The following is a 72089-nucleotide window of genomic DNA, read 5'->3' as shown; positions in this document are numbered from 1 at the left end:
CACCTCTCACTTTTCAGTGAATAGAAGGTTCTTCATCAACAGCCTTGATTCTCCCTTGACAGCTACACTGTTTTCACTAACTCACCTCAGAGGTGATTCTGACTGATGACTGTACATTTTTGTGCTTCCGGGGAAATGGATCCAGCTAATTTGTCCACGTCCCCTTTTTCTTGTCTTACTCTCAGCACTTCTCTGTCAAATTAAAGTAGTTCTCCATAGAATAGCTTTCTTCACAAAGACGCATTAAAAAGTTTTCCATGAGGGATTTCCCTGGTAGTCCAATGTTTAAGAATCTACCTCCCAAAGCAGGGGACTCAGGTTCAATCCCTGGTTGGGAAAACAGATTCCACATGCCTTGGGCAACTAAACCCACCCACTGCAACTAGAGAAGCCCCCATGCACCACAATTAAAGAAAAGCCCATACACCACAATGAACAGCCTGCATACCTCAACGAAGACCCAGCACAGCCAAAAAAAATTAAAGTTTTCCACTACAGGCCTAAGATTACACCAAATTGCTAAGATGTTCATGATACAATTGATTTTATTTCATGATATTTCCGTGTGGACTCCACCAGAAATGTATAAGAAACACAATGATGTAAGATGACTAAGGAGAGAAGTGAAAATTCAGGTACATTCTTGTAAATAAGCCAATGAGAAAGAAGGTTTCAAAGCAAATAAGATGCCAGAGGAAAATTACCAACATTTGCCTTGCCTGACCAATAATTATTTATTTTTATTATGTATTTTATTATATTACTCAGACCAGAAGGAAACGGCTGATAAATATAACAATAAATGAAAACAAATCAAATTTTAAAGCAAGTGGAGAAATACATGGGATCAATAATATTAAAAGACTCAAGGTTAGAGGAAATTTGTGGAACATGATAATACTGTTAAATTTTACTAGGGCATTGGTCTAAGTATTTATAATCCTTATGGAGATTAACTTTGCAGCAATAATTGCATTCAGGTGGCTCAGTAGTAAAGAATCTGCCTGCCAATGCAGGAGACACAGGAGACTCAATGTTCCATCCCTGGGTTGGGAAGATCCCCTGGAGTAAGAGATGACAGCTGGCACCAGTATTCTTGCCTGGAAAATTCCATGTACAGAGGAGTCTGGCAGGTTATAGAGTTGGACACCACTGAGTGACTGAGTACACACACGATAAGTATAAGGCTTTCACAGTAATCATTTGTTCTTTATCCGGAACTGGATTAAGTCAGTGGCATATGATCCTATTCTCAGTGATAGGATTGAAGGTAATATCTTATGGGTGATGCAATGGAAACATCTATTGTTAATAGACCCTCAGTTAACAACAGACCCAGAGAAGGACAGTTGATTGTACTGGCCTCTGGGATTCATGTCTAGATATGACGGCTGCATCTGATTCAGCCATCTGAGTCCATGAGGGGAGTCAGCCCTGGGTTGAAGCTACTTCATGGAGGAATGAATGAATCTCTACTCTCCCACTCCTGCACATTTTGTACCTCTGAAATCCTTGTAATGAGGATAATTATCTTCATTGTTTGAGCATATTAGAGGAAGTATACCTTTATCTTATTAGAAAGGATTCCTCATTAACCAATTTCAAATATCATGCAGTCATTTCAAACCACGGTGATAATCTAATCACAAACTTTTATAGATGATGAAGCTGAGTGTTGTGGATGTTAATGTTGCGTCGTCTATGTCTGATTTACCAGTGAGTGACCAGTCTTAAGAATTCCTGAACTGTGATAAGAAAGATTGGCCACCATGTCTCATAGCAGGCTTAACTCTGGGGTGCAATTCACATAGTGCATTCCACGTTTCTACCTCTGTATGACCACAGACTTCTTTAAACCTTGACCTATCCAATTTTTCCCACTTTTCTTGTGTTGAGAACATTCCACCCAAAATTATCATACCAAGAAGATCTGCCTCAGATTCAGCTTCTGTTTTTTATAACAAAAAATTTTAGAGAAAGGTAATCTGTGGCAAATATCACAGATCTAGAGACTTCCCTGGTGGTCCAGTGGTTACTCCATGCTCCAAGGCAAGGGACCCAAGTTTGATCCCTGGTCAGGGAACTGGATCCCACATTCTGCAACTAAGAGTTCACATGTTGCAGCTAAAGACCTCGCATGACAAAACTATGACATTGCCAAACCAAATAATTAAATTGAAAAAAAAAAAAAAAAGAAAGAAACCACAGAGCTAGAAAAACAAGTTGGTTTTCAATCCTAGGTTGAAATGTAGTTGGCCACCATGTTCTCTATTCACTTAAGAACTTGGTAACACAACATTGCAAATCAACTATATTTCAATAAAATTAAAAAAAATAACTTGGTGATGAAAGGGCCAGGCAGAGTAGTTCATTCATATTCAGTTCAGTTCAGTCACTCAGTCGTGTCCGACTCTTTGAGACCGCATGAATCACAGCACGCCAGGCCTCCCTGTCCATCACCAACTTCTGGAGTTCACTCAAACTCATGTCCATCGAGTTGGTGATGCCATCCAGCCATCTCATTCTCTGTTGTCCCCGTCTCCTCCTGCCCCCAATCCCTCCCAACATCAGAGTATTTTCCAGTGAGTCAACTCGTCGCATGAGGTGGAAATACTGGAGTTTCAGCTTTAGCATCAATCCTTCCAATGAACACCCAGGATTGATCGCCTCCAGAATGGACTGGTTGGATCTCCTTGCAGTCCAAGGGACTCTCAAGAGTCTTCTCCAGCACCACAGTTCAAAAGCATCAATTCTTCGGCGATCAACTTTCTTCACAGTCCAACTCTCACATCCATACATGACCACAGGAAAAACCATAGCCTTGACTAGATCAACCATGGTTGGCAAAGTAATGTCTCTGCTTTTTAATATGCTATTTAAAAAGAAGGTTGGTTATAACTTTCCTTCCAAGGAGTAAGCGTCTTTTAATTTCAAGGCTGCAATCAACACCGCAGTGATTTTGGAGCCCAAGAAAATAAAGTCTGACACTGTTTCCACTGTTTCCCCATCTATTTCCCATGAAGTGATGGGACCAGATTCCATGATCTTTGTTTTCTGAATGTTGAGCTTCAAGCCAACCTTTTCACTCTCCTCTTTCACTTTCATCAAGAGGCTTTTGAGTTCCTCTTCACTTTCTGCCAGAAGGGTGGTGTCATTTGCATATCTGAGGTTATTGATATTTCTCCCAGCAATCTTGATTCCAGCTTGTGCTTCTTCCAGCCCAGCATTTCTCATGCATAGAAGTTAAATAAGCAGGGTGACACTATACAACCTTGACGTACTCCTTTTCCTATTTGGAACCAGTCTGTTGTTCCATGTCCAGTTCTAACTGTTGCTTCCTGACCTGCATACAGGTTTCTCAAGAGGCAGGTCAGGTGGTCTGGTATTCCCATATCTTTCAGAATTTTCCACAGCTTACTGTGATCCACACAGTCAAAGACTTTGGCATAGTCAACGAAGCAGAAATAGATGTTTTTCTGAAACTCTCTTGCTTTCTCCATGATCCAGCAGATGTTGGCAATTTGATCTCTGGTGCCTCTGCCTTTTCTAAAACCTGCTTGAACATCTGGGAGTTCTCGGTTCACATATTGCTGAAGCCTGGCTTGGAGAATTTTGAGCATGACTTTACCAGCGTGTGAGATGAGTGCAATTGTGCGGTAGTTTGAGCATTCTTTGGCATTGCCTTTCTTTGGGATTGGAATGAAGACTGACCTTTTCCAGTCCTGTGGCCACTGCTGAGTTTTCCAAATTTGCTGGCATATTGAGTGCAGCACTTTCACAGCATCATCTTTCAGGATTTGAAATAGCTCAACTGGAATTCCATCACCTCCACTAGCTTTGTTCGTAGTGATGCTATCTAAGGCCCACTTGACTTCACATTCCAAGATGTCTGGCTCCAGGTGAGTGATCACGCCATCGTGATTATCCTGGTCGTGAAGCTCTTTTTTGTACAGTTCTTCTGTGTATTCTTGCCACATCTTCTTAATATCTTCTGCTTGTGTTAGGTCTATACAATTTCTGTCCTTTATTGAGCCCATCTTTGCATGAAATATTCCCTTGGAATCTCTAATTTTCTTGTTTTTACTATTCTGTTGTTTTCCTCTATTTCTTTGCATTGATCACTGAGGAAGGCTTTCTTATTTCTCCTTGCTATTCTTTGGAACTCTACATTCAGATGCTTATATCTTTCCTTTTCTCCTTTGCTTTTTGCTTCTCTTCTTTTCACAGCTATTTGTAACGCCTCCTCAGACAGCCATTTTGTTTTTTGCATTTCTTTTCCATGGGGATGGTCTTGGTCCCTGTCTCCTGTACAATATCACGAACCACCGAAATCAGATTGATTATATCCTTTGCAGCCAAAGATGGAGAAGCTCTATACAGTTAGCAAAAACAAGACCAGGAGCTGACTGTGGCTCAGATCATGAACCCCTTATTGCCAAATTCAGACTTAAATTGAAGAAAGTAGGAAAACCACTAGACCATTCAGATATGACCTAAATCAAATCCCTTATGATTATACAGTGGAAGTAAGAAATAGATTTAAGGGACTAGATCTGATAGAGTGCCTGATGAACTATGGATGGAGGTTCATTCATATTATTTTAATTTTGATTCATTCTAAAGTACCCAGCCAAAATCAGGTGATACAATCACAGAAAAGATATTCTTCCAAAGAGCTTCCTTAAGGCTCCCTTCATGTCTTTGTTCCTCAGGCTGTAGATGAAGGGGTTCATCATGGGAGTGACCACAGTGTACATCATGGAAGCCACTGCAATCTTCCTATAAGAGTTAGTAACTGCAGAACTAATATACACCCCAAAAGCTGTCCCATAGAACAAGGACACGACTGAGAGGTGAGACCCACAAGTAGAAAAAGCTTTATACTTTCTGCCTGATGATGGCATTCTCAGAATGGAAGAAACAATTTGAATGTAAGAGAAAATGATTCCAAAAAGAGGAATGCCACCAAATACACCAGCTGCTAAATATATCAGGATGTTATTGATGAGGGTGTCAGAACATGCAAGTTTGATGACCTGAACAACTTCACAGAAGAAGAGGGGAATTTCCAGGTCTGTGCAGAAGGACAGTCGTAACACCATCAGACCGTGGAGCAGGGCGTCCGCAGTGCTGATGAACAAGGAGAGTAGAATCAGCTGAATACAAAGGCGAGGGTTCATGATGACTGTGTATCTCAGTGGGTGACAAATAGCCACATAGCGGTCATAGGCCATTACTAAAAGGAGAAAATTTTCCCACAAAACAAAAGTCAGGGCAAAGCAGATCTGGGTGATACAACCTGTAAAAGTGATGCTCTGACTCTGTGCTTGGATATTCACTAGGATCTTTGGGATCATGGTTGTGCTTAAACAGATGTCTGTAAAGGACAGATGGGAGAGGAAGTAGTACATGGGAGTGTGGAGGTGGGAGTCAGAGATGACAGCCAGGATGATGAGCAGGTTTCCCAGGACTGTGACCAGGTACATGGACAAGAACAGGCTGAAGAAGACTGTCTTCAATTCTGGGTCCTCTGACAGTCTCATAAGATGGAATTCTGAAACATCTGTGCGGTTTCTGGGTTCCATGGTGTTGATGAGTCTAATTAAAAAGATGTGATAACCAGGAAACTTCCCTGGTGATCCAGTGGCTAAGACCCCACACTCCCTATGCAAAGGGCTTGGGTTCAGTCCCTCTTCAGGGAACTAGATCCCACAACTAAAAGATTCTGAGTGCCACAACTAAGACCTGGTGCAGCCAAACAAACATTCTTTTAAAAAGATGTGGTAAGGAGACAATGAAATATGTAGTCCTTGAAGAAGCAGCAGAGGTATCGCAAGAGGTAAACGCCACTTGGGGAATGGAAGGAGACAAACTGAGGGAACAAAAAAGGAATGCCTTCTTTATGCATTTTTATTCCTGGGTTCCTTTTTTAAAAAATTATGTGGATATTTCAGAGTGCAATTAATTATAGAAAGTTTTAAGACTTGGCTATATTTTTAAGTTATACTATCTGTGCTCTTCTGATTATTAAAAACATTTGGTGACTTTGTAAAGAGAAACAGTAGGCTAGGGAGGCAGTGAAGATTCTATGTAACCAGCAACTTCAGTACCATGCCTCAGAAATAATATAAAGGTATATCAAGAAACAGGAAAGATAAGGTGAACTTACCAACCTTTCTGCCCACCCACACCATCACAGGAACACAGAGAAATGTCAGGGAAAAAAATAAAATTCACCTTATTTGATGTAAGAAATAAACCTATGATACCAAGGTGGAAAAGGGAATGGGATTAATTGGGAGATAAGGATTGACATTTATACACCATTATGTATAAAATAGATAACTAAAAAGAACCTAGTGTAGAGTACAAAGAACTCTACTTAATGCTCTGTGGTGACCTAAATGGAAAGGAAATCTACAAAAGAGGGGATCATCTTTTCATGGGTATATCTATAACTGATTTGCCTTGTTGAACAGCAGAAACTAACACAACATGGTAAAACAACTATACTCCAATAAAAATTAATAAAAAAAAATAAAATTACACTTCAGTTTAAAAAATCTGAAAAAAATTCACCCTGTTGTAGAACAAGCAGATTTCTTCTCAGGAAGAAAAACTCAAGGTCACAGCAAAGAATGTGATATTAGTAAAACAGATGTTCACAAGTATTGGTACAAAATGAAAAAAAAAAAGTGTGAAGATGACATAAGTTAGGCAGAGACTGGGTTCTATCTGATGTAGGTACTGTCTTCACAGCCTTTCCTGGATAAATCTGTACCAAAATATTTGCCCTCATTTCCAAACATTCACAAAGGGATATCACCTGTGATACCTGACTGGGATCACAATAGAAAGAGGCTTGACACCTCTGAGGTACCAGAGAGAAGAGCTGTCCTTAGGAAGAACAAAACATCTGAGTGAGTCACCATGTCCTGGGCAGGAGGAATCCTTTATGCGAGGAGTCTCAGTTATGCTTCTTCCTTCCTGAGAAAGACTGCTGACTGAGGTGGTCATAAGCGCATTACTGTCTCGAACCCTGGAGATTCAATTTCCAAAGTTCCTCATTAACCAAACAATTCATTGTCACTGTGATCCCAGGACAGTGCAAAATCTTAAGGTGAAGACTATATGAGAGAAATTAAAGATGGCCAATTTTCTGACTCCATGAGGCCAAGTGGACACCATTCACATTTCTGTGTCTGTACAGCTTTATGCCCATCTCTTAATTTTTTCATGGAATTGTAAGAGGTTCCAATGTCACGGCAAAATATTAGTGTGCAGATTTAATCTCAGCATGTTTATTTAGATTTTACCCAATAATTGGAGATGGTATTCCACATTAATATTAATTAAAATATTTTCATCTTTAAGGAGATCAATATTTTCATTTGCCTATCCATTTCTTCCCTCTATTTTTCACTGCTGCTGTATGAATTTTGTTAACCTACAACTGTCATGATGTAGTAAAACCAACAGGAGACAAGATGGCATTGTAAAGTCACTCCTTACTATCTTGGCTTCTTTTGCTTCAAACACATACAATAATAGAAAAGTATAAAAGACATAGAAATATAAAAAGTTAAAAGCCAAGGGCTCAGTGGAGGTTTGTTATTGAGAAATTAGAGTGAACATGAAGTCTTGGACACTGCCTGGGACCTTAACTCTAGACTTAAAACAGTAGAAAGTTTCAAAAGAAGCCTCAACGGCAAAACCAAATCAAGCTACCTGATGGTTTGGTGGCTGGATTTTTTATACTCTCAAAATCAGTGGGCAGCAGTAATTTGTTATTAGAGTGAATTCAAGGCTAGTTTTTGGTAAGGGCAGCTGTGAAGCTGTTGCATGATAAAACATGAGAAACGGAGGAAGGGAAAAAACATAGCAATTAAAATGAATCCACAATTCAAACTTCAAAATAGCCTGGAAGAACTTGATGCCAAAAAGCTCAACCTATCAAACCAAGAATCAGATCATCAATCCACTCTAGGGTAAGATTTTAAATTTTTAAATTTATTTTTTTAATTGGTGAAAAATTGCTTTACAGTTTTGTGTTGCTTTCGCCATACAACAATGCGAATCAGTCATAATTATATATATCCCTTCCCTCTGACCCTCCCTCCCCTCCCCCACCCTTCTAGGTCATCACAGAGCGCCAGGCTGGGCTCCCTGTGTTGTTTAGCAATTTCCTCCTAACTATTTTGCACATAATAGTGTACATATGTCAATGCTCCTTTCTAAATTCATCCTGCCCTCACCTTCCTCCGCTGTGTCCACAAGCTCGTTCTCTACTAGGTTCATCAGTACCATTTTTCTAGATTCCTTATATATGTGTTCATCTACAGTATTTGTTTTTCTTTATCTGACTTACTTCACTCTATTTGACAGGCTCTAGATTCATCCACTTTCCTACAACTGACTCAAATTCATTCTGTTTTATGGCTGAGTAATATTCCACTGTATAAATATACCACAACTTCTTTATCCATTCATCAGTTGATGGACATCTAGGTTGGTTCCACGTCCTGGCTATTGTAAATATTGCTACAATGAACATTGGGGTACATGTACCTTTTAGGATTGTGGTTTTCTCAGGGTATATGCCCAGTAGTGGGATTGCTGAGTCGTATGGTCGGTTCACTCCCAGTTTTTAAAGGAATTGCCCTACTGTTTTCCATAAGGACTGTACAGGATAAGAATTTTTAAATAAATGTTTGCTTTTTACAGGGGTCTTCTTTCACTCAGCATACCTTTGAGAATTATACAAGTTGTTGAGAGTATCAATACCTAACTCCTTTTTATTGCAGCTTTCTATTATAATACAGCACATTATTTATGCATTATCCAGAGAAGTATATGTGAGTTTTTTTGTTTAGGCCAGTTATGAAAAGAGCCATTGTATTTATGAACAGTGTGGTGATATATGATTTCCTTTATATGGTATTATAAGAAATACAAAGTTGTAAGGATGCAGAACAGATCAGTGGCTCATAGTGATTCACAAAGACAAAGGAACGTGTGATTACAGTGCAACACAAGGTAGTTTATCGATGAATGATGTAACTGCCTTGTATTCTGAGTGTAGTGGTGGTTCTAAGAATTGATACATGAGTTGAAATATAAATAGCAGTACAGGGACTTCCATGGTGGTCCAGTAGTTAAGACTCCGTACTCCCAATGCAGGGGACCCAGGTTCGATCCTTGGTCAGGGAACTAGATCCCACATGCCCCAACTAAGACCTGGCCCAACCAAATAAATGAATACTTTTTAAAAATAAAAATTAAAAATAGGCATTTCCCTGGTGGTCCAGTGGTAAGGTAGTTAGGAATCTACCTTGTTTCTTTTTTTTTTAATGATTTTTTTATTTTTAAAATTTTAATTGGAGGCTAATTACTTTACAATATTGTATTGGTTTTGCCATACATTGACATTAATCCACCACGGGTGTACATGGTGTACACGGGTGTACATGGTTCCCCATCTTGAACCCCCCTCCCACCTCCCTCCCCATATCATCCCTCTGGTCATCCCAGTGCACCAGCCCCAAGCATCATGTATCATGCATTGAACCTGGAGTGGCGATTCATTTCACATATGAAAATATACATATTTCAATGCCATTCTCACAAATCATCCCACCCTCGCCCTCTCCCACAGAGTCCAAAAGTCTGTTCTATATATTTGTCTAGCATACAGGGTTATCGTTACCATCTTTCTAAATTCCATACATATGCGTTAGTATACTGTATTGGTGTTTTTCTTTCTGGCTTACTTCACTCTGCATAGTAGGCTCCAGTTTCATCCAGCCCTTTAGAACTGATTCAAATGTATTCTTAATAATGGCTGAGTAATACTCCACTGTGTATATGTACCACAGCTTTCTTATCCATTCATCTGCTGATGGACATCTAGGTTGCTTCCATGTCCTGGCTATTATAAATAGTGCTGTGATGAACATTGGGGTACATGTGTCACTTTTAATTCTGATTTCCTTGGTGTGTATGCCCAGAAGTGGGATTGCTGGGTCGTATGGCAGTTCTATTTCCATTTTTTAAGGAATCTTCACACTGTTCTCCATAGTGACTGTACTAGTTTGCATTCTCCACACCCTCTCCAGAATTTATTGCTTGTAGACTTTTGGATAGTATCCATTCTGACTGGAGTGAAATGGTACCTCATTGTGGTTTTGATTTGCATTTCTCTGATAATGAGTGATGTTGAGCATCTCTTCATGTGTTTGTTAGCCATCTGTATGTCTTCTTTGGATAAATGTCTGTTTAGTTCTTTGGCCCATTTTTTGATTGTGTCATTTATTTTTCTGGAATTGAGCTGCAGGAGCTGCTTGTATATTTTGGAGATTAATTCTTTGTCAGTTGTTTAATTTGCTATTATTTTCTCCCATTCTGATGGCTGTCTTTTCACCTTGCTTATAGTTTCCTTTGCTGTGCAGAAGCTTTTAATTTTAATTAGGTCCCATTTGTTTACTTTTGCTTTTATTTCCAATATTCTGGGAGGTGGGTCATGGAGGATCCTGCTGTGATTTATGTCGGAGAGTGTTTTGCCTATGTTCTACTCTAGGAGTTTTATAGTTTCTGGTCTTACATTTAGATCTTTAATCCATTTTCAGTTTATTTTTGTGTAAGGTGTTAGAAAGTCTTCTAGTTTCATTCCTTTACAAGTGGTTGACCAATTTTCCCAGCATCACTTGTTAAAGAGACTGTCTTTTCTCCATTGGATATTCTTGCCTCCTTTGTCAAAGATAAGGTGTCCATAGGTGTGTGGATTTATCTCTGGGCTTTCTATTTTGTTCCATTGATCTATATTTCTGTCTTTATGCCAGTACCACACTGTCTTGATGACTGTGGCTTTGTAGTAGAGCCTGAAGTCCAGCATGTTGATTCCTCCAGTTCCATTCTTCTTTCTCAAGATTGCTTTGGCTATTTGAGGTGTTTTGTATTTCCATACAAATTATGAAATTATTTGTTCTAGCTTTGTGAAAAATACTGTTGGTGGCTTGATAGGGATTGCATTGATTCTATAGATTACTTTGGGTAATATACTCATTTTCACTATATTGATTCTTCTGATCCATGAACACGGTATATTTCTCCATCTATTAGTGTCCTCTTTGACTTCTTTCACCAGTGTTTTATAGTTTTCTATATATAGGTCTTTTGTTTCTTTAGGTAGATATATTCCTAAGTATTTTATTCTTTTCATTGCAACAGTGAATGGAATTGCTTCCTTAATTTCTCTTTCTATTTTCTCATTATTAGTGTATAGGAATGCAAGGGATTTCTTTGTGTTGATTTTATATCCTGCAACTTTACTATATTCATTGATTAGGTCTAGTAATTTTCTGGTGGAGTCTTTAGGGAATCTACCTTGTAATTCAGGGGACAAAGCCTTGATCCCTGGTTGGGAAACTATGATTCCAAATGCCTCAGAGCTCGTAAGTCCAGGTACCACAACTGGAAAGTCTGTGTATGACAACAAAAGATTCCACTTGATGCAACTAACATCTGACACAGCCAAATAAATAAATAAATATTTTTAAAAGAAGTCTTCAACTAACAGTGAAAAGCTTTCCACAAAGAAAAATTTCTAAATAAAAAATTAATTTATTGATTAAAAACAAAATAAGGAACAGTACACAAAAATGCATTAAATTGTATGATATTTAAAAAATAAATTTTGGAAAGATTAAAACATATGTATAGAGAGTGGAGCAGTGGTAAAGAATGCGACTGCCAATGCAGGAGATGCAAGAGATACAGGTTTGATCCTTCGGTCAGGAAGATCCCCTGGAGTAGGAAACTCTGAAACTCTGTATTCAGTTGGGTATAGCCAACTGAATATATATACCCACTCCAGCCTTCTTGCCTGGAAAATCCCATGGATAGAGGAGCCTGGCGGGTTACAGTCCTTGGGGTCACAAAGAGTCAGACATGACTGAGCGCGCGCGCGCACACACACACACACACACACACACACACAGATAGTACTCTTAAAGACAGAAAGGAACCTGTACATTTAGAAAATAAATTGAAATAAATATATATATATATACATTTTTAGTCATAGGAGAACTTTGAGTAATAGCCAAGAAGTGGGAGCTTCCCAAGTGTACACCAGAGGATGAATTGATAAACAAAATGTGTTATATACATATGATGGAATATTATTCATCCTTAGCCACCTCATGCGACGAGTTGACTCACTGGAAAAGAGTCTGATGCGAGGAGGGATTGGGGGCAGGAGGAGAAGGGGACGACAGAGAATGAGATGGCTGGATGGCATCACCGACTCAATGGACATGAGTTTGAGTGAACTCCGGGAGTTGGTGATGGACAGGGAGGCCTGGCATGCTGTGATTCATGGGGTCGCAAAGAGTCGGACATGACCGAGCGACTGAACTGAACTGAACTGAAGGAGGAAAGCCTGCCACATGCTACAACATGGATGGAGCTTGAGAACATTAAACTAAGTGAAACAAGTCAGTCAGAAAAAGACAAATTTCACTTATAAGAAGTATCTAAAGTACTGAAATTCATAGAAAAGGAAAGTAAAACAGTGGCTACAGGGGCTAGGAAGATGAGGTAAAGGAGAGTTACTGTTTAAAGGAAACTGAATTTCAGATTTACAAGACGAAAAATTTCCTATACTGAACACTTTTAATTGTGAACCTAAAAATAATTAGGATGGTATAATTCTATACAATGTGTATTTTAACACCACAAGAAAGAAGAAAATTAGTATATGTAGACTGATAAATATTGTGAAATAGTAACTGTTGAATGTAAGCAGTCCATAAACGGTTTTTCATTGTATCATTCTTTCCATTTTTGCTGTATTTTTAGTTTTTCACAATCAAAAATTGAAGAAGAAAAAAGGACATATATTGTATGAAGTATATGACATATATTGTAAGAATTTTCTAGATTAGAGACATTTATAGAGACAGAAAATGGAATAGAGATTGCTAGGGACTGAGGCATGGGGAGAGTCAGAGGTGATGAAAAATAGGTGGAGGACTTCTTTGGTTGTGCAGTGGTTAGGAATCCGCCTACCAATGCAGGGGACACAGTTTCCATTCCCGGTCTGGGAAGATCCCATATGCCGTGGAACAACTAAGCCCGCATGCCACAACTACTGAAGCCCATGTGCCTGAAGCCTGTGCTCTGCAGCAAGAGAAGCCACTGTCAACAACGGAGAAACAGACATAGAGAACAGACCTATGGACACGGGGTGGGGAGGAGGGAGAGGGTGAGATGTATGGAGAGAGTAACATGGACACTTACAACACCATATGTAATATAGATAGCTAGTGCGAATTGGCTGTATGACTCAGGGAACATAAACAGGGGCTCTGTGACAATCTGGAAGGGTGGGATGGGGAGGGAGCCGGGGGTGGGGGTGGGGGGGAGGTTCAGGAGTGGGGGACGTGGGTGTACCTATGGCTGATTCTTGTTGATGCTTGAGAGAAAGCAACAAAATTCTGTAGAGCAATTATCGTTCAATTAAAAAAAAAAACATGCCGTGGGTGGGGAGAGAGAGACAGAGAGAAAGAGAAAAGCCACTGCAATGAGAAGCATGAGCACCACAAGGAAAAGCAGCCTCCACTCACCGCAACTAGAGAAAGCCCACACAGCAACAAAGACCAAGCAAAGCCAAAATATAAAAAAAAATAGGTGGAAACAGAATGTGGTGATGACTGCACAGAAGTGTGAATGTAAATATGACACAAAATGGCACACTTTAAACACATTACAATTGCAACTCTTACGTTTTACATTTTACCACAATTTTAAAAAGTAAATTGAGAATACAGTAGGCATGTTATTTCATTATAGAACTTCAGTACCAACTTTTCCAACTGAAGGTAATATGACATCATGGAAACAGCGACTAAAAATAGACCCTCAATTAACAACAGACCCAGAGGAGAGTCGGTTGTCTTGGTTTCTGGGACTCACCTCTAGATATATGCCTGCATCTGATGAAGCTGTATGAATCCATGAGGAGAATCAGCCATAGCATGAAGCCTCTCCATGGAGGAATGAATGAATCTCTACTCTCTCGTGCCTGCATATTTTCTGCCTCTGAAATTCCTATAATGAGGATAACTATCTTTACTGTTTGAACATATTAGAGCAAGGATGTATGTGCTGTGTGCTAAGTCGCTTCAGTCATGTCTGACTCTGTGCGACCCTATGGACTGGAGCCCGCCATTAGAAAGTCTTCCTCACTAATCAAGTTCAAATAGCTCACAATCTTTTAAAATGACTGAGGAAATCTAATCATGGCAGCTGAATATTGTGTATGCAAATATGAGCTTATGCATGCCCCATTTACCGTGAACAACCCCAGGAACTCCTGAACTGGGGTGTGAAAAATCAGCCAGCATGTGTCACAATAGACCTAAATCTAGAGTTCAGTTCACACGGTGCTATCCAGGGAATCAGGCAGAATCTATCTTTGCATGACCACAAACTTGTTTAAATCCTTTCCTTCACCTTCTCTGATATCCTTTATGCTGAGAACATTCCCCAGTGAAATTATTATACCACAAACTTCTACCTCAGACTCAGCTTCTCTTGGCCCTAACCAAAAACCTTATCTTAGAGAACTGAAATTTTGTGTCAAACATCACAGATCTAGACAAAGAATAAGTTGCGTTTAAACCCTAAATTAAAATGCACTTGGTCATCATGTTACATATCCATTTAAGAACCTGGTGATGAAAGAGTCAGGCATTCTAGCTCATCAGTTAGTCAGTTCAGTTCAGTCACTCAGTCGTGTCTGACTCTTTGCGACCCCATGAATCACAGCATGACAGGCCTCCCTGTCCATCACCAACTCCCGGAGTTCACTCAAACTCATGTGCATCGAGTCTGTGATGCCATCCATCCATCTCATCCTCTGTCGTCCCCTTCTCCTCCTGCCCCGAATCCCTCCTAGCATCAGGGTCTTTTCCAATGAGTCAACTCATCGCATGAGGTGGCCAAAGTATTGGAGTTTCAGCTTTAGCATCAGTCCTTACAATGAACACCCAGGACTGAGCTCCTTTAGGATGAACTGGTTGGACCTCTTTGCAGTCCAAGGGACTCTCATGAGTCTTCTCCAACACACAGTTCAAAAGCATCAATTCTTCGGCAATCAGCGTTCTTCACAGTCCAACTTTCACATCCATACATGACCACAGGAAAAACCATAGCCTTGACTAGATGGACTTTTGTTGACAAAGTAATATCTCTGCTTTTTAATATGCTATCTAGGTTGGTCATAACTTTCCTTCCAAGGAGTAAGCATCTTTTAATTTCATGGCTGCAATCAGCATCCGCAGTGATTTTGGAGCCCAAAAAAATAAAGTCTGACACTGTTTCCACTGTTTCCCCATCTGTTTCCCATGAAGTGATGGGACCAAATGTCATGATCTTTGTTTTCTGAATGTTGAGCTTCAAGCCAACATTTTTCACTCTTCTCTTTCACTTTCATCAAGAGGCTTTTTAGTTCCTCTTCACTTTCTGCCATAAGGGTGGTGTCATTTGCATATCTGAGGTTATTGATATTTCTCCTGGCAATCTTGATTCCAGCTTGTGTTTCTTCCAGCGTTCCTCATGATGTACTCTGCATAGAAGTTAAATAAGCAGGGTGACAATATACAGCCTTGACGTACTCCTTTTCTGATTTAGAACCAGTCTGTTGTTCCATGTCCAGTTCTAACTGTTGCTTCCTGACCTGCATACAGGTTTCTCAAGAGGCAGGTCAGGTGCTCTGGTATTCCCATCTCTTTCAGAATTTTCCACAGTTTATTGTGATCCACACAGTCAAAGGCTTTGGCATAGTCAATGAAGCAGAAATAGATGTTTTTCTGGAACTCTCTTGCTTTTTCGATGATCCAGTAGATGTTGGCATTTTGATCTCTGGTTCCTCTGCCTTTTCTAAAACCAGCTTGAACATTTGGAAGTTCATCAGTAATCTTCTAATTTGGCTTTATGCTAGAAGCCTTATCTCAAGTTCAATGACACATCACAGAAAAGAAGGTACCCTACCAATGAGTTTCTTCAAAGCTCGTTTCATGTCTTTGTTCCTCAGGGTGTAGATGAAAGGGTTCATCATGGGAGTGACCACAGTGTACATCAATGAAGTCACTGCAGTTTTCCCGGAGAACTCAGAAATGGCAGAACAAATATACAGTCCAAAACCTGTTCCATAGAACAAGGAAACAACTGAGAGGTGAGACCCACAGGTAGAAAAAGCTTTGTATTTTCTGCTTGATGATGGCATTCTCAAAATAGAGGAAACAATATGAGTATAAGAGAAAAGGATTCCAGAAAGAGGAATGCCACCTAATATGCTAACTGCCAAATACAGAACAATATTATTTATGAGGGTGTCAGAGCAGGCAAGCTTGATGACCTGAACAGCTTCACAGAAGAAGAGGGAGATTTCCAAGTCTGTGCAGAAGGACAGTCACAACATCATCAGACTGTGGAGCAGGGCATCCGCAATGCTGATGGATAATGAGATGAGAATCAGTATAGCACAGAGGTGGGGGTTCATGATGACAGTGTATCTCAGGGGGTGACAAATGGCCACATAACCGTCGTAGGCCATTGCTCCAAGGAGAAAATTTTCACAACTAACAAAAATAAGGGCAAAACAGATCTGAGTGAGACAGCCTGTGTAGGTGATTTGGACATTCACTAGAATCTTTGCGATCATGGTTGTGCTTAAACAGATATCAGTAAAGGACAGTTTGGAGAGGAAGAAGTACATGGGGGTGTGGAGGTGGGAGTCAGAGATGACAGCCAGGATGATGAGCAGGTTTCCCAGGACAGTGACCAGGTACATGGACAGGAACAGGTTGAAGAAAATGGTCTTCAGTTCTGGGTCCGCTGTCAGTCTCATGAGAAGGAATTCTGAAACGTCTGTGTGATTTCTGGATTCCATATTGTTGATGATCTGATGAAAAAGATGTGGTTAAAAAAGACATGGAAACCTGTGGTCCCTAGGTGAGCATCAGGAGTTTCACAAGAGATCCACACCATCTTGGGAAGGGAAGGAGATTAATGAAGGGAGGGGAAAAGTAATGCCTTCTGCATGCATAGTTTTATGTTCTTAAAAAAAAAATACCCAAAGTTGGTATTTCAGAGCATGAGCAGTTAATTTTAGAAAGGATAAAGACATGGTTCTTTTATAAACTATCTGTACTCTTCTGATTATTTGAAACATTAGGGGAGTTCCCTGATGGTCCAGTAGCTAAAACACTGTGTTCCCAATGTAGAGAGCCTGGGTTTGATCCCTGGTCAGGGAACTAGATCCCATATGCTACAACTAAGACCTGGTGCAGCCAGATTAAAAAAAATATAGTAATTTTATAAAGAGAAACAGATGAGGGAGGCCATTGAAAATTCTTTCCGGATCCCCAGTGACCTCAGGGCCAGGGAAAAGAAATAATACATAGATATGTCAAGAACCAAGAATGGAAAGATAAGATGAAGCTTATCAACTTTTCTCCCCTCCCCTACAATGACAGATGCACAAAGAAATGTTGGACAATTCTTTAAAAGTTACCCTGTATCTGGACAGGAAGATTTCTAGTCGGAAAGAAGTGCAGGGTCATATAGAGAGTTTCATATTAGTAAATCAAAGATGATTACAAATATTGGTGCAAAATATAATTTAAAAAAGGTAAAGATGGCGTCTTGAAGCGTCTTGTGGTGGAGCTTGAGGGAATTTGGGAGGGCCGGAGGTTCCTCTGGACTTTCCCTTTGCTGTCATTTTGGCGGCTTTTTTACTTCGAGGGATTTCAGTTTCGATGTAGTTTTGGATCCCGGCTTGAAGAATGATTCGTGAAGGGAATGGGTGACAGCGTCATCACGGCATTTTATTGACCATGGATTCTTATGATGCATCAAAATTGACTCCTAGACAAGATGCTTCCTCAAGGCTTAAAGATTTCTTTATAGGCGCCACCCCTCTGCAGAAACGATTAGAATCAGTCAGGAAGCAGACTTCATTTATCCCAACTCCACCGCGAAGGAAAATCCCCCAGGGTTCACAACTGCAGGAAGATGTTGATCCTCAAAAGTTTGCCTTTCTTCTGCATGAACAATGGACTTTATATAGTTTAACTCCCTTATATAAATTCTCCTATACTAATTTCAAAGAGTACTCTAAACTTCTGAATGCATTTATTGCTGCTGAAAAGCAGAGAGGACTTGCTGTGGAAGTGGGACATGACTTCAACATCAAAGTGATTTTCTCTACTCTCATGGGAGTGAAAGGAACACAAAGAGATCCTGAAGCATTTCTTGTCCAGATTCTGTCAAAATCTCAATTGCCATCTGAGCACAAAGAAGAGAAAGTGTTGTGGACTGGTTGGTTCTGCTGTATATTTGGAGACAGTCTTCTGGAGACTGTTTCAGAAGATTTCACCTGTCTACCCTTATTCCTTGCAAATGGTACAGAGACTAATACAGCTATAATTGGAACCTGGTTTCAGAAAACTTTTGACTGTTACTTCTGTCCCTTAGCAATCAATGCATTTAATCTTTCCTGGATGGCTGCTATGTGGACTGCATGCAAAATGGACCATTATATGGCCACTACTGAATTCCTTTGGTCTGTACCCTGTAGCCCTCATAGTCTGGACATTTCTTATGCCATACATCCAGAAGATGCAAAAGCTTTATGGGACAGTGTTCACAAAACACCTGGGGAAGTTACCCAGGAGGAAGTTGACTTGTTCATGTACTGCCTGTATTCACATTTCCATAGGCATTTCAAAATTCATTTATCAGCCACAAGACTGGTTCGTGTTTCAACATCTGTAGCTTCAGCACATACTGATGGAAAAATAAAGATTTTGTGTCCTAAATACTTTATTGGAGTGCTGGCGAATTTGATAGAACTGGCAGTTTTTCAAATTGAATGAGGTCTTTTGGGGACTATAAATTATGAATTAAATACCTTTTTCTCACTGACTGACTGCTTAATTGCTATACTGAGAGGGACTACAGGAGAAATGGGCATCTATCCATCGTTTTCCTCACAGTGCCTTGGAGTTACTCAGATGAAAGCCAAGAAGGATCTAGAAGAGCAAAGAAGGTGGTAGTGGATGAACCACAGCCAGGTGACTGTGTAATAGTCATGATCATCTGGGATTCTAGTCTCTAGACTATGTGGAGTTGTTAATTTGTTGGCCATCTTCCTCACAGATATATGTTTATTATGTCAAACTTTTTAGGATTCAAATCAAATACCTCTAATACTAAATATTTCTGGTTTGCATCTTTAAAACCTTTAATCCCTATTTTTAAGCATTTTAGACTTGCATTCAGAGAGATTTTCTGTCTTCTACAGACATTTTCCTAACATTGTTTTGCTGTAGACAACTGGCAATCAAAAGCCTCTCCAAAGGAAACTAAAGTTGCTGTCCTTTTTAAGCCACTAATATGCTTCTGTTTTTAACTGTTTAATTATTATTGCAATGTTGAATTAAATATTCAGTTTTAAAATGAAAAAAAAAAGGTAAAGATGTCATATGTTAGGCAGAGAGACTGGGTTCTAATCATCTGATGTATATACTGTTTTCACAGCTTCCCCTGAATGAACCTGTACCAAAACACCAAATATTCACTAAAGGAATTTAGGTTACCTGGCTGGTATCACAGTGGAAAGATGGTTGACATCTCTGATGTACCATACAGAACAGCTGCCCTTAGGAAGAAAAGAAGGTCTGAGTGAGTCACCAGCTCCTGGGCAGGAGGGATAATTTATGAAAAGAGTCTCAGGTGTGCTACTATTTTCCTAGAAAAGGTATAGTTGATTGAGGTAGTCACAGGCAGATCACAGTCTTGAACCTTGGAGATTCAATTTCCAAAGCTCCTCATTAACCAGGCAATTCATTGTCACTGTGATCCCAGGACAGTGCAAATCCTTAAGATCAAGACTCTACATGGGAGAAATTCAAGATGGTTGCTTTTCTGACCCCATGAGGCCAAGTGGACTTTTCTGCATCTGTACTGGCTCATGTTCATCACTTAACTTTTCATAACGCTGTAAGGGATTACAATGTCATCCCAAGACAACAGTGGTCAAGCTTAATCTCAGTACATTTAATTATATTTTATCCATTATCTAACAGGTTGGCATGGTACTCCACATTAATATCAATTAAAATAATTTTAATCTTTAAGGACTTCAAGAGTTTCATGTATCTAATGCTATATTTAAAATGGATAACCAACAAGGACCTACTGCTCAGGGAACTCTGCTCAGTGTTATACTGAAGCCTGGATAGAAGGGGAGTTTGGGGGAGAATGGATGCATGTATATGTATGGCTGAGTTGCTTCCCTGTTCACTTGAAACTATCACAATATTGTTAATGTGCTACACCCCAATACAAAATAAAAAAATCTAAAGAAAGATTTTAATCTGTTTGTCAATTAACTCCTTTCACTGTTCACTGCTACTGTATGAACTTGTGAACATACAAGTTTCTTGATATTTTAAAACCAAGACGAGACAGGATAGCCTTGTATTGTCATCCCTTACTATCTTAACCTCATTTGCTTTGAAAACATAAAATAATAGAAAATACAAAAGACTTAGAAATATAGAATTTAAAAAGCCAAAGGCATTTGTAGAGGTTTGTCACTGAGAAATGGGAGTGAACACAAGTGTTGGGGACTCTTTCTAGGACTACAACTTTGGACTTAGAACAGCAGAAAGTTTCAAAAGAAGCCCCCAGCGCAGAACTGAATCAAGTAAGTCAGTGGTTTGGTAGATGAATTTGGTAATGTTCTCAAAATCACTGAGTATCAGGGAGTAGTTATCAGTCTGAATTCAAGGCTAGAGGACTGGTAATTGCCAAGGGCAACTGTGAATCTGTTAGGTGATAAGGTATGAATACAAAAATGGAAGGAGAGGGAGGAAAAAAACCTAGCAAGTAAAATGAATCTAAAATTCAAATTTTAAATACCAGGAAGAATATGATCCTAAAATGTTTAACCTACCAAACCAAGAATCGGATCATCAATTTTCTCCAGGATAAGATTTTTAAAATAAATGTTTGATTTTTGCATGGGGCTTCTTTCATTCAGCGTAATGCCACTGAGAATCATTCAAGTTCCTGCCTGTCTCAGTTATTCATTCTTCTTTACTGGTGTTTCTATTATAATGATATAACCGCAGTTTACTTCTGCATATCCACGGAAGTACATGTGAGTTGATTTTGTCTTGGGCAATTTCGAGTAGAACTACTCAAACTATTCATGCACAGGTTGAGGTGATGTATGATTTTATTTATATGATATCATGAAAAGCACAAAAAAGTAAAGCTAAAAAAGAAGATCAGTGGCTCGCAGCAGTTCACAAACACAGAGGACCATGTGCCTACAGTCTAGTCCAAGGCAATTTGTTGGCAGATGATGTAACTGCTCTGTATATTGACTGTGACAGTGGTTGTAAGAATCAATGTATGTCTTAAAATACAGAGAGCAGCACACAAAAAGGGCATTTTGCTATATGATCATTTTAAAACTAAATTTTGAAAGGTTAAATTGTGAGTTTAGATAGCATTTTCAAAGAGAGAGAGGAAAGTGTGTAGTTAAAAAATAACAATTCTAGGGAATTCCGTGATGGTCCTGTGGTTAGGACTCTGAGCTTCGACTGTGGGGGGCCTGGATTTGATCCCTGGTCAGGGAACAAAGATCCTACAAGCCAAGCAGTGCAGCCAAAAATAATGATAATAATAACAATTCTAAAAGCAAATTTAATAAAACATCTGATATATTTACATACCTTTATTCATAGTAACACGATTTACAATAGCCAAGGGGTATGAGCAGTGTCCATCCAAGTATCCATCAAAGGATGAATAGATAAACAAAATGTATTATATACATACAATGGAATTACTTTCCCCATATCAGGAATTAGTTAAGGAGGTGACTTATGATCACAGTCTCAGTGATAAGATAGAAGGTAATATATTGTGGGGGTTTCCCCAGTGGCTCAGCGGCAAAGAATCTGCCTACAATGGAGGAGAAACAGGAGATTTGAGTTTGATCCCTTGTTGGGAAGATCCCCTGGAAGAGGGCATGGCAGTCCACTCCAGTATCCTTCCCTGGAGAATCCCATGGACAAAGGAGCTCGGTGGCTACAATCCATCGGGTCGCCAAGAGTCGGACACAACTGAAGCAGCTTAGCACACATGCACAATCTTGTGGATGATGCCATGTAAGTATCTATTATAAATAAAGCCTTGGTGAACAACAGACTCGGGGAAGGACAGTCAGGTTTTTTTCCTCTGGGAACCATGTCTAGATATGATGCCTACATATGATGCAGGCATCTGGGCCCATGGGGGGAATCAACCCTAGCATGAAGCCACTTCATGGAGGAATGAATGAATCTCGACTTTTCTGCTCTTGTACATTTTCTGCCTGTGAAATCTTTGTCATGAGAGATAACTATCTTTATAGTTTGGGCATGTTAGAGTCAGTATTTCTTTCCCTTATTTAAAGAAAGGCTTCCCCACAGATCAAGTTCAAAAACCTCACCATCTTTTCAAATTACTGAGATAATCTAACTATAGCAATTTTTTACAACTGATGAAGCTGAATATTGTGGATGTAAATATTGGATCACACATGTCCAATATACCAGTACAGTCTCAGGAACTCCTGAACTGGTGTATAAAAGATCAGCCACCATGCCTCACAGTAGGCTTACATCTAAGGTTTAATTCATATGGTGCTGTCCATGGAATCAGGTAGGATACATATCTGCATGACCACAGATTTAAGTCCTTTCCCACTTTCTATAATAAAGATAAATTAATATTTTTCCCCACTTTCTTTGTGCTGAGAACATTCCCCATGAAATGACCATACCAAGAATATCTGCCTCAGATTCAGCTTCCATGTACCCTAACTGGAGAAATTTATCTTAAAGAATATAAATCATCTGTCAAAAATCACAGTGCTACATTTAGAGAACAAACTTATGGCTGCTGGGGAAAGGATGGGGAGAAGGGATAGTTAAGGAGTTTGTGAAGGACACGTACACACTGCTATATTTAAAATGTGTAACCAACAAGGACCTACTGTATAGCACATGGAACTCTCCTTAATGTTAAGTGGCAGCCTGGATGGGAAGGGAGTCTGGGGGAGAATGGATACATGTATATGTATGGCTGAGTCCTTTCGCTGTAAACTATCACAACATTGTTAATCGGCTATACTACAATACAAAATAAATTAAGGAGGAGTAGAAGATGGCAGAGGAATAGGACGGGGTGACCACTTTCTCCCCAACAAAATCAGCAAAAGAACATTTGAACGCTGAGTAAATCCCACAAAACAACTTCTGAATACTGGCAGAGGATATCAGGCACCCAGAAAAGCAGCCCATAGTCTTCGAAAGAAGGTAGGAAATATTATAAAAGATAAAAAGAGAGACAAAAGAGGGAGGGACAGAGCTCCATCCCAGGAAGGGAGGCCTAAAAAAAAAAGAGAGAGAGAAGTTTCCAAACATCTGGAAACACTCACGGGCGAGTCTGTGGCGGGTCTTGGAACCTCAGAGGGCCACAAAACCCGTAGAAAAAAGAAATAAATAATTAAAACCCACAGACTAAGTGCCCAGAGGAAACTCTCAGCGGAGAAGAGGCACAGATGCCCGCACCCCCCACTAGCAAGTGGGGGCTGGGCATGGAGGCGTGGCAGCAGCACTTAGAGAAAGGACCATGCCTGAATGCCCCGAGGGCAATCTGAAGGCGCTAACGGGAGCTAGCTAAGCAGACTGTGCAGCTAAAAGGCGAAAAGCCTGCAAAAAGGCAAAAAGCCTCAACCTAAGACTCTGCTAGCCCCGCTCACAGAACAAAGGACTGAGCAGAGCGAGCTGGCTGCAGTTGGTCCACCCCCCATCCACTGCAGCGACAGGCAGGGGAGGGCGGCCAGCACCAGAAGGGGCAACCGTAGCCCCAGAGAGGCTTCCTATACCAAGCTGCAGGCAGGCTTCATTGCTAACCGAGACTTCTTGGGTTCGGGCCAGTGGATATCCGCCTGAGAAGCTGCACTGGTTGTACACCCAGAAAACCAAGCGGCAGGGACCAGGGAGGCGATAAGTCACAGCGACCATGCTCTCCAAACGCTTGGTCACCTGAGCTGCTCAGACCAGGGAAGGCACAAAACGCAGGCCCAACCAAGTCTGCGCCTTTGTGAAGTACCTGAGTACCTGAACCTGAGCCGCTCAGACCTGGGAAGTGCATGCAACCCAGAGCCAGCCGCGGACAGCTCCCGCAGAGCAACCTAGAGCCTGAGCAGCATAAACAGGGAAAGCACACATGCCACGAGCGGAAGCAATTCCAGTGTTGCCGAGACACTGCAAGTACTCCCCACAGACGCCAGTGACGTTTGTTAGCAGCATTCCTCCTTCCCCACAGCAGGACTGAACAGGTGAGCCAAAAAAAAAAAGTGTCCACTACTGTCCCCTGGTGTCAGGATGGGAATTAGACACTGAAGAGACCAGCAAACAGAAGAGCTTTAACAGAAGGAAGTCTTGGAAGTAACAGATGGAGAAGTCTTGAGCCTACTGCAAGAATAAGACTGAAAACCAGAGGCAGAAGGCTTAAGGCCAAATCCTGAAAACACCAGAGATCTCCTGTTCCAGGGAACATTATTTGATAGGTGCTCATCAAATGCCTCCATACGTACACTGAAACCAGGCACCACCCAAGGGTGAACAAGTTTCGGAGAAAGACATACCATGCAAATTCTCCAGCAACACAGGAGAATAGCCTTGAGCTTCAATATACAGGCTGCCCAAAGCCACTCCAAACCCACTGACATCTCAAACTCATTACTGGACACTTCATTGCACTCCAGAGAGGAGAAATCCAGCTCCACCCATCAGAACACCGACACAAGCTTCCCTAACCAGGGAACCTTGACAAGTCACCCATTCAACCCCACACACAACGAGGTAACTACATAATAAAGAGAACACCACAAACTGCCAGAAGACGGAAAGGCCACCCCAAGCACAGCAATATAAGCAAGATGAAGAGGCAGAGAAATACCCAGCAAGTAAAGGAACAGGATAAATGCCCACCAACACAAACAAAAGAGGAAGATATAGGGAACCTACCTGATAAAGAATTTCGAATTTTAATTGTGAAAATGATTCAAAATCTGGAAAGCAAAATGGAGTTACAGATAAATAAAGTGGAGAAAAGGATTGAGAAGATGCAAGAAATGTTTACTAAGGAATTAGAGGAAATAAAAAAGAGTCAATATACAATGAATAATGCGATCTATGAAATCAGAAACACTCTCAAGGGAACAAACAGAATAACGGAGGCAGAAGACAGGGTAAGTGAGCTAGAAGATAGAATTGTAGAAATAAATGAAACAGAGATGGAAAAAGAAAAATGAATTAAAAGAAATGAGGACAATATTAGAGACCTCTGGGACAATGTGAAACGCCCCAACATTCGAATCATAGGAGTCCCAGAAGAAGAAGACAAAAAGAAAGACCACAAGAGAATACTTGAGGAGATAATAGTTGAAAATTTCCCTAAAATGGGGAAGAAAATAATCACCCAAGTCCAAGAAACCCAGAGAGTCCCTAACAGGATAAACCCAAGGCGAAATACTCTAAGACACATATTAATCAAATTAACAAAGATCAAACACAAAGAACAAATATTAAAAGCGCAAGGGAAAAGCAACAAATAACACACAAGGGGAGTCCCATAAGGATAACAGCTGATCTTTCAACAGAAACTCTTCAGGCCAGGAGGGAATGGCAAGACATACTTAAAGTGATGAAAGAAAGTAACTTACAGCCCAGATTACTATACCCAGCAAGGACCTCATTCAAATATGAAGGAGAAATCAAAAGCTTTACAGACAAGCAAAAGCTGAGAGAATTCAGCATCACCAAACCAGCTCTCCAACAAATACTAAAGGATCTTCTCTGGACAGGAAACACAGAAAGGGTATATAAACTCGAACCCAAAACAATAAAGAAAATGGCAACGGTATCATACTTATCAATAATCACCTTAAACGTAAATGGGTTGAATGCCCCAACCAAAAGACAAGGGTTGGCTGAATGGATACAGAAACAAGACCCCCATATATGTCGTCTACAAGAGACCCACCTCAAAATGAGGGACACATACAGACTGAAAGTGAAGGGCTGGAAAAATATATTCCATGCAAATAGAGACCAAAAGAAAGCAGGAGTAGCAATACTCATATCAGATAAAATAGATTTTAAAACAGAGGCTGTGAAAAGAGACAAAGAAGGAAAGTACATAATGATCAAAGGATCAATCCAAGAAGAAGATATAACAATTCTAAATATTTATGCACCCAACATAGGAGCACTGCAATACGTAAGACAGTTACTAACAAGTATGAAAGGGGAAATTAACAACAATGCAATAATAGTGGGAGACTTTAATAGCCCACTCACACCTATGGATAGATCAACTAAACAGAAAATTAACAAGGAAACAAAAACTTTAAATGATACAATAGACCAGTTAGACCTAATAGATCTCTATAGGACATTTCACCCCAAAACAATGAATTTCACCTTTTTCTCAAGTGCACACGGAACCTTTTCCAGGATAGATCACATCCTGGGCCATAAATATAGCCTTGGTAAATTCAAAACAATTGAAATCATTCCAAGCATCTTTTCTGACCACAATGCAGTAAGATTAGATCTCAATTACAGGAGAAAAACTATTAAAAATGCCAACATATGGAGGCTGAACAACACGCTGCTGAATAATGAACAAATCATAGAAGAAATCAAAAGAGAAATCAAAATATGCATAGAAATGAATGAAAATGAAAACACAACAACCCAAAACCTCTGGGACACTGTAAAAGCAGTGCTAAGGGGGAACTTCATAGCAATACAGGCACACCTCAAGAAACAAGAAAAAAGTCAACTAAATAACCTAACTCTACATCTAAAGAAACTAGAAAAGGAAGAAATGAAGAACCCCAGGGTTAGTAGAAGGAAAGAAATCTTGAAAGTTAGGGCAGAAATAAATGCAAAAGAAACAAAAGAGACCATAGCAAAAATCAACAAAGCCAAAAGCTGGTTCTTTGAGAAGGTAAATAAAATTGACAAACCACTAGCCAGACTCATCAAGAAACAAAGGGAGAAGAACCAAATCAATAAAATTAGACATGAAAATGGAGAGATCACAACTGACAACACAGAAATACAAAGGATTATTAGAGAATACTATCAGCAATTATATGGCAATAAAATGAATAACTTGGAAGAAATGGACAAATTCTTAGAAAAGTACAACTTTCCAAAACTGAGCCTGGAAGAAATAGAAAATCTGAACAGATCCATCACAAGCACGGAAATAGAGGCTGTAATCAGAAATCTTCCAGCAAACAAAAGCCCAGGTCCAGACGGCTTCACAGCTGAATTCTACCAAAAATTTAGAGAGGAACTAACACCTATTCTACTCAAACTCTTCCAGAAAATTGCTGAGGAAGGGAAACTTCCAAACTCATTCTATGAGGCCACCATCACCCTAATTTCAAATCCTGGTAAAGCTCCCACAAAAAAAGAAAACTACAGGCCAGTATCACTGATGAACATAGATGCAAAAATCCTGAACAAAATTCTAGCAATCAGAATCCAACAACACATTAAGAAGATCATACATCATGACCAAGTGGGCTTTATCCCAGGAATGCAAGGATTCTTCAATATCCACAAATCAATCAATGTAATACACCACATTAACAAACTGAAAAATAAAAATCATATGATTATCTCAATAGATGCAGAGAAAGCCTTCGACAAAATTCAACATCCATTTATGATAAAAACCCTCCAGAAGGTGGGAATAGAAGTGACAAACCTCAACATAACAAAAGCTATATATGACAAACCCACAGCAAACATTATCCTCAATGGTGAGAAAATGAAACCATTTCCCCTAAAGTCAGGAACAAGACAAGGGTGCCCACTCTCACCACTATTATTCAACATAGTTCTGGAAGTTTTGGCCACAGCAATCAGAGCAGAAAAAGACATAAAAGGAATACAAATTGGAAAAGAAGTAAAATATTCACTGTTCGCTGATGACATGATCCTCTACACAGAAAACCCTAAAGACTCTACCAGAAAACTACTAGAGCTAATCAATCAATACAGTAAAGTTGCAGGATATAAAATCAACACACAGAAATCCCTTGCATTCCTATACACTAATAATGAGAACATAGAAAGAGAAATTAAGGAAATTATTCCATTCACTGTTGCATCGAAAAGAATTCAATACTTAGGAATATATCTACCTAAAGAAACAAAAGACTTGTACATAGAAAACTATAAAACACTGGTGAAAGTAATCAAAGAGGACACTGATAGATGGAGAAATATACCGTGTTCGTGGATTGGAAGATTAAATATTGTGAAAATGAGTATACTACCCAAAGTAATTTATACATTCAATGCAATCCCTATCAAGCTACCAACGATATTTTTCACAGAGCTAGAACAAATAATCTCACAATTTGTATGGAAATACAAAAAAACCTCGAATAGCCAAAGCAATCTTGAGGAAGAAGAATGGAACTGGGGGTATTAACCTGCCAGACTTCAGGCTCTACTACAAAACCACAGGTATCAAGACAGTATGGTACTGGCATAAAGACAGAAATATAGATCAATGGAACAAAATAGAAAGCCCAGAGATAAATCCACGCACCTATGGACACCTTATCTTTGACAAAGGAGGCAAGAATATAAAATGGAGAAAAGACAGTCTCTTTAACAAGTGGTGCTGGGAAAACTGGTCAGTCACTTGTAAAAGAATGAAACTAGAACACTTCCTAACACCACACACCAAAATAAACTCAAAATGGATTAGAGAGCTAAATGTAAGACCAGAAACTATAAAACTCCTAGAGGAGAACATTGGCAAAACACTCTCCGACATAAGTCACAGCAGGATCCTCCAAGACCCACCTCTCAGAATATTGGAAATAAAAGCAAAAATAAACAAATGGGACCTAGTTAAAATCAAAAGCTTCTGCACAGCAAAGGAAACTATAAGCAAGGTGAAAAAACAGCCTTCAGAATGGGAGAAAATAATAGCAAATGAAGCAACTGACAAACAATTAATCTCCAAAATACACAAGCAGCTCCTGCAGCTCAATTCCAGAAAAATAAATGACCCAATCAAAAAATGGGCCAAAGAACTAAACAGACATTTCTCCAAAGACATAAAGATGGCTAACACACACATGAAAAAAATGCTCAACATCCCTCATAATCAGAGAAATGTAAATCAAAACCACAATGAGATACCATTTCACACCAGTCAGAATGGCTGCTATCCAAAAGTCTACATGCAATAAATGCTGGAGAGGGTGTGGAGAAAAGGGAACCCTTTTACACTGTTGGTGGGAATGCAAACTAGTACAGCCACTATGGAGAACACTGTGGCGATTCCTCAAAAAACTGGAAATAGAACTGCCATATGATCCAGTAATCGCACTTCTGGGCGTACACACTGAGGAAACCAGAATTGAAAGAGATACATGTACTCCAATGTTCATTGCAGCACTGTTTATAATAGCGAGGACATGGAAGCAACCTAGATGTCCATCTGCAGACGAATGGATAAGAAAGCTTTGGTACATATACACAATGGAGTATTTTTCAGCCATCAAAAAGAATGCATCTGAATCAGTTCTAATGAGGTGGATGAAATTGGAGCCTATTATACAGAGTGAAGTAAGCCAGAAAGAAAAACATCAATACAGCATACTAACGCATATATATGGAATTTAGAAAGATGCTAACCTTAACCCTGTATACGAGAAAGAAAAAGAGACATAGGTGTATAGAACAGTCTTTGGGACTCTGTGGGAGAGGGTGAAGGTGGGATTATTTGGGAGAATGGCATTGAAGCATGTATATTATCATATGTGAAACGAATCACAAGTCTAGGTTCGATGCATGATACAGGATGCTCGGGGCTGGTGCATGGGGATGACCTGGAGGGAGGATATGGGGAGGAGGGAGGTGGGAGGGGGGTCAAGAAGGGGAACACATGTACACCCGGGGCGGATTCATGTCAATGTATGGCAAAACCAACCAATATATTATTGTAATTAGCCTCCAATAAAAAAATAAAATAAAAAGCAAAATAAATTTAAAATAATCAGTGCTTAAAAAAAAGAGCAAGTCAGGTATTAACCCTAAGTTAAAATGCACTTAGCTATCATATTATCTATTCAAGAACCTAGTTATGAAAAAGTCAGGCTTTCTATCTCATTAGCATTCCCTTTACTTTGATTCATTGTAGTGAACCCATGCCAAACCCAAGGACACATCACAGAAAAGAAGGTACCCTACCAATGAGTTTCCTCAAAGCTCCCTTCATGTCTCTGTTCCTCAGGCTGTAGATGAAGGGGTTCATCATGGGAGTGACCACAGTGTACATCAACGAAGCCACTGCAGTTTTCCTAGAAGAATCAGTAACTGCAGAACTAATATACACCCCAAAAGCTGTCCCATAGAACAAGGTAACAACTGAGAGGTGAGACCCACAGGTAGAAAAAGCTTTATACTTTCTGCCTGATGATGACATTTTCAAAATGGAGGAAACAATTTGAATATAAGAGAAAATGATTCCAAAAAGAGGAACACCAGCAAATAAGCTAGCCACAAAATATATCAGGATGTTATTGATGAGGGTGTCAGAACATGCAAGCTTGATGACTTGAACAACTTCACAGAAGAAGAGGGGAATTTCCAGGTCTGTGCAGAAGGACAGTCGTAACACCATCAGACTGTGGAGCAGGGCATCCGCAGTGCTGATGAACAAGGAGAGTAGAATCAGCTGAACACAGAGGCGAGGGTTCATGATGACTGTGTACCTCATTGGGTGACAAATAGCCACATAGCGGTCATAGGCCATTACTAAAAGGAGAAAATTTTCCCAACAAACAAAAGTCAGAACAAAGCAGATCTGGGTGATGCAGCCTGTAAAAGTGATGCTCTGACTCTGTGCTTGGATGTTCACTAGGATCTTTGGGATCATGGTTGTGCTTAAACAGATGTCTGTAAAGGACAGATGGGAGAGGAAGAAGTACATGGGGGTGTGGAGGTGGGAGTCAGAGATGACAGCCAGGATGATGAGCAGGTTTCCCAGGACAGTAACCAGGTACATGGCCAGGAACAGTTTGAAGAAGGTGATCTTCAGTTCTGGGTCCTCTGTCAGTCTCATGAGAAGGAATTCTGAAACATCTGTTTGGTTTCTTGGTTCCATGATGTTGATAAATCTGATGGGAAACATGTGGCCCCTAGTCCAGCAGCAGGTGTATCACCAGAGGCAAACAACAATTTGAGAAAGGAAGTAATGCAATAGAGGGACACACATTATTTCGTTACTTTGAATAAAGACCTGAAGTTACTAAAAGCAGTGTGTCAACATTTGTTAGTCATGGAAAGAGTTGAGGAATAGCCATTTTAAAAGTTACACTATCAGGCTTCCCTGGTGGCTCAGTGGTAAAGAATCCATTTGCCAATTTAAGAGACATGGTTCGATCCCGGATCCAGGAAGATCCCACGTGCCCTGAGGCAACTAAGCCCATGTACTACAACTATTGAGGTTGTGCTCTAGACCTTGGGAGCCACAATGGCTGAGCCCATGCACTACAACTACTGAAGCCCACGTGCCCTAGTGCCTGTGCTCTGCAACAAGAGAAGTCACTGCAATGAGGAGCCTGCACACGGCAACTAGAGAGTAGCCCCTGTCCTCAGCAACTGGAGAAAAGCCCTCTCAGCAATGAAGACTCAGCACAGCCAAAAATAAATAAATAAATGATAAATTATCTTAAAAGATCAAATTACACTATGTTGTTCTGATTATTTTTATAATAACATTGGGTAACTTTTTAGGAGAAGCAGGTAGTCAGGGCTGATGAGTCTATCTGAATCAACACTCCTTCCCCAGAGACCTCACAGCCTGGCAACAGAGATAATACAAAGCTGTGTCAAAACCCAGAAGTACAAGATACGGTCAAACTGCCCAAGTTTCCTCCTTGAATCACTACAGAAAGGAAGTTAAATGCCAGCAAAGTGAAAAACATGGAAAACAATCACCATGTTTGTAAATAAGCACAATCCTGCTGACAAGGCAAATAGTTTTTGAGAATGGAAAGACAGTAGGAGACTGACAGAATAGAGTTGTTTGAAGATTACAGGAAAGATACAAAGGAACATGTTGAGAAAATACAAGACAGGCAAGAGGCAAATTGATGCCTTGGTTCCAATAAATTTATGCATGTCCTCTTCTCACAATTTCCCCTGGTTAAACTTGTGGTAAAATACCTCTCTTGATTGCCAAACAAGAATGAAGGTTTACCTGAATGACTTTACTAGGTAATGATGGACTCTTGTTGAGATGCAATGATGCGTCTCCTAGATGTTGAGTAATGGAAGCTGAAGTTCTAATAAGAGGAGGCAGACTAAGTGAAGCACTAGGCTCCTGATCAGGGGGGGAGGAAGGTCATTTCCAGGAGGAGGCACATGTGTGCTGATTTTATTGAGGAAGTGCTATTGAGTGAGGCTGTCACTGACAATTTTTAGTCTCTCTACCTTTGGAGGACCAATACCCAAAGCTCCTCATTAGCCAAACAATTTTATCATTATGCTGATGCCAGGCCAGTGCAAATCCTTAAAGACCAAGAAGATATAATGGAAGAATTTAGGGTGGTGGAGTCCCTGATGCTATGAGGCCAGGTATTCACCAGTCACTGCTCCACCTTTTTCTGCTCATATGTATTTCACATCCAGTGCAAATGTGGATACACCGTTCTTCTCTAATTGGGTTCCAGTATTCTTTTTTTAGATACAACCAATGACATATCCATGTAATCAATGATATCAGGCTATAATTTGTTATGGTTTATAATTGTAGATGTGAAACTCATTCATTCATTCCAGCCATATAAGAAGGAATGAAATTCTGACACATTACAACATTATGCATTACAACCTTAAAAACCTTATGCTATGTGAAATAAACCAAGCCAAAAAGGACAAATATTATATGATTTAAGTTATGAGGTATCTAGAATAGGCAACTTCGTAAAGACAGAAAGTAGAATGGTGGTTGCAGGAGATAAGGGGAGAAGGATTGGTTTTTAAGAGAGCTGCACTATATTAAAAGTTGTTTATTTCTGTACTGAGTAATAAAAGCACGTTGATATTGATGTGGTGAGCAATGTCACATGTGGAGATAATTCACTGGAAGTTTACTTGCCCTGCTTTTTTCTTCACTATACTGAAAGAACAATTCTAAATTTTCATTTTTTGAATCACTTGTTTTAGTAGCTTATTTTTAAAGTGCTTGAATTTCTCAGTCTTTCCCTTTTGGATTGTGCTATTCTTTCAAATACTTAGCTTCTCTAAGGTCATAAAAACATCTTTGCATATTATCTTCCAAAATTTTTAATCACTTTGAATAGATATAAAATTTATCATTTCAAAAGTGGCTAAAAGAAAAAAGTAGGAATTTGACTGTCAATCAAGTTTTGCCCTATTTCATAGTATCAGGCAAGATTAAAATTCCAAGGTTGACCTGGATGGATTTTAAAATATTTAAGGTTAAATATAAATTCTAATTAAGTCAGGGGCTTTGTTCTTTGGACTAACTGTGAAGAAACTGATGGAACATTTGTTTATTATGTTATAAATGGAATTTTGTTTACTACTCAAAATAAAATGGTTCTCCTTTAAAAAAAGAAAAAATATTATTTCAGCCATTTAAAATGTATAATTCCACGGCATTAAGAAGATCCACAATGTTGTGTGACCACTAACACCATCCATTTCCTGATCATTTTCCTCACCCTGAACAGAAATTCTTTATGTATTAAATAATAACTCTGAGAAATTCCCTGGCATTCCAGTGATTAGGGAATTCCTGACATTCTCACTGCCGTAACTGGGGTTCAATCCCTGGTCAAGGAATTAAGATCCCGCAAGCCATGACGAATGGCAAAAAACAAAAACAAACAAAAAACCCCTGCAAATTCTGCATTTCATTCTTTCCTCAGAACTTTCAGAAGGAGCCCAACACTTTGACTTTTGCCCAGTGTAGTTGATTTCAGGCTTTTGACTTCCAAGACTGCAAAGGAAAACATTTGTGTTGTTTTAAGACACTAAGCTTGTGATATGTGTTCCAATGACAGTGAGTAAGTGAAAGTTGCTCAGTCATGTCTGACTCTTTGTGATCCCATGGACTGTAGCCCAGCAGGCTCCTCTGTCCACAGAATCTTCAGGCAAGAATCCTGGAGTGGGCTGCCATTTCCTTCCCCAGAGGATCTTCCCAACCCAGGGACTGAACCCTGATCTTCTGCATTGTAGGCAGATTTTTTTAACAACTAAGCCATCAGGGAAGTCCATTACAGTGTCAATAGGAAACTAATGCAGAATATGTCCCAATTCAGGCTGATAAAAAAACAATGACTTTGGGGCACTTCCTGGAAAGATTCTTTCTGCATTGCAAAAAGACCAAAGGAGACGGAGAGAGTTTTATTTCTAGCTACTGTGTGTGACAATATTAAATCTGTATGCAGGTCAAGAAGCAACAGTGAGAACTGGACATGGAACAATAGACTCATTCCAAATTGGGAAAGGAGTGTGTCAAAACTGTATATTGTCACCCTGCTTATTTAACTTATATGCAGAGTACATCATGAGAAATGCTGGGCGGGAGGAAGCACAAGCTGGAATCAAGATTGCTGGGAGAAATATCAATAACCTCAGATATGCAGATGACACCATCCTTATGGCAGAAAGCAAAGAAGAACTAAAGAGTTCTTGATGAAAGTGAAAGAGGAGAGTGAAAAGGTAGGCTTAAAACTCAACATTCAGAAAACTAAGATCATGGCATCCAGTCCCATCACTTCATGGCAAATAGATGGGGAAATAGTAGGAACAGTGGCAGACTTAATTTTTGGGGGGTCCAAAATCACTGTAGATGGTGACTGCAGCCATGAAATTAAAAGACGCTTACTCCTTGGAAGGAAACTTATGACCAACCTAGACAGCTTATTAAAAAGCAGAGCCATTACTTTGCCAACAAAGGTCTGTGTAGTCAAAGCTATGTTTTTTCCAATAGTCATATACGGATATGAGAGTTGGACTATAAAGAAAACTGAGCACTGAAGAATTGATGCTTTTGAACTGTGGTGTTGGAGAAGACTCAAGAGTGCCTTGGACAGCAAGGAGATCCAACCAGTCCATCCTAAAGGAAATCATTCCTGAATATTCACTGGAAGAACTGATGCTGAAGCTGAAACCAGTACTTTGGCCACCTGATGCTAAGAATGACTCATTTGAAAAGACCCTGATGCTGAGAAAGATTGAAGGCAGGAGGAGAAGGGGACAACAGAGGATGAGATGGTTGGATGGCATCACCGACTCAATGGACATGAGTTTGAGTAAACTCAGGGAGTTGGTGATGGACAGGGAGGCCTGGAGTGCTGCAGTCCATGGTGTTGCAAAGAGTTGGACATGACTGAGAAACTGAACTGAACTGACTGTATCTGAAAGTGCTTCCCTGGTGGCTCAGCAGTAAAGAATCTGCCTGCAATGTAGGAGATGCAATGGATGCAGGAGATGTGGGTTTGATTCCTGGGTCAGGAAGATCCCCTGGAGAAGGTAATGACAACCCACTCCAGTATTCTTGCCTGGGAAATCCCATGGACAGAGGAGCCTGGTGGGCTACAGTCCACAGGGTTGCAAAGATGGACATGACCAAGCAACTGAGAATGCACACATGTTGTGTCTGAAATGTCTTTGCCCAGCTATAGCCATTGATGACCATCAGGGGACCAGCCTTAACAGGAAAGCAAGAAGAATGAAATGGAGTCCTGTGCTTTTGTGCCTAGACCGATCTGACCTTTGAAGTCACTGTTATAAAAGATGATAATTGTTTTTATCATTTGACCCTGTTGGAGTCAAGACTTTTACCTTGTTATTGATGAAGGCCAGAATACTCACTGACAGAGTTGAAGTAATTAAAATCTTCCAAAATTGTAAATACTATAATATCATTATGCCAGTTTTGTAAATGAGGAAGCTGAGCTGAGAAAGTTCAAGTAACTTTCAAAGGTGACTGTCAAAAGTCACAGAGCTATTGTTTAGTAGGATTCAAATTCAGGTGGTCTGATTCCAAAATTCTTACCCCCAAAAAATATAAAAATGAGAACTTTCCCGGTCCAGTGGCTAAGACTCTGCACTCCCAAGGCAGGGGACCTGGGTTCTATCCCTGGTCAAGGAACTAGATCCCATATGTTGCAACTAAGACCCGGAGCAGCCAAATAAATAAACATTTAAAAATAAAGTAAAATAAAATTTAAAAAAGAGAAATCATAGTTTTTTAATTAAAAAAAATTATCATCCTTAACCATTTGATCTCTGGTATTAAGTATTTCAAGAAGTTGGTCAGGTTTTCTGGACTTCTCATTATTATCTCTCCCTTTTATACTCTAGGAAGTGAAAGTCAGTCAGTCATGTCCAACTCTTTGCAGCCCTGGAACTCTTTGTAGCCCCAAGGATTTCAGTCCACCTGGCTCCTCTGTCCCTGGGATTCTCCAGGCAAGAATACTGAAGTGGGTTGCCATTCTTTTCCTGACCCAGGGATTGAAGCTGGGTCTCCTTCACTGCAGGCAGATTGTTTACCATCTGAGCCACAGGGAAGCTCTATATTCTAGGAATATAAGTACAGAGCAACTGCACATTAATGGGAAGATGATATTCTAGAGATGAATTTCTTCAAAGCTCACATCATGTCCTTGTTCCTCAGGCTACAGACAAAGGGGTTCATCATAGGAACAACCATAGTGTACACTACAGATACTACTGCACTCTTTCTGGAGGAATGAGTGGCTGCAGAACTAAGGTACACCCCAAAGCCTGTCCTGTAAAACAAGGAAACAGCTATTAAGTGTGACTCACAGATAGAAAGATGCCTTATACTTTCCACCAGTTGATGGGATTTTCAGGACAGAAGAGATAATTCGAGTATAAGAGACAATTAGAGACAATTATTCCAGAGAGAGGAATAACACCCAACAGGTTGGTCCCACTAAATACACAAGGATGTTATTGATGCGGATGTCGAACAGATGAGTTTGAGAATATGAGCTAGTTCACAGAAAAAGTGGGCAATTTTCAGGTCTGTGCAAAAGGACAGCCACAGGGCAATCAGAGTGTGGAGCTGGGAGTCGAGAACACTAATAGGGAAAGAGACCAGAGCCAGCAGCCCGCAGAGCTTGGGGTTCATGATGGCCTTGTACCTCAGTGGGTGACAGATGGCCACAAATCAGTCATAGGCAATCATCACCAGCACTCCATTTTCCAGTCCAGCAAACGTCTGGACAAAGCAGATCTGTAACTGATGAATTTGCTCTGGGTCTGGATGTTCACCAGCATCTTAGGTATGGTTGTGGAGAGGTGAAACAGATGTCTACAAAGGACAGGTTGGAGAGGAAGAAATACATGGGGGTGTGCAGGTGGGGGTCACAGATGATGGCCAAGATGATGAGCAGGTTACCCAGCACAGTGACCAAGTACATGGACAGGAACAGGTAGAAAAGGAGGGACTGCAATTCTGGATCCCCTGACAGTCCCAGAAGGAGGAATTCTGAGGTACTGGAGAGGTTTCCAGGTTTCATGCTGTCAGTGGAGCTGATGGAAAGATGGAGACAAGAAAACAAAACTTCAGAGAAACTTCCTTAATTTTGTGTCTGTGGGGTTTTCTCCTTTTTTTTTTTTTTTTAAAGATTTATGCATTTATGTCTGCATTGGGACCTCGTTGCTGCTCGAGGGCTTTCTCCAGTTGTGTCGAGCTGTGGCCACTCTTCATTGTGGTGTGCAGGCTTCTTACTGAGTGGCTTCTCTTGTTGTGGGGCACAGGCTCTAGGGTGCTTGGGCTTTAGTAGTTGTGGCACACAGTCTTAGTTGCTCCAAGGCATGAGGAATCTGCCCAGAGCAGGGATCGAACCCATGTCTCTGGTATTGGCAAGTAGATTCTTAAACACTGAACTACCAGGGAAGCCCCATGTATCTGTTTTGAAACCAAATCAGTTACACATCTTTTCTCCTGCTTCCTCCTCTCCCCTTTTCTTACTTTACATTTCCACAAAAGTTCCCTCCACACTGCCCCATGTCCTAAGTTTTTATAGTCCATCTATTGTTTGTCAAGTAGGGGTACTTACTTGGAAGAACAGTCATGGAATGTTGTTTTCTCCCTTAAGATGCCTCGAAGCAAATCATTCCAGTATAAAATTAGGACTGCATTCTAGGGACCTCCATGATGGTCCAGTGGCTAAAACTCTGTGCTCTCACTACAGGGGCCCAGGTTCGATCCCTGGTCAGGAATTAGATCCCACATGCTGCATCTAAGAGTTCACAAGCCACAGTAAACAACAAAAGATCCTGCATACCACAATGAAGATCAAAGATCCCACATGCCCCAACAAAGACCCAACACAGTCAAATAAATGAACAAATATTTTTTAAAAGACTGTACTCTAGAATACAGTTTGGGAAAATACAATCTGTGGACAAAATTCTGCCTGCTGTTTGAAAGTCACTCAGTGGTGTCCGACTCTTTGTGACCCTGTGGACTATATAGTCCATGAATTCTCCAGGCCAGAATAGTGGAGTGGGTAGCCATTCCCTTTTCCAGGGGATCTTCTCAACCCAGGGATTGAACCCAGGTCTCCCACATTGCAGGTGGATTCTTTACCAGCTGAGCCACCAGGGAAGCCCAAGGATCCTGAAGTGGTTAGCCTATCCCTTCTCCAGAGGATTTTCCAGACCCAGGAATGGAACCAGGGTCTCCTGCATTGCAGGTGGATTCTTTACCTGTTGAGCTACCCAGGAAGTCTCATTTTATTTATTTTAGTAATAGTAAATAAAGGTTTACTGGAACACAGTCATTCGTTTATTTACTGTCCTTGGCAGCTTCCTTGCTACATCTGAGTTGTGAATACTCATGTCAAAGACCATATGGCCCACAAAACCTAAAACTTTTAATATTTGGCTCTTTCTTGAAAAAAATGTGCCTACCTCTAGTCTAGAGTCTTGATTAAATTTAGGTTCAATTTTTGGCAAACATCATTACATATTTTCATGAGGAAGCATATGTCTGTCTTCTTATTAACACTTTTGGCCTGGATCCATTAACTCACCACAAATTACTAAATGATGATATTTTAACTCTTTTTTTCAATTATTGGCTGAACTGCTTCTAATAAGTATTAGAGAAACTTCCTCTAAACAAATAGGCTGATTTCTCAAGAAACTGAGTTCTCATTACAAAAGCAGAATACATCTTGATTCTTGTGTTCACTTTGCTTTTCTCCCTTGGCCTAATACCTGGAAGAGAAATTGAGAGTGAGACAGAGTGAAAAATGAGGGACAGAGGAAGGAAGACATCCCAAGAATAATGTCTCAAGGCTGAGAAAGGAGGGATGTGCACAAATTCCCATTGGGAATCCTCTTAGTATAATGAAATAGAGGGAGAAATCATTTAAATAAGTTATGGCATGGCTATGATATGCCATGTTATTGCAATACTATTTTAATGTTGTTTCATCCTACTTTATTTTTTGAATGTTCATCATATTAACTTTTTAATGTTCAAAGTAAAAACATTTAAGTTAGCTGTACATGTATAAAGCTAACCTGAAAAAATATTAAAGGAGAAAAGCAATTTATACACAGCTATAGTATGGAGAAGGAAATGGCAACCCACTCCAGTGTTCTTGCCTGGAGAATCCCAAGGATGGCGGAGCCTGGTGGGCTGCCGTCTATGGGGTCACACAGAGTCGGACACGACTGAAGCGACTTAGCAGCAGCAGCAGCAGCATAGTGTGGTCACAGTTATGAAAATATATAAATACCCCTTAAAATGAACAATTGTTTACCTTTATGATGTTTTATAATGTCATATTTCAAGCATCTGGAAAAGTACAAAGAATGACAATGAAGGGCTTAAACCTGCCAGAGGGCTTCCTTGGTGGCTCAGCAGTAAAGAATGCCTGCAATGCATTGCCTGCGTTGCCTGCCATATAGGAGTCATGGGTTCAATCCCTGGGTCGGGAAGTTTCCCTGGAGAAGGAAATGGCAACCCACTTCAGTACTGCTTGGGAAATCCCATGGACAGAGGAGTCTGGTGGACTACAGTTCAGGGGGTTTCAAGAGCTGGACAGGACTTAGCGACTAAACCACACCACCATCACCACCGAACCTACCAGATCTAATTCAAATTCAGTATTGTTTCATACTTCCTTTTTTTTTTTTTTACAGTATTTAAAATATTTATTTGGCTGTGCTGGGTCTTAGTTGCAGCATGGAGGATCTTTTTAGCTGCAGCATGAAAACTTGCATGTGGCATGTGGGATTTAGTTCCCTGACCAGGAATCAAACCTGAGCCCCATGTATTGGAAGAGTGGAGTCTTACCCATTGGGCCACTAGGGAAGTCCTAGCCCATTGATTTTAATCCCTGGCCCATTGATTTTAACATACACTCTCACATCAATGGGTATTTGGGTATGTCCAATTCTGTTTCCTAGAGTATTTATGGAGACACATCCATATGTAACAACAGTGTTAAACTAAGCATGGTGAATACCCACCAAGTATTCTCTGGGAAGGGCAGGAGGGAAATAATAAGAAAGAGGACTTCCTGTGTATGTGTATCTCTTATCTTTAAATTTTTCTATTTTAATATAATTTTATTTAACCCAATATATACAAAATGTTCTCTCAACATGAAACCAATATAAAAATTATTAGTGAGCTAATTTATATTATTTTTTCATAGAAAAATTTCAAAATCTGGTGTTTTATGGTTAGAGCACATCTCATTTTGGGTGCTAGATTTTCATCAGAAATACTTGACCTATATTTTAAATTATTTTTTATGGAGAATAATTGCTTTACAATGTTGTGTTAGATTCTGCTGTACAGCAAAGTGAATTAGTCATGGATGCCTGCTTCAGTAGTGTCTGACTCTTTGTGACCCCATGGACTGTAGCCCGCCAGGCTCCTCTATCCATGGGATTCTCCAGACAAGAATATTGGAGTGGGTTGCCATGCCCTCCTCCAGGGGATCTTCACAGCCCAGGGATCAAACCAGTGTCTCCTGTGTCTTCTGCATTGAAGGCAGATTCTTTACTGCTGAGCCACTGGGGAAACTCTAATCAGCCATACATATACATATACCCCCCTCTCTCTTGAGCCTCCTAGACACAAACCCCCATCCCATCCCTCTGAGTCATCATAGAGCATGGAGCTGAGCTCCCTGTGTTAATACAGCAGCGTCCTTTTGTCTACCTATTTAACATATGATAATGTATGTTTCAGGACTTCCCTGGGGGCTCAGATAGCAAAGAATATGCCTTCATTGGCATATGATTCCATCCCTGGGTGGGGAAGATCCCCTGGAGGAGGAAATGGCAACCCACTCCAGTATTCTTTTTTTAAAAAATTAATTTATTTAACTGGAGGCTAATTACTTTACAATATTGGTTTTTGCCATACATTGACATGAGTCAGCCATGGGTATACATGTGTCCCCATCCTGAAATCCCTCCCACCTCCCTCCCCATCCCATCCCTCAGAGTCATCCCAGTGCACTGACCTTGAGCACCCTGTATCATGCATTGAACCTGGACTGGCAATCTATTTCACATATGGTAATATACATGTTTCAGTGCTATTCTCTCAAATCATCCCACCCTCGCCTTCTCCCACAGAGTCCAAAAGTCTGTTCTTTATATCTGTGTCTCTTTTGCTGTCTCACATATAGGGTCATCATTACCATCTTTATAAATTCCATATATATGCTTTAATATACCATATTGGTGTTTTTCTTTCTGACTTACTTCACTCTGTATAATAGACTACAGTTTCATCCACCTCATTAGAACTGATTCAAATGTGTTCTTTTTAATAGTTGAGTAATATTCCATTGTGTACATGTACCACAGCTTTCTTATCCATTCCTCTGCTGATGGATATCTAGGTTGCTTCCATGTCCTAGCTATTGTAAACAGTGCTGTGATGAACATTGGGTTACACGTGTCTCTTTCAATTCTGGTTTTCTCAGTGTTAATGCCCAGCAGTGGAATTGCTAGGTCGTACGGCAGTTCTATTTCCAGTTTTTTAAGGAATCTCCACATTGTTCTCCATAGTGGCTGTACTAGTTTGCATTCCCACCAACAGTGTAAATAGGGTTCCCTTTTCTCCGCACCTTCTCCAGCATTTATTGTTTATAGACTTTTGGATAGCAGCCATTCTGACTGGTGTGAAATGGTACCTCATTGTGGTTTTGATTTGCATTTCTCTGATAATGAGTGATGTTGAGCATCTCTTCATGTGTTTGTTAGCCATCTGTATGTCTTCTTTGGAGAAATGTCTGTTTAGTTCTTTGGCCCATTTTTTAATTTCTCTAGTATTCTTGCCTATATAATTCCATGGATCCTGGTGGGCTATAGTCTGTGGGGTCACAAAGAGTCAGACATGACTGAGCGACTAACACACACACACACAATGTTTCAATGCTACTTTCTCAATTTGTCCCACTCTCTCTTTCCCCTGCTGTGTCCACAAGTCCCTTCTCTACATCTGTGGCTCTATTTTTGCCCTGCACAAGGTTCTTTGGTAGTATTTTTCCAGATTCCATGTATATGCGTTAATGTCCGGTATTTGTTTTTCTCTTCTGATTCACTTCATATATATATATAGATTTCCTACAATTTATAGTTGAAAAGGCAGGTCCATATATCCACGTGCTCTAACGCACATATATTTTCCTGAAACTGCACTGAGACCCTGCTCGCTCTGAAAGCTCGTAGCTCCTGGCTTCTGTCTGGGCAGGTTTCCTCTGAGCATCTAGCCTACTCTGTAATGATGTCTGCATTCAACACAATTTTTTAAAGGTGCCTGAAGCCAATAAGGCAAAAGGTTTGCATTAATTCTGGAAGGTGGTTGTATGGCTGTTTATTTTACTGCTCACTGTGCTTTTTTCATGGTTTTCGCTTGGAGGTTTTCAAAGAACGACTAGAAGAGTAGACCAATGAGTCTCAACCTCCTTGCCCAGAGTTCTCATAAGTAGGAGATCAGGACAAGACCTGAATTCTCTAAGAATGAAATCTGGAACAAGGAATGGGAACATAAAAAAGCCAAACTCAGCCTACTCCAGGCTCACTCACTACCAAAAAATTGGTAGAGAATTATAGAACAGGTGCCAAATTTCTGAAGGGGCTCACTCATGCTCAGATGGGTCCCTGGGATTTCGGAGATCTGACCCAGAAATGATGAAAGCTGAAGGCAAACTGGATGAAAATGGGAGGATAAATATACCAATGTCAAAAATTTGTCATCTTATAATTCCATTGAACTACTTATCTCACCTCTTGGATGTCTTCCAGATAGAGTGGTTAAATAAATAAACTCGGGTGCCCTTCGTGGTTCAGTGGTGAAGAATCCACTTGCCGATGTAGGAGACAGGGGTTTGACCCCTGATCAGGGAAGACCCCACATAGTGCAGAGCAATTAAGCTCATATGCCACAACTCTAGAGCCCAGGAGCTGCAACTATTGGCGCCTACATGTCATGGCTATTGAAGCCTTCTCACCCTAGAGCCCATGCTCAACAACAAGAGAAACCACCACAATCAGAAGCCAGAACACTGAAACTGGAGAATAGCCCTCCTCTTGTTCAGTTCAGTCGCTCAGTTGTGTCCAACTCTTTGCGACCCCATGAATCACAGCATGCCAGGCCTCCCTGTCCATCACCAACTCCCGGAGTTCACTCAAACTCATGTCCATCGAGTCCGTGATGCCATCCAGCCATCTCACTCTCTGTCATACCCTTCTCCTCCCACCCCTAATATTTCCCAGCATCAGAGTCTTTTCCAGTGAGTCAACTCGCTTGTTAGAACTAGACAAAAGCTCTCACAGCAACAAATACCCAGCATAGCAAAAAATAAATAAATAAAATTGTTAAAAATAAAAACCCTCAAATTTCTTACTGTATTTGTTGGGTACTTCAGATTACCTTGGAGCCATCCTCTGGATATTGAAGGATGGAGACGGAAGATCTGCCCCCACAAAGGGTAGATGGACCAAGTAAGGCAACTGGCTCCAGGGCAAGAGGGATCATCCCAGAAGGAGACTCAAGTGTGCTGTTTCCTGAGCTGAGTAGTGCTGTTCACAGGGGAACCATCTGCAGTCTCTGTGGCCCAGGGGAGTAGAGGGGGTGCTCAATTTTCAAAGCTCCTCATTAGCCAAATGTGTACCATCATTTCTTCCCTCAGGCAGTTCAAATCCTTAAGAAGCACAGATCTTAGAAGGGAGAACTCCTGCATGGCTGACTTCCTGACCCTGAGAGGACAGACAGGTATATGTCATCCCCCCCCAACACACACACATTTCCTCTCACCTCCAGGGCTTCTCATTCTTGAATCTTGGGTCTAACCTGAAAGGAACTGATGGGCTTCTCCTTAGACTAATTCCCAGCCTACTCTGAGCCAAAATCACTAAAGGACTAGAGAACCAGACTGGCTTAGTTCCCACAGGGACAGAGACTCAGTGATGGAGAGAATGTGTCATGGGATCTTTACAAAATCACAAGAAAATTTTCTGCTTTCTTAATTAAAGTCCCTGCATGAACAAGGTTAGTATTATTGTAGGAAAGAAGTAGCAAGGTTGGGACTTTCCTGGTGGTCCAATGATTAAGAATCTGCCTGCCAACGCAGGGGACACAGGTTCAATCGTGGTCTGGGAAGATCCCACATGCCACAGAGCAACTAAGCCCATGAGCCAAAAACTACTGAGTCTGCACTCTAGAGCCCAAGTGCTGCAACTACTGAAGCCTGTGCACCCAGAGTCCATGCTCTGCAATAAGAGAAGCCACCACAGTGAGGAGCCTGCACTCCACAATGAAGAGTAAGTAGCCCCTGCTTGCTGCAACTACAGAAAGCCCACACAGAGCAATGAAGACAAAAGGAAGTAGCAAGGAAACAAATTTACTAGTTACTTAAGCAGGCTTTTCAAGGTTGCCTGAAAAATAGGCATAAGCCAGCAATCTTAAAAAAAATCACAGTGGCTCTTCCCTGGTGGTCCAGTGGTTAACATTCCACGATTCCAATGCAGAGGGTTTGGGTTCAATCCCTATTCAGGGAACTAAGAAGCCACATGCCACAAGGAAGGGCAAAAAAAAAAAAAAAATCATAAGAAAAAGCACTAATTATAAAGGAAGTGACAAATAAACTGACTGCATTAATATTGGGAAATTCTCAGGGATAAGATGATGCTGTGAAAATGCTGCACTCAATATGCCAGAAAATTTGGAAAACTCAGCAGTGGCCACAGGACTGGAAAAGGTCAGTTTTCACTCCAACCCCAAAGAAAGGCAATGCCAAAGAATGCTCAAAACTTTCCAAGTCAGACTTCAAAGGTATGTGAACTGAGAACTTCCAGATGGTCAAGATGGATGTAGAAAAGGAAGAGGAACCAGAGATCAAGTTGCCAACATCCGTTGGATCATAGAAAAATCAAGAGAATTCTATAAAAACTACTTCTGCTTCATTGACTACACAAAAGCCTTTGACTGTGTGGATCACAACAAACGGTGGAAAATTCTTCAAGAGATGGGAATACCAGACCACCTAACCTGCCTGCTGACAAATCTGTATGCAGGTCAAGAAGCAACAGTGAGAACATTACCTGGAACAATGGGCTGGTTCCAAGTTGGGAAAGGAGTACATCAAGGCTGTATATTGCCACCCTATTTATTTAACTTATATGCAGAGTACATCATGCAAAATGCTGAACTGGATGAAGCATGAGTTGGAATCAAAATTGCCTGGAGAAATATCAATAACCTCTGATATGAAGATGACACCACCATTATGGCAGAAAGCAAAGAGGAACTAAAGAGCCTCTTGATGAAGGTCAAAGAGGAGAGTGGAAGAGTTGACTTAAAACTCAACATTTAAAAAAACTAAGATCATGGCATCTGATCCCATCACTTCATGGCAAACAGATGGGGAAATGATGGAAACAGTGATAGACTTTATTTTGTGGGGCTCCAAAATCACTGCAGATGGTGAGTGCAGCCAAGAAATTGAAAGACACTTGCTCCTTGGAAGAAGAACTATGACCAACCTAGACAGCATTAATAAAAGCAGAGACATTACTTTGCCAACAAAGTTCCGTCTATTCAAAGCTATGGTTTTTCCAGTAGTCATGTATGGATGTGACAGCTGGACTATAAAGAAAGCTGAACGCCAAAGAATTGATATTTTTGAACTGTGGTACTGGAGAAGACTCTTGAGGGTCCCTTGCACAACAAGGAGATCACACTAATCAATCCGGAAGGAAATCAGTCCTGAATATTCATTGGAAGGACTGATCCTGCAGCTGAAGTTCCAATACTTTGGCCATCTGATGCAAATAACTGCTCATTGGAAAAGACCCTCCTGCTGGGAAATATTGAAGGCACGAGGAGAAGGGGACAACAGAGGATGACATGGTTGGATGGCATCACCAATTCAATGGACGTGAATTTGAGCAATCTCCGGGAGTTGGTGGTGGACAGGGAAGCCTGGCTTGCTGCAGTCCATGGAGTTGCAAAGAGTCGGACATGAGTGAGCGACTGAATTGAACTGAAGGATATGTGTGTTAGTTGCTCAGTTGTGTCTGACTCTTTGTGACCCCATACTATAGCCCATGAGGCTCCTCTGTCCATGGAATTCTCCAGGCAAAAATACTGACTGCTGCTGCTGCTAAGTCGCTTCAGTTGGGTCCGACTCTGTGCGACCCCACAGACGGCAGCCCACCAGGCTCCTCTGTTCACAGGATACTCCAGGCAAGAATACTGGAGTGGGTTGCCATTTCATTCTCCAGGGGCTCTTCCTGACCCAGGGGTTGAACCCAAGTCTCTTGCATCTCCTGCATTGGAAGGTGAATTCTTTACCATTGCACCATCTGGGAAGTCCTTCTCTAAGTGTAAAAGTAGTTCAATATAAAAGTTTTTAAAATTAAGAAAAACCAAACTATGGCCCTACATACTCATCAAAATGGTCCAAACAAGAGAGACAATGTGAAATATTGGCAAGAGAGCAGGAATGAAATTTGGTGCAACTATTTTGGAAAACTGCGTGGTAGTTGTGAAATAAATATTACCATACCTATTCCTTAATACATACCCAACAAAAATATGTAATTGTGAATCAAAAGACAGGTATAAGAATGTTCATTGCAGAACTATTTGTAAAACATCCTAGCTATAAACATAAAATGTCCAAAACAGTTGAACAATACAGTGTACAAATTCATTCTATGGAAAACTATGCAACAATGAAAATAAACTCTGGCTAGATACAACAGCAAAAATGTATCTCAAAAATGTACCGCTGAGCAGAGGCCAGGCACAAATGACAACGTGTGATATCAGGCACAAGAGTACACATAACTTAAGTCAATGAATTGTACACTTTGAATGGGTGAACTTTTTGGTACGTGAATTATATCTCAACAAAGTTGTTTTAAAAATATATGTTTCTAGGGGATTTCCTGGCCATCCAGTGGTTAGGACTCTGTGCTTGACTGCCAGGGCCTGGTTTCTTGTTCTTTTTTCAGGGCTTGGTTTTGATCCCTGGCCAAGGAACTAAGACCCTGCAAGCTGCACAGTCAAAAAAAAAGAGACACAAATGAACTTACTTAGAAAACATAAACAGACTCAGACATAGAAAACAAACTCACGGCTACCAAATGAGAAAAGGGAGTGAGGAGGGAATAAATTAGTATACTGGGGTTAGCAGATACAAACTACTATATATATAAACAACAAGGTCCTACTGTATAGCACAGGGAACTATATTCAATATCCTATAATAAGCTTATTGGAAAAGACCCTAATGCTGGGAAAGATTGAGGGCAGGAGAAGAAAGGGACGACAGAGGATGAGATGGTTGGATGGCATCACTGACTCAATGGACATGGGTTTGGATGGACTCCAGGAGTTGGTAATGGACAGGGAGGCCTGGTGTGCTGCGGTTCATGGGGTCGCAAAGAATCAGACATGACTGAGCTACTGAACTGAACTGAACTGAATAAACCATAATGGAAAGGAATATGAAAAAAATATGTATATATATAGAGGCTTCTTTGGTGGCTCAGTAGTAAAGAATCCACCTGCCAATGTTTGATCCCTCGGTCGGGAAGATCCCCTGCAGAAGGAAATGCCAACCCACTCCAGTATTCTTGCTTGGGAAAGCCCATGGACAGAGGAACCTGGTGTGCTACAGTTTGACATGCAAAGAGTCAGATGAGACTTAGCGACTGAACAACAACATACATATATATGTATTATTGAGTCACTTTGTTGAACACCAGAACAACACTGTCAATCAACTGTACTTCAATTTTAAAAAAGAATTAAAAATACATGATTCCATAGAGTACCTACATTCTGATGGCAGGAATCAGAGTGATTAGTAGTGCCCATAATATTCTATATCTTGATCAGAGCTTGCAATAGTTAACACTGAGGTATTCTGCTGTTGTTCAGTAACTAAGTTGTGTCTGACTCTCTGTGATGCCATGGACTGCAGCACACCAGGATGCCAGGCCACCCTGTCCCAGAGGTGTTTTACCTTGTAAAGATTCATGCATTTGTTCATTCTCGTATATATTAAATGTATAAACAAAATGTGTTGTGAAAAGTTCATAATTCTAGGAAGAATTCAACCACCTGCAGTCTTTATGGGAAGACTCACTACAGACCTTGTGCAGGACGTGATAGGAGACAAAAAGCATAGAGGTACACAGGTGATTTGTAAGCACAACTCAAGAGCTTTATCTAATAGGCAAACATCTATTAAGGGGCTTCCTCAGTGGTTCAGACAGTAAAGAATCCACCTGCAATCCTGAAGACCTAGGTTCAATCCCTGGGTTGGGAAGATCCCCTAGAGAAGAGAATGGCTACTATTCTAGTAATTCTTGCCTGGAGAATCTCATGGACAGAGGAGTCTGGTGGGCTACAGTCCATGGGTTTGCAAAGAGTTGGACATGACTGAGTGACTAAGCATGCATGCAAATATCTATCAAACCTATATCCCCATACTAAATAGTTTTTCAATTTTGTTACCATATGTAAAAGTTATTTTTAAAAACTGACCATCTGTGGACTATATTGGTTAGTGATTACAGCCAACTAGGAGAAAGAAAAAAAAATACTCCCTCCCACCACCACCATAGAGTACATAGGGTTGCAAAGAGTTGGACATGACTGAAGTAACCTAGCACACATCACCACCACCACTACCATCACCACCACACACACACACACACGGAAAACAAAAGAAAAAATACACAGAAAATGTGGTGGCTTAAAACATTAGGTTTTTATTCCTCTTAAGTAACAAGTCTTGAAGATATTAAAACATTTTCTTTCAGCATTACTACATATCTTCTAAGGGATAATGAATGAATAAAAAATTTCTCACAGTCATTGCATAACTTAGGCTTCTCCCATATATGCATTATTCAGAGGCTTTCTCACATTATTCAAAACCAGTTCTTTCCACTTAGCATTTTGTTGTATGTCTTAAAGATTGAGAGTTCCCTGAAAGCTACTTTACGTGGATGTCATCAAAAGGAACTTATTGAGCATGAGTTCTCTCGTGACGCTGCAAGGGTAAGAGTTTACTGAAACTGTGCCCACAGATCTTGCAATTATAGGGTCTTTCTCCAGTATGTATTCTTTTGTGCACAGTGAGATTACACTTTACACTGAAAGATTTTCCACATTGATTACACTCATAGGGTTTCTCCCCTGTGTGAGTTCTCAGGTGTATTGTAAGGGAAAAATGCCTGCTAAAAGCTTTTCCACATTCACTGCACTTAAAAGGTTTCTTGCCCCTGGTATGAATTTTCATATGCCTCCCATGAGATAAGAGACCACGGAAGGTTTTCCCACATTCCTTACATTCATACTTCATTTTCATGTGAATTTTCTTATGTAACATGAGGAAAGATTTCACTCTGAAGGCTCTTCCACACTGATTACATGTAAAGGGTTTTTCTCCAGTGTGAATTCTCACATGTTCTTTAAGGCATGAGCGATCCCTGAAGGCTTTCCCACAGTCATTGCACTTACAGGGTTTCTCTCCAGTATGAATTTTCTTATGTGTGGTAAGGCTGGAGCTCAGCCTAAAAGCTTTCCCACACTGATTACACTTGTGAGGTTTCTCTCCAGTATGTATCCTCATGTGTGTCTTAAGAGATGCCTCACTCTTTAGGGCTTTACCACAGAGACTACATTCAGTGACTATCTCTCCAGTGTGGATTATCTTATGTTGTTTAAAGTATAGGAGAACACTAAAGGTTCTTCCACAATCATTGCACTTATAGGGTTTCTCTCCAGTATGTGTTATCTGGTGTATGGTAAGCCCAGCATTTCTACTGAAGGTTTTGTTGCATTGATTACATTTGTAGGGTTTTTCTCCTGAATGTGTCCTTGCATGCTGTTTGAGAAGTGAGCTATCTCGGAAGGTTTTTCCACAGTCATGACACTCATAGGGCTTCTCTCCAGTATGAATTCTCTTGTGACGCAGAAGGTAAGAGCTTGAGCTGAAGGATTTCTCGCACTGATCACACTTGAATGGCTTTTCTCCAGTGTGGGTTCTCATGTGCAACTTAATGGACCCATGGCTCTGTAATACTTTACCACACTGACTACACTCAAAAGGTTTCTCTCTAATGTGAGTTTTCTCATGCTTCTTAAGATGTGAGATTGAATTTAAGACTTTCCCACAGTCACTGCATTCATAGGATCCCTCTCCTGTATGTTGTCTCTTGTGGTTGGCTAAGTTAGAGCTCCTGATGAAGGAATTTTCATCTGTTTCACAGTTATATGATTTTTTCTGAGGAAGAATTCTCTCATGTGACTTCAGATGTGAAGATTCACCAAGGGCTTCTGCAGAGTCAGGGTATTGATGGAGTTTCTTGCCTGGGTAAATTCTCTTATTCTGAATAATGCCAGATTTCACACTCAAGGTTTCAACAATTTCTCTGCATTGAATTGTATTGCCTCCAAGAGTTTGTTCCTAATGATTAAAATACAAATTATGATCATGAGATTTATCATGTTCATGACTGAGACTCTCCCCTGGCATGAATTCTGACATGTCTAACAAGCACTTTATTAGCATGAGAGTTTCATATTTTCTCAGTGAATATGCACAGTTTCTGACTGAATTTATTAGCTTGAATAAGCAGATTGCTATACCAGGTAGATCCCACTAAAGTTTCTTCAACAAATTTAAGATAAAATTGCCTTAGGGTGAATGATATCTTAAACATTTAATATCTAAATTCCATTATGCAAATATTTACATTAGGGATTTTATGAAACCATTTTTGGAGCTAAGTTATGATTTTTCTTCAAATGAAAACTTAACAGTAGCTTCTGCTTTCTGTGATAAGTGTGATATCACTTGGATTACCCTGTAGTCAAGCAGTCCCCAACCTTTTTGGCACCGGAGACTGGTTTTCGTGGAAGACAATTTTTCCATGGATGGGGGTGGGGATGGTTTTGGGATGATTCAAGTGCATTGTATTTATTATGCTGCTCCTGATCTGACAGGGGGCAGAGTTCAGGTGGCAATGTGAGCAATGGGGTCACCCATCACTTACCTCCTGCTGTGCAGACTGGTAGCAGTCCATGACACAGGGAATGGGGAACCCTGCTCAAGTTCTTTTCTATCTTATAGAATTCTGGACTTCTAAGGTGAGGACAAGAAATTATCCCATGTGAATCTTACCTTCTTGCCATTGAGCATATATTTCTCCAAAATACCTTGTTCTTGCTGTGGTTGTTCGGTTTTAAGGAGAATCATCTCATCTGAACAAAGTAGGGAAGAGTTTTGGAAAAGACATGGTGACCATATATTGACAAAAACAGTTAATGCCCAACCCCAATCTGAAACAAATGGGAAACGTAACCTCATGCTCCTATACAAAATGGTGGAATGTATAGCACAGAGAACTCTATTCAGTACTTTCTGATGACCTGTATTGGAATAGAATCTAAGAGTGGATATATCTATAACTGACTGACTTTGCTGTACAGCAGAAACTAACACAGCACTGTAAATTAACTATTACACCAATAAAAATTAATTAAATAAAATTGTGGGATGATGACCAAAATAGTAAGCTCCATGTGGATTTCTCTTCAAATATTGATCCTGGACTTAGGAAGACAATATGAAAGAAAAATCCATTTACGGTGAAACTGATGACATTTACATGGTTTAGGATTTCACAGAATTTACTAAGGAATCATTCCGTCTTGAATGAAAGTCATGTTGTTGACAAGCCATCATTACCTATGCAAAATGGGAAGAGTCAGACAATGATTCGAAATGTAAATATTAAAAATCAAGACAGATCTTTCACAGGAAAGTATGAAATGAAAGGCAAAAAGTGAAAGATCAGGGAAAGCTGGAACTACATAAGGAAGCTCACACCAAAGGGTCTCTGCTTTCTCCGTAAATAAAAGCGGTTATTTTTTAAAGTCTCCTGATTGACATTTCATAATGCACCTTTTCCTTCACCCCAAACAGATCTTGTAGGCAAAACATTCATATATGCCTGGTGCTCACATGAACAGGTATCTTGGTGAATTCTTCGCTCTACTATCTTCATTTCATCTTCCTGCTCCAGATGGATGATGAGAGGAGGTTTGCAGAGTTGATGTCCTATAATTGGGGATGATACATATGAAATGGCCATGCAGTGTATGACAAAAACTATCATCAAACTGTGGCAAGAACTTGGTCTTTGAGGTTCTGAAGATTGACAATTGTGACATTACAGAGAGCAAAATGATGATAAACTTCTAACAGAGAAAGCAAAAGTAAAGCATTTGGGAGATCAACTTTCCACAAATGGAAAATTGTCTAGAGAAATCATTGAACCTTGGTAAAAGAACAGGATATGTGACATTTTAAGGCTATTTTAAGAAGCCCTACCAGGGACTTCTGTGGTGTTGGAGAAGACTCTTGAGAGTCCCTTATACTGCAAGGAGATCCAACCAGTCCATTCTAAAGGAGATCAATCCTGGGTGTTCATTGGAGGGACTGATGCTAAAGTTGAAACTGCAATACTTTGGCCACCTCATGCGACAAGTTGACTCACTGGAAAAGACTCTGATGCTGGGAAAGGTTGGGGGCGGGAGGAGAAGGGGATGACGGAGAATGAGATGGCTGGATGGCATCACCGACTCTGTGGACATGAGTTTGAGTGTACTCCGGGAGTTGGTGATGGACAGGGAGGCCTGGCGTGCTGTGATTCATGGGGTCGCGAAGAGTCGGATACGACTGAGTGACTGAACTGAACTGAACTGAACCAGGGACTTCCCTGGGGGTCCAGTGGTTAAGAATTCACCTTGCAATACAGGAGATGTGGTTTGATTCCTAGTCAGGGAACTAAGATTCCACATGCTGCAGAGCACCTGAGCCTGTACACTGCAACTACAGAGTCTGTGAGATGCAAAAAAAGATCCCTCGTGCTGCAACCAAGACCCAATGCAGCCAAATAAATAAATAAAACGTAAAAAAGTATTATCTCATCCCTTCACTCTCCCTAGCTCAGTGGCTTAATGGCCAACGCCAGAAAGCTCTGCAATCAACAGAGAGGTGGTCTGACCTCTTTGGGAGCCCTGTTAAAAGAACCATAGAACACAGTCAATATTTTTGTTTTCTAAACTTGCAGCTCCTTAGAAAATCTCCATACTCAGCGTTGTGTGGCTATTTGATTTACTCAGAGCCTAGATGAACAGACTAAAAAAAAGTCCTTAACCCCAAGGCATTATTCAAAACACTTGCAACCTGCTAGTAACATCCCCAGATGCTTAAGGCTCTGATTTCACTTGGGGAGAATGGAAGATGGACTGGGAGTTTTAAAGAAGAGTAAGAACTAGACAACCACAGGGAACGCTGAAAAGCTCCCAACAAGTTCCTGATGATCTAAAAGGCTGTGTGCATGAGCAAGGCTATGCAAATATTCAGGAAATATCTAGGAAAGATTAAGTCCCAAGTCCTTTGGTGGACTTTAAGACCCTGTCCGAGTCTAAGCAGGAAGCGAAAGCTAAGCCTGTCTTATAAGTTGCCTGAAGCTTAAAGCTGTGACTTCTCCCATAGGTCCCCTTGGCAAGAGGTGGAAGAGACAAAGGCAAGGGACTTCCCTTGTGGTCCAGTGGTTAAGAATCCACCTTGCAATGCAGGGGACACTGGTTCAACCCTTGGTCTGGGAAGATACCACATGCCACAGAATAACTAAGCCTGAGTGCTCTGAGCCAGCGAGCCGCAAGCAACTACTGAGTCCATGTGCTCCAACTACTGAAACCAGAGCGCTCAAGAGCCTGTGCTCTACAACAAGAGAAGCCAACATACTGAGAAATCCACATACAACAAAAATTGGCCCCACTCACCACAAATAGAGAAAGCCCACATATAGCAACAAAGACCCCCCATAGCCAATAAATTAATACATCTTTTAAAAACAAAACAAATGAAAAAAAAAAGATATAGGCAAGGAACTTAAGAAAATCTTTTTACCAATCATTGGTGGACTACTAAATTATAATGACCAGCTAGTGACTTCCCAAAAGCCAGGCTTCTAAAAATTAAGTACTTAAAAAAAAAAAAACTACGAGAAAACTGTGGCTGCACACGCAGGGAATACAGAATCTATGGAATTCATCTGGTAAAGTCACTAAACAAATAAGCACCAACAAGAAAACAATAAAAGCCAGCAATGAAACCAGATTTCCCTAAAACTGAGTTCCCTTACCAAGTTTATGATTAATCATGCTATCCAAAACTTTATTCCTGTTCTTTTACCACCTCTGACCTCAATCCTATGCTAACTGAACAGTAATCAGTCAGATGACTAAAATTGCTGTTTTTGGTAGCATCATTAATGTACTAAAACTGCTATTATGGATATCATCATTAGTGCACAAACTCAGGTTTTTTCCCTCCAGAGCAAGATGAGCTAACTGATCCTGAAGTCATGGACCACCTGGCCACAGAATCTTAAACCAGAGACATCCTGACTCCCAAAGCTACGATTAAGAAAAGTCAGAGAAATGTCACAAGATAATGATTAATTAATCCCAGTCTCTTTTTTATTTCTCTTAAAAAAAAAAACCAAACCCTAATTCAAAGACCAATTTGGAGTGGATCTGAGGCTTTTCTCCCACTCTCTTGCTTGGCACCCTGCAACAAATGCTGTATTTTTCTTCACCATAACCTGGTGTCAGGAGATCAAGCAAAGAATTAGGAAAGTTGGGATATCCCTGGTGGTTCAGTGGTTAAGAATCCACCTTCCAATGCAGAGGATGTGGGCTCAACATTATTAATCATTAGGGAAATACAAATTAAAGCACGATGAAATTCCATTTCACAACTACTAGGATGACTGTAATCAAAAAACAGGAAATAAGTGTTGGTAAGAAAATATAGAGAATTTGGAATCAACATATATTACTGGAGGGAATGTAAAATGACACAGCCAGTTTGGAAAACAGTTTGGCAGTGTCTAAAAATGTAAAGTATGAAGTTACCAAATAACCTAGCAATTTTACTCTTGGGCATATGCCCAAGACAAATGACAACATTTGTCCACATAAAAACTTGTATGTGAATGTTTGTAACAGCATTGTTTGTAATAAGGTTGTGTTTTGTTGTTAAGTCGTGTCTGACTGAGACTGTAGCCCATCAGGTTCCTCTGTCCGTGGAATTCTTCAGATAAGAATACTGGAGTGGTTTGCTCTTTCCTTCTCCAGAGGATCTTCTGGACTCAGGGATTGAACCTATGTCTCTTGTGTCTCCTGCACTAACACGAGGATTCTTTACCACTGAGCCACCTGGGAAACCCATTATTCGTAATAACAAATGTCAAAAATCCAAATGTCCATCAACTGATGGATAAACAAAATATGGTAAATCTATGCAAGAGAATATTATTCAGCAATGAATAGGCTACAAGTACTGATATATACCACAACATGGATGAATCCTGAAAACATTATGCTAAGTGAAAAAAAGTAAGTCACAAAAGACAACACATGGTATGATTCCACTAATATGAAATGCTGAATAGGGAAACCTATAGAAAACAAAAGTAGGTGAGTTGTCAGGGACTGAAGGCAGAAAGGAATGAAACGCCCTGTAGGCAGGTTAATGAAAATGTTCTGGAATTAGACAGTGCTGATGGTTGCACAACTCTAAAACAAAAACAAAACACTTTAAAAAGCTTAGTTTTGTACACTTTAAGTGAATGAATTATGGTATGTGAATTATACCTCAATACGGCTGTTTTTCTTAAAAACCTACAGGGACTTCTCTGGTAGTCTAGTGGTTGGCAATCCACCTGCCAATTCAGGGAACACAGGCTCAACCCTGGTCCAGGAAGATCCCATACATCTTGGAGCAGCTAAGCCCAAGTGCCATAACTACTGAGCCCTTGCCCCTATAACTGTGCTCTGCACTAGGGGAATGAAGAGTAGCCCCTGCTTGCCCCAACTAGTGAAAAGCCCAAGCACAGCGAAGACCCAAAACAGCCATAAATACATGAATGAATTAATTTTTAAAAAGCCTATATCTGTATCACAAGTCTTAATCACCCAAGAAATCCATGCTCAAACTCAATAAAATAAATCAAGGGATTGTGTCAGCCTTACCCAGTGAAGCCAAGTTTCTATAGTTCTCCAGCATCACATCTTTGTACAGCATTCTCTGAGATGAATTCAGCAATGCCCACTCCTCCTGGGTGAAGTTTATGGCCACATCCTCAAAGGTGATTGAGTTCTAAAATAAAAACACATCTCGTGTCAACCAGTCACCAATCCCAGTGTTCTGGGGAAGAGGATCATGGGTAACAGCACTGGAGATGAAAGACCTGCTTACTTCATGGTCTTTACTTTCATAAGTCTAGATTCTGAGGACTCTTCATTTAATCCAAGATTCAGGGACTTCCTTGGTGGTCTAATGTTTAAGAATCCCCACTCCCAATTCAGGGGGTATGGGTTCAATACCTAGTTGGGGAACTAGGGTCCCACATGTGGCACAGCATGGCTAAAACAAAACAAAACCCCAGGACCCAGTTATCAGAATCTTCCCTTCTCTATTCATGCTCACTCCTTAAAGAATCTCAAGAATTTATGGTGAATGTATCTCTCTACTCCTAGCCTGAGAACTTCCACAATCTTATTCTCTTCTATCCTCAGTGTCAAATAGAGACCTGAACACATTTCAGGAATGAAAGAAATACTTCCTAAATGAAAAAAATTATTTTTCAAAATTATTATTATTTTTGACACTGTTGTTGTGCAGTTGCTAAGCTGTGTCCAACTCTTTGCAACCCCATGCACTATAGCACCAGGCTTCCCTGTCCTTCACTATCTCCTGGAGTTTTCGTAAGTTCATGTCCATTGAGTCGATGACGCTATCTAACCATCTAATCCTCTGTTGCCCTCTTCTCCTTCTGCCTTCAATATTTCCCAGCATCAGAGTCTTTTCTAATGAGTCAGTTCTTCGTATCAGGTAGCCAAAGTATTGGAGCTTCAGTTTTAGCTCCTTTCAGGAGCTTTCAGTTCCTTCAATGAATGGGGCTTCTCTTGTGGCTCAGCTGGTAAAGAATCCGCCTGCAATGCAGGAGACCTGAGTTCAATCCCTGGGTTGGGAAGATCCCCTGGAGAAGGGAAAGGCTACCCATTCTAGTATTCTGGCCTGGAGAACTCCATAGACTGTACAGTCCATGGGATCTCAAAGAGTCAGACACGACCGAGTGACTTTCACTTTCAATGAATGTTCAGGATTGATTTCCTTTAGGATTGACTGGTTTGATCTTCTTGCAGTCCAAGGGACTCTCAAGAGTCTTTTCCAGCGCCACATTTCAAAGCATCAGTTTTGAGACTAAGACACTATTATATTTTTCTTTTTATTTAAAATTTTTCTTTTTCTTTTTTTTTCTTATTTTTATTTTCTTTTACTTTTTACTTCTTTTACTAACAGCACTAAGCAGAAGAGATGCCTGAAAAAAAAACCTGTTAAGTAGTGGGGTAGAATAATTTGTTTTAGAAGTCCTTGAACCACTATCAGAAGTTCCAAAACGCAGGTTGAGTTTTGAGGCTTGAGAGTACTGAAGGAGATACATTCACCCCAAGGGACAGGAATGCATTTTAGGAGAAAGAAAATAATTCTTGACTCACCTGTAACCAAGAGCAGAAGTTTCTCATCTCTGTGATCCTTTCCTGAGCACAGGAAGGGTCTAGAACAATCAGAGTGAGAGGAGAGGATGACATGAGCATGTATATTATCGCAATGTTTTCAAGTGTAGAGGTTGTCTGATATCACTTGAGTCACACACACACACACAAGCTCCACCAGAGTCAGAAAATAGAAGCTTTCTACTCACAACAGCCAAGACATGGAAGCAACCTAAATGTCCATCGACAGACGAATGGATAAAGATGTGGGAGTATATACAATGGAATACTACTCAGCCATGAAAAAGAATGAAATAATGCCATTTGGAGCAATATGGATGAGCCTAGAGATCATATTAAGTAAAGTAAGTCAGAAACAAAAAGACAAATATCATATGATGTCATTTACATGTGGAATCTAAAATATGACACAAACTTATTTATGAAACAAAAGCAGACTCATAGAAAACAAACTTATGGTTATCAAAGGGAAAGGGGATTGGGGAGGGATAAATTAGGAGTCTAGGATTAAAAGATACAAACCACTATATATAAAGTATATAAACACAAACAAGGTCCTATTTTAAAGCACAGCATAATGAAAAAGCGTATGAAAAAGAAATCATGTGTCACTGAATCACTTTGGTATACACTAATACAACACTGTAAATCAACTACACTTGGATTAAAAAAAGAGAATAGGGTGCTTTGATACCCATGAGAAATGGGTTTATCTTCTCAATTTTCTTAACAAGGAAATTGAAATTCACAAAGGTTAAGTTGCTATCTTTCCCAGCTTTATAAAACAAGTTGATGAAATAAAGAAGTACCACCCTTAAATGTTCTTCCCTCTCCCCACCAGGCATATATGTCCTTCCTCTAAAATCCCAAAGGGCACTGAATCTGACATGAACAATTCTGGGGCTCCAAGGGTTCAAAGAGCTCCATATCCACCTCCTCTCATTCCAGCCCTTCTTCCAGTCCCCTGTGACTCCTGAACTCCTTTATTTTGAGCTTGCTCTAAGGTACTGAGCCTACTTAATCCTGGTGAAGTGAATCTACCCTAGGGACTTACCAAATAGAGTGGACAGATGTGGGGCTGCCATTTTATAAGTCTGTGAGTCGTAAGTATGCTCAGATAGCAACCAGGAGAACCTGGAAGCTCGTCTTATTGCTTCTATGATCCACTCCAGGCAGGGCTCTGGAATAAAGAAATATTAACAAAAGAATGCACAAGTTTTCTGTTTCTCCTTTGCACTTAAGACAATTTGATCATCATGCATTCTGTGCGTGCTCCTTTCAGACTGAAGCCATCTTTGATCCTGGGTCTTTGTTATGCATGCCATGCATCACCTCAAAGCAATGTGAGGGCTGATCTTGGTCTCTCCCATCCCTCACATACATCCTTCATTGTTGTTTAGTCACTAAGTCGTGTCCCACTCTTTGTGACCCTGTGGACTGTTGCCCGCCAGGCTTCCCCTGTCCATGGGATTTCTAGGCAAGAATACTGGCTGCTGCTGCTGCTAAGTTGCTTCAGTCGTGTCCGACTCTGTGTGACCCCATAGATGGCAGCCTACCAGGCCCCTCCATCCCTGGGATTCCCCAGGCAAGAACACTGGAGTGGGTTACCATTTCCTTCTCCAGGGGATCTTCCTGACCTAGGAACTGAACTGGCACCTCCTGCTTGGCAGGATTCTTTACTACTGAGCCACCTGAGAAGCCCATCCTTCACATTACCATTACCAAACCACATTACCCATCACTTATCAAAAATCCCATATTAAAAAAAAAATCCATCTCCCCTGAGGCACTTTACTGTCTTCTCACCTGAATTAGCACCAAACATAGACTTGACTCATTAAAGTCACTGGCACCGAACTCCTATTCATCATTTTAACTCTATCCCTGGACTTTACTGTGGTTAAGATTCTGCACTTCCCATGCAGACGGTATGAGTTTGATCCCTGGTTGGAGAACTAAGATCCCACATGCTACATGGCATGGCTAAAATTTTTTTTTAAAAAAGATGATGTTAATGTTTTTTTAAAAAACATTAACTCTTATCCCTGCTCTAATTCAAGATGATTCCATGTTCATGGGTATAAACTAGCAAACATCCAATCCATGGCTTCCACATCTCAGTCACATACCTTGAATTTATTGTTACCTGAGATTCTTGCTTTCTACAAAGGCAAAAAGTCAGACCTCCCACTTTATAAACACAGTAGGTAAACTTCCACTTACTCTTTTTTGGCTGCACTACATCTTCTCTCCTGCCTCATAGAAGTTTCCAAGCCATCCAAACTTCCACCATATTGCTATTATAAACCTCATTTTCTTTGCACTGTACGGAATGTCACGGCCCATCACTTCAATAATATATTTTCCAAAACATCAAATTTCTTTCTGATGAATCATAATATCATTTGTCTATTCTGCCTGGGTAATTCCCATCCAATAAAATACAAGAGAATCACTAAAAATTTTGAGTTCCATACTCTAAATAGGCCCTCAACACTAAAGGAAAAGCTCCACAGGGGATTTAATCTCCTAATTATCTAAAGACATTTTCAAAATTCCTCCAAGATTTTGAATTTCATATGGTCTCAACTTTGCCTCTTCAATAACAAATGATCTTGGAACTTCCCTGGTGGCACAGTGGATAGAATCTACCTGCCAATGCAGGGGACACTGGCAGGCTCCATAGCTGATCTGAGAAGGTTCCAGGTGAGAACTACTGAGACTGTGCTTTAGAGCCCATGAGCCTCAACTACTGAAGCCTGGTGGTCTAGTGGGTAAGACTCTGCTCTTTCAGTGCAGGGGGTGTGAGTTCGATCCTTGGTTGGGGAACTAAGAGCCTGTCCTCTGCAACAAGAGAAACCACCACAAGGACAAGTTCATGCACCGCAACTAAGAATAGCCCCCACTCACTGCAACTAGAGAAAGCCTGTGCACAGCAATGAAGAATCAGTGCAATCAAAAGTAAATAGACAAATGATATTACATCTCATTTCACAGAACAACTGTAATGATGATAAGAAGGATTTTTCATCGTGTTACCACCAGTTCAAAAGTAGTTCCACAGCATCATGGTTTCTTTCACTTTGCAGGTGAAGATATGTCTGCCTTCTTATCTAAAGTCACCATCTCCTACGCAGGAGATGCAGGTTCAATCCCTGGGTCAGGAAGATCCCCTCGAGGAGGGCATGGCAACCCACTCCAGTATTCTTGCCTGGGAAAACCCATGGACAGAGGAGCCTGGTGGGCTATAGTCCATAGGGTATCAAAGAGTCGGACGTGACTGAAGCAATTGAGAAAGAAAAGGCTTTATTGTTATGAGGGTACTATCCTGTGCATTATAGGACGCTTAGTAGCATCCCCGGACTCTACCCATTAGATGTCAGTAGCAGATGAAGTTGTTCAGTTGTGTCTGACTCTTTGTGACCCCATGGACTATAGCCTGCCAGGTTCCTCTGTCCATGGGATTTTCAGGCAAGAATACTGGAGTGGGATGCCATTTTCCTTCTCCAGGATATCTTCCCAACTCAGGGATCAAACCCAGGTCTCCAGCACTGCAGGCAGATTCTTTACCAGCTGAGCTACCAGGAAAGCCCAAGAATACTGGAGTGGGTAGCCTATCTCTTCTCCAGTGGATCTTCCAGACCCAGGAATTGAACCAGGGTCTCCTGCATTGCAGGCGGATTCTTTACCAGCTGAGGTTAGGAAGATGTCAGTAGTATCCCCTCAAGTTGTGAAAGGGGTATTGCCAAATGTCCTTTAGGGGGCAAAATTTCCTGGTTAAGAACGACTGGTCTAATCCCTTCTTACCTTCTCAGAAAGCTTGCTGTATTAGTTACTCCTTTCTTCTTTTCCATTACCATCAACTTCTACTCCACTGAACTCATACTGTTTTAAAAAAATTTTATTTATTTTTGGCTGTGCTGCATATTTGCTGCTTTATGGGCTATCTCTAGTTTCAGTGAGCAGGTACTAATCTCTATTTGCAGTGGGTGGGCTTCTCCTGCTGCAGAGAGCAGGCTCTAGGGTGTGCTGGCTCAGTAGTTGTTGCTGCAGGCTCAGTTGCCCTGAGGCATGTGGAATCTTCCCTGACCAGGGATCGAACCCATGTCCCCTACATTGGCAGGGAGATTTGCTAACCACTGGACCACCAGGGAAGTCCTGTACTAATACTTTTAACATTGAAATATAATCAAAGATCTCCCATCATACAACAAGGTCCTATTGTACAGCATAGGGAACTATATTCGAAACCATAATGGAAAAGAATATTTTTTAAAAAAATGAGAAACTACATGGGCTTGGAGACAGGTATTTTCCTGGCTAATCTTTTCCCTTTATGTTTTTGCAAAGTTTGAGTGTTATCTTAAGTGACTGTGGTTCTTCCCTGGTCCAGTGGTTAAGAGTGTGTGATTGCACTGCAGCGGGTGAGGGTTCCATCCCTGGTTGGGGAAGATCCCCTATGCCACTGGGTGAGACCCCCCACCCCCAAAAAAATAGTTAAGTGACTTTTTGTACATTTTCTAAAGATTACCTTGTATTTTCTAATACATATTGGCTTGTATCTCTTCTTTCTAAATAAAGCTTCTTAATCAATTCAAAGAAAAAAGATCTCCCATCTTGAAATGAATTCATAGCTTAGAACCCACTTAGCCCTCCAGTTACTGCTCAATCTCTTTCCCTTTTCTCCATCAAATTGTTTGAAAGAAGAGTCTATCCCCAGGGACTTCCCTGGTGGTCCAGTGGCTAAGACCTGAGCTCCCAGTGCAGGTGGTCGGGTTCGATCCCTGGTTAGGAAATGTGATCCCACACGCTTCAGCTAAGACCTGGAGCAACCAAATAAATATTTTTTTAAAAAAGAATAGTCTATCCTCACATTTTCCCCATTTCCTCACTTCCCTTAATTACACTCCAACCTAGTTTCTACCTCACCATCGTTTCATTGACACTGCTCTACCAAGACTGCCAAGGATTTAAGAGAATCAATCCAGTGAATGCCATTCTGTCTTTGACTTACAAGCTCAATAGCTCAGTTGTGTCCAACTCTTTGCAACCCCATGAACTGTATAGCCCACCAGGTTCCTCTGTCCATGGAAGTTTCCAGGCAAGAATATTGGAGTGGGTTGCCATTTCCTTCTCCATGACTTAGTTGACCCATCAGAAAAATCCTAACACTACTTTCTTCTATAAATCAGCCTCTATCATAGGCTCTGTGACATCTCCTGGTTGGCATCTTATTTCTCTGGACTCACTGACCTGCTCCTTTCCCACTGTTGACTGTTCTCAAGGCTCAGTCCTGGCCCTCATCTCTCACCTTAATCTTACATTCCACATCTATTCATTCCTTTGAAATTAAACTCTATCTCTATGCTCATGACATCCAAATCTCCAGTTAGAGAACTCAGATTTGATCTTTAGGACCCATATATCCTTCTGTCTTTTCAACTGTGGCCATCTAAAATTTTTGTAGGCACCTCTGATGAAATTTATCAGACTGAATTTATCATCTCTTCCAAAAAGAGTTTTTACTTCAAACATCTATACTCTCAGCAAGTAGTACTAGTGCCCAAAGTATTCACAGCACATAGAAGGTATCATTGGTATCACATACCTTTACCCCACCCCACAGCTATAATTTATTGAAACTAAAGATTAATTGATAAGCCCTTCCCCCTTCCTGTGAGCTGAACTCAATTAAAGCACACAGAAGAAAAAAACAACAAAACCCACAGAGGGCTTCCCTGGTGGTCCAGTGGTTAAGAATCCACCTGCCAGTACTGGTGACATGAGTTCAATCCCTGATCCAGGGAAGATTCCTCTTGCTGTGGAGCAGAGCAACTAAGCCCATAGGTCACAACTATTTAGCCGGTGCTCTAGAGCCCAGGAGGTGCAATTATCGAAGCCCAAGTGCCCTAGAGCCTGTGTTCCACAAGAGAAGTCATCTCAATGAGAAGCCCAAGCACTACAACTATAGAAAGCCCAAACACAGCAGCAAAGACCCAGTGCAGTCAAAAATAATAAAGGGACCTCCCTAGTGGTCCAGTAGCTAAGGCTCTGTGCTCCCAATGCAGGGGGTCGAGGGTTCGATCCCTGGTCAGGGAACTAGATCCTACATGCTGCAACCAAAGATCCTACATGCCACAACTAAGACCCAGAAGAGTCAAATAAATAAATTTTTAAAAATAATAAACAAAATTATAAAAACCCACACAGAATCCTAGACTGCTCTCCCTCAGTCCACAACAGCCAAAGAAATTTAAAACTATGGGCGCACTTTCTACCCCATCCCCTAAAGGCAGCAATTACCTGAAACCTAAAACCATTCCTTTGTAGACTTCTCTACCCTACCACACAGCAGAAATTGACAGACTAATCCAAGACACACCCTATCTCTACCCATATCTAATCACTTCTTCAATGGTGCTCCCTCCAGAGAAAATTCCAACTACTAAACTCTTCCCTCTTCCCTGACACATGGATAATTTTTCCTTTGTTATTTTTCTGTCCGTGTAAATGTCATTTTCTCAGAATCAACTTTATTGTGAGCCCCATATTTAACATAAAGCCAATCTCTTTTTGTCTAAGAGCTCTTTCTATTCTTCCTATGTAGCCCTCGGCACAATTTGTAATCATATATTTGTTCCTTGCTTGCTTATATTCTTTCCCTTCCACTAAATCTAATGTCTAAGAGTGTATGCATGCATGCTCAGTCGCGTCTGAATCTTTGCAACCTCATGGACTATAGCCCGCCAGGCTTCTCTGACCATGGGCTTCTCAGGCAAGAATACTGGAGTGGGTTGCCCTTTCCTGCTCCAGGGCATCTTCCTGACTCAGGGATCGAATCTGCATCACCTGCATCTTCTGCCTTGACAGGTGGATTCTTTACCACTTTGCCACCTGAGAAGCCCAATGTCCAAGAGAGTGGCCTTATTAAAACCATATACCTGAGGACTTCCCTGGTGGCACAGTGGCTAAGACCCTGAGCTCCCAATGCAGGCGGCCTGGGTTTGATCCCTGGCAAGGGAACTAGATCTCACAAGCCACAACTAAGAGTTCCCATGCTTCAACTAAAGATATCACATGCCACAACAAAGACTGAAGATCCTGCATGCCATAGCAAAGAGGCAGTGCAGCCAAATAATAAATAAATAAATATAAACATATATTAAAAAACCCATCTATATCCAGTCACTAGCACATCACTGGCTACACTGTAAAGCATTCTGAGTGTGAAGAAATTAATGAGTACGGATTCCACCCTTCATCTCTTCCCCAAGTTATCACTTTTTTCTACTTTGCAACCAGCAAGAGTCTAGATTACTGTCACTCATTCCTAAACCCTGCTACTAATCCTTCATCTTTTCTCCAACAGTCAAGCTTGTCCTTTTGTACTCCATCCTCACCACACAGCTAAACAAAAGTTTGTAATCATTGCGCCCCTGGTCATAATGGCTTTCCACCTGTCTTAAATTAAACCCTGAACTTGCTTTCAAGACTGCAAATCATATGGCTGGGGCTCCTGCAATCTAATTCGATCTCCTCCCCTCTTGCTTCTTTTCCAGCCATGTCCTGTCTTGCTCACCTCTTGGTACAATTAAGGGATTTTAGCTACTACAGGGATTTTGCATATGCAGAGTCCTCAGGCTAAAATGTTCACACACCCCACCCGCCCCCCCGCCCCAGGCTTAGCCCATTGCCTGTTGGTATCCTATTCATTTTCTAGATTGTGCATTGGGGCTTCAGTTACTTTTTTTCAGGAGGCCAACCAGTCCACTCTAAAGGAGATGAATCCTCGGTGTTCATTGGAAGGACTGATGCTAAAGCTGAGACTCCAATACTTTGGCCACCTCGTGTTTGTTGACTCACTGGAAAAGACTGATGCTAGGAAAGGTTGGGGGCAGGAGGAGAAGGGGACGACAGAGAATGAGATGGCTGGATGGCATCACTGACTCTGTGGACATGAGTTTGAGTGAACTCCGGGAGTTGCTGATGGACAGGGAGGCCTGGCGTGCTGTGATTCATGGGGTCGCGAAGAGTCGGACACGACTGAACGACTGAACTGAACTGAACTGAATGAACCCTTAGATTGAGTCCTCCACTGACGTGCTCTCATTCAGGAAGGGGCTTCCCTGGTGGTCCAGTAGCTAAGACTCTGTGTTCTCAATGCAGGGGCCCAGGTTTGATCCTTGGTCAGGGAACTAGATCCCCACATGCTGCAAATAAGACTTGGTGCAGCCAAAAAAAAATTAAAAAAAAAATAACTCAGGGGACTTCCCTGGTGGTCCAGAGGTTAAGAATCTGCCTGCTAATGCAGCAGTTATGGGTTTGATTCCCGGTTCAGGAAGATTCCACATGCCACAGAGGAACAAAACCCATGGGCCACAACTACTCAATCAGTGCTCCAGAGCCTATACTCCACAAAAGCCACTGCAACAAGAAGCCCATGGACCACAACTAGAGAGTAGCCAACTTGCAGCAAAGAAGACCCACCCAGTGCAGCCAAAAATAAATAATAAAATAATAAAGTTTTTAAAATTAAAAAAACATGCAGGAAGCCCAACCTCACACTCTGTGATAACCCAGAGGGGTGGGCTTGGGAGGGGAGTGGGAGGAAGACTCAAGAGGGAGGGGATATACATACAGTTATGACTGATTCAAGTTGTTGTGTGGCAGAAACCAACACAACAAAGCAAGTATCCTCCAATCACACTAAAATTTAGTGACTAAATGATAAGAATTACTAAAATGTATGTAATAAATAATAAAAACAAGAAGCTTGTTAGTGAGGGGTTTAAATAATGTGAATTCTATTTAAGGAAAGGAAGCATCAAATTCTATAAGAGGGGCTTTCCTGGTGGTCCAGTGGTTGACTCCACACAAAAGCTGCATGGTCACAAAAAAAGAAAAAGAAAGAAATTCTGTAAGAGAACACTATTTTATAACCAAATCCCTTGCATTTAAAGCCAAAGCAGATGCCTAATTTGCCTTTATTATGTTTTATCTCCTTTGGGGGATAATAAATACTTAATGAACACAACACTAGGTCAAAACTCCTTCCATATAGAGTCAACTGAACTCCAATTGCAGGCAGAACCTTAGTGAAATTTGCATCACTTTTTCAAGGATCTCTTGACTTTCAAGTGTTGGGGGCTGTCATGTGAGCTGAGCTCTCTTGAAAAGAACAATGTGTGTGCTCAGTCATTCAGTCGTGTCTGACTCTTTGAGACACCCCTGGACTGTCTGCAGCCCCCCCAGGCTCCTCTGATGGGATTTCCCAGTCAAGAATACTGGAGTGGGTTGCCATTTCCTTCTCCAGGGGATCTATTTGACCCAGGGATTGAACCCGCATCTCCTTCGTTCTTTTCGCAGGAAGATTCTTTACCACTGTGCCACCTGGAAGCATATAGCTGACCTTAACAGGAGGTCATGGTTAAAAGGTAATAAAATTGCCCATTCTGACACCCTGTGAACAAAACCTATGTGGATGAAAAACTACCATCTGCCTCTATAAGGATGACGTCACTAGCCACTGCAGGGGCTCACCTTCAACACACCCTGAAAGGAGTTCAGAGCAGAGTTCAGGAATGAGGAGCTCCATGCTCCTAGAAAAACTGGCAGAACAGGACTTTAGATATTCTTTAAGAGAAGATTTTATGAGCCCAGTTTCTTGTATTATCTTTTTTTTTTTTTTGGTCATACCACAGTGGCATGTGGGATCTTAGTTCCCCGACCAGTGATCAAACACAACCCCCTGCAGTAGAAGGACTACCAGGGAAGTCCTCTTGCATTTTCTTTTATCTAAAAAGGACTAAAATAATTAACAGAGACATCTGCTCCTCATGACTAGTAGCAACCCTCTGCCAAAATGTTGCTTGATGGCAGGTATATCACTTCACCAAAATCACGCTGACCACCCCCCCCACACACACACCTTTTGGGAGTAGTTCTTTTTGGGGGGGGGGGAGTAGTTCTTTAGATATCTGAGAGGCGGTCTCCTAGGCTACAGTCCTCACTTTGCCCCAAATAAAACTTAAAAACTCACAACTCTCACATTGTGCACTTCTTTCAGTGGATGCTTATGCAACATAAATAACTGAAAAATTTCATTTGACAAGATATCTCAACCTCAAAAGCAACTGGATGCCCACCATCAAGAGAAAAATATTCTACAGGTTAGAAATTATTTTACAAAGTGAAGGGTGGTGGGGAGCCCGGGCTACAAGTTCTTATTACTCACCAAAAGACACAGAAATCCACAGGTCAGCGAGCTAAGGGCTGGGGCCAGGCTGTACTTCTCAGTTACCGCAAGCTTTCTGTCTGGAGAAATACACAAGGTCACCGAACTTTATCTATGATACAACTAAAAGGGCTAAAGGATTAGAAGACACACCTTGTTCTCTTTGACCAGGTTTACACAGTGAACTTTATATTGGGTTGTTAAACCAAAAAGTACGCCCTGTTTACCCTAATGGTGGTGGTTTAGTCACTAAGTCGTGTGTCCGACTCTTTCGACCCCATAGATTGTAGCCTACCAGGCTCCTCTGACCACGGGATTCTCCAGGCAAGAATATTGGAGTGGGTTGCCATTTCCTTCTCCAGGATATCTTCCCAACCCAGGAATCAAACCCGGGTCTCCGGCCTAGCAGGCAGGTTCTTTACCGACTGAGTTACAAGGAAAGCCTGTTTACCCTAATTGTTCCTTTTAACTGTTCAAGTAAAGATGCAAGTTCAGCCTTTCCTGGGTATCTGCGCTGCGGTGGACTGATTCCAAGACCACCACTCTACCCACACCAAAAGCCAGGGATATTCAGGCCCTCCTGGAACACGATGTATTTTACATCCTGCCTCGGATTCAGCGAGTTCCGCATCTGCAGGGTTCCGCATTTGCGGTTCCGGAACTGCGGGCTCCGCAACAGCAGATTCGACCAATCTCCAACCACTCTGATTCTGCGGATTCCGCAACTGCAGATTCGACCGATTGCGGATCCGCAGATCCCAGGGTCGAATGAATTCAGTAAATTCTATAGAATTGTTCGCTGCCTACGGAAGTCTAAATTGTTGCGTATTTTAAAAATAAATTGTATATTTTTACAGGATAATTTTCATTCATTGAATTAATATTTATTATTACTGTATACCATGCACTATTCTAAAACCAGGAATGTAAAAAAAAACAAAACAAAACTCGACATACACACAGGAAAATCAAATAAGAACGGCTTTTGTAGATAGTGAATGCCAGAAGAAAAGTAAATTGTAACGGGATACCTGAATGACTGGTAGCTAGTTGAACGGGGACACTCTTTGGGAAGATGAAGTTCCCGGGGAGACTTTGACACAACCTAGGCTTCACACAACCTAGGCTGGATTGACTTAAGACAGTGAGAACCTTTATTTATGAGAAATTCCACTCAATTCTTCCATACAGACAGTTTAAAGTGAAAGTCGCCCAGTCGTGTCCGACACTGTGACCAGAATACTAGAGTGGGTAGCAGTTCCAACTCCAGGGGATCTTCCCAAGCTAGGGATGGAACCCAGGTCTCCCACATTACAGGCAGATTCGTTACTAGCTGAGCCACAAGGGAAGCCCTATATAGAGAGTTTGCCTTTCTCCTGAATTCAGCTCCCTGAGTACAGGTTGGTTTAGGTGCCTTGTGAATGGAGTTTCACTTAATGCATTCAAATCTGACTTTACTTTCTTTAGCCCTGGGCCTGATAAAAATTATGTTAAAGTCATGTGTTCCTGTCCTCAAGCGTAAAATAATAATAAAGCAGGTTCTTCTCTGTTGGAGGGTGATAATACGGATAAAGGGCTTTCCTGGTGACTCAGACGATGCGAGAGACCTGGATTCAGTCCCTGAGTTTGGGGAAGATACTCTGGAGAAGGAAATGGCAACCCATTCCAGTACTCTTGCCTGGGAAATCCCATGGACAGAGGAGCCTGGCGAGCTACAGTCTATGGCATCTCAAGAGTCAGATGAGACTTAGTGACTAAATCACCACTACCACCACCACCAGTCCACCACCGCCAGTACTGTAAGTTGTTTGCTCTACTGTCAATCCCAGCCCTCCTCAATGTTCCTGATGACAAACGTTTCCTGCCTTATCTTTTCCTGTTATTGCAATCTTTTTTTCTAAATTTATGTTGCAATTTTTTAAAGCACTTTGTTAAGTTTCAAGACACTCCCTTACTCCATCTTGCACTTACACTCCCCACCCCACCCTCATTCCCAGCCCCACCCCAGCCCCACCCACAAGCTAGTTTTCAAGGAAAACCCCCCTCTCTCCTTCCCTCTCCAGTCCTGTGTGTTAGCCGCTCAGTCATTTTCGACTCTTTGCAACCTCATGGATTGTAGCCCTCCAGGGTCCTCTGTCCATGAGATTCTCCAGGCAAGAATACTTGAGTGGGCTGCCATTACCTTCTCCAAGGGATCTTCCTGACCCAGGGATCGAACCCAGGTCTCCTACATTGCAGGCAGATTCTTTACCATCTGAGCCACCAGGGAAGCCTCAGTTCAGTTCAGTTCAGTTCACTTCAGTCGCTCAGTCGTGTCCGACCAGCAAGACCCCATCAACCGCAGCACACCAGGCCTCCCTGTCCATTACCAACTCCTGGAGTTCACCCAAACCCATGTCCAGTGGGTTGAGTCAGTGATGTCATCCAACCATCTCATCCTCTGTCGTCTCCTTTTCCTCCTGCCCTCAATCTTTCCCAGCATCAGGGTCTTTTCAAATGAGTCAGCTCTTCGCATCACCAGGGAAGCCTGCTGCTACTGCTGTTGCTCAGTCGCTTCAGTCGTGTCCAACTCTGTGCGACCCCATAGACGGCAGCCCACCAGGCTCCCCCATCCCTGGGATTCTCCAGGCAAGAACACTGGAGTGGGTTGCCATTTCCTTCTCCAATGCATGAAAGTGAAAAGTGAAAGTGAAGTCACTCAGTCGTGTTCAACCCTTAGCGACCCCATGGACTGCAGAGTACCAGGTTCCTGCGTCCATGGGATTCTCCAGGCAAGAGTACTGGAGTGGGTTGCCATTTCCTTCTCCAAGGGAAGCCTAGGTGTCTGCAAATTAAAGCTTTGTTGTTCCACTCCTTCCCTGAGACATTTCTGGTTAACTAAGCATTTCTTCCTGTTTCAGTTGTCTGCTTTAGTAAAGTCATTCAGTAATTACTAACATTTGAAGTAATGGCTTTTTAAAAAATTTGATAATCTGAATTACAAAAGCCAACTGTGGGAAGATCTGGGAGAAGACATTTCAAAAGAGAGGAATGCCAGAAATACTGCTACAAAAGCCTTGAGGCATGAATAAGCTTGGAGTTTGAAGATGAAGGAATCCTCAGTGGTGAAGTCCACCCCTCAGAGTGGATCACATAGCTCTTTCCAACTCTGCCTTCAGGGACTGATAGCTCGAATTTATCATAGGAGAATTTACACCTCCGAAACTGACCAAGGTTGGGATTTCCCTGCTGGTCCAGTGGTTAGGTGTCTGTGCTCCCAATGCAGAGGGCATGTGTTCTATCCGTGATGGGGGAACTAAGATCACCACATGCTCCAATACTCCACCATGGCCACTCCGCAGCACCCTGCAAATTGATCAGTGATACAAATCAGGTCTTTTACTGACTTCCCAGCAAACCATTGCCTCTAATCACTGTTTGTATGTGAAAGTGTTAGTCGCTC

At 41.1% G+C, this 72089-nt stretch overlaps 4 protein-coding genes and 3 pseudogenes across 6 annotated transcripts; 2 read left to right on the top strand and 5 right to left on the bottom strand.

Annotated features, from left to right (window-relative positions):
• Positions 1-4649: 4649 nt before the first annotated feature.
• Positions 4650-5606, bottom strand: LOC129558662 (olfactory receptor 7G1-like). Its single transcript, XM_055430000.2, has one exon. It carries the CDS (start codon positions 5583-5585, stop codon positions 4650-4652), a length of 936 nt encoding a protein of 311 aa, XP_055285975.2. The 5' UTR covers positions 5586-5606.
• Positions 5607-16030: 10424 nt separating this feature from the next.
• LOC129558661 (olfactory receptor 7G2-like) lies at positions 16031-16960 on the bottom strand (annotated as a pseudogene).
• A 771-nt stretch (positions 16961-17731) lies between these two features.
• On the top strand, positions 17732-18941 carry LOC129559135 (centromere protein L-like). The gene is made up of 2 exons (XM_055430630.2): positions 17732-18324; positions 18868-18941. Exons 1-2 carry the CDS (start codon positions 17901-17903, stop codon positions 18939-18941), a joined length of 498 nt encoding a protein of 165 aa, XP_055286605.2. The 5' UTR covers positions 17732-17900.
• Positions 18942-30405: 11464 nt separating this feature from the next.
• LOC129558610 (olfactory receptor 7G1-like) lies at positions 30406-31344 on the bottom strand. Its single transcript, XM_055429906.1, has one exon. The coding sequence runs from the start codon at positions 31342-31344 to the stop codon at positions 30406-30408; it is 939 nt and encodes a 312-aa protein (XP_055285881.1).
• Positions 31345-36828: 5484 nt separating this feature from the next.
• Positions 36829-37765, bottom strand: LOC129558206 (olfactory receptor 7G3-like; annotated as a pseudogene).
• Positions 37766-49774: 12009 nt separating this feature from the next.
• LOC129558208 (uncharacterized) lies at positions 49775-59498 on the bottom strand. Of its 3 annotated transcripts, none has more exons than XM_088839031.1 (6): positions 59468-59498; positions 58396-58454; positions 56866-56992; positions 52721-52876; positions 51938-52017; positions 49775-51220 (listed from the first exon to the last, which is right to left on the bottom strand). In XM_088839031.1, the coding sequence occupies exons 1-6, from the start codon at positions 59496-59498 to the stop codon at positions 49775-49777; spliced, it is 1899 nt and encodes a 632-aa protein (XP_088695157.1). The 3 variants fall into 3 exon arrangements, with proteins under 3 accessions (XP_088695157.1, XP_088695159.1, XP_088695158.1); XM_088839033.1 differs by having other exon boundaries at positions 52781-52876; XM_088839032.1 differs by lacking the exon at positions 59468-59498 and having other exon boundaries at positions 52781-52876; positions 58396-58494.
• Positions 59499-69237: 9739 nt separating this feature from the next.
• Positions 69238-72089, top strand: part of LOC129558210 (olfactory receptor 7A10-like) — a 9831-nt pseudogene continuing 6979 nt past the window's right edge.

This window comes from Moschus berezovskii, chromosome 8 (genome assembly GCF_049115385.1).
Source record: "Moschus berezovskii isolate FMDL1 chromosome 8, NW_MosBer_1.0, whole genome shotgun sequence".
Lineage (NCBI taxonomy): Eukaryota > Metazoa > Chordata > Mammalia > Artiodactyla > Moschidae > Moschus > Moschus berezovskii.
The sequence above is the reverse complement of the archived record's forward strand: the minus strand, read 5'-3'. Positions and strand labels throughout refer to the sequence as shown.

Bases quoted from the DNA above. Each gene is read 5' to 3' on its own strand.
- LOC129559135 (XM_055430630.2), top strand. From the start codon at position 17,901: ATGGATTCTTATGATGCATCAAAATTGACTCCTAGACAAGATGCTTCC. The intron at 18,325-18,867 runs AGATTCTGTCAA...ATGGAAAAATAA, and splicing joins TCCTGAAGCATTTCTTGTCC to AGATTTTGTGTCCTAAATAC.
- LOC129558208 (XM_088839031.1), bottom strand. From the start codon at position 59,498: ATGGCAGCCCCACATCTGTCCACTCTATTTG. The intron at 56,993-58,395 runs GTGAGTCAAGAA...TTTTTATTTTAG, and splicing joins ACTTCTGCTCTTGGTTACAG to AACTCAATCACCTTTGAGGA. The intron at 52,877-56,865 runs GTAAGGCTGACA...CCCCAATTATAG, and splicing joins TAGAAACTTGGCTTCACTGG to GACATCAACTCTGCAAACCT.
- LOC129558662 (XM_055430000.2), bottom strand. From the start codon at position 5,585: ATGGAACCCAGAAACCGCACAGATGTTTCAGAATTCCATCTTATGAGA.
- LOC129558610 (XM_055429906.1), bottom strand. From the start codon at position 31,344: ATGGAACCAAGAAACCAAACAGATGTTTCAGAATTCCTTCTCATGAGA.